The following is a 69,547-nucleotide window of genomic DNA, read 5'->3' as shown; positions in this document are numbered from 1 at the left end:
TCAGTTACTTGTTATCTGGTCACTATTACGCGTTGCCCCCCAAGGCTAATTAACACTGCTGCATACAGCACTGGCTTGGGAACGCCAAAGACATCAGGAATTTCATTGCTAGAACTTTCAACAGAGCTACAAGTCACAAGCAAGCTCCTTGTGATTCCATACAAGGAAATATTCACAACATACAATAAAAATAGCCTCCATCACTACACATTATAATCACATCAGGGAGTTTCCAATCTCTGCAGTAATAAATGATGCCCTCCCTCCTCACCAAAGCATTCACCCAGAGCACTCTGCAAACACTGATTAACCCTCCAGACACCCAAGGATGGGCTGCAGCGACTACAGCACAGACCACAGTCAGCAAAAAAGCACAGCAGGGAGTCAGTAGCAAAGCCTGGACGGTAATGACCATTTTCTCTTCTCCGACAATCTCAGTAACACAAGGCAAGTTTACAGTGTATCTTGCCCTTTCCAACCTTTCTGAAACCTTAAGGCCAAAAGAAACTGCTACGTTTTCTCCCCTTTCAGAGTTATTTTTGTGCTGAGCCCAGGAACTTGTGATGGATAAAAGCACCTCCAGAAAGGCGGTCAGCCTTAACTCAGAATTATCAAGAGGTAAAAAACTCCCCGCTCCCTTTGGCAGAGCATTCCAGTGGTTAAACCTCTCGCTGTTCAAACTGTTTGCCTTATTTCTAATTTGAACTCATCTGCATTTTGCATTCAGATGTTGGTCCTTACTAAGCCCTACTCTGCCACATTACAGGGCTACCTACTCCTGTGCAACATTATTCAGGCACCACAATCAAATCTTTTTGAGAAGCTGAAGGCAAAGGGCACTTTCATCTTTCATTGCAGAAAGACACCAGACTGGAAATGTTCCTCCGGCCACGGCAGCTCGCGATGACAGAGCCTTGAGAATTTCTGTAATGAACTTTCTCACTCAGACCCCCCAGCCCCTCATTAAATTCACCAAATAAACTCAGGTTCTCTTTCAAACCACCACTGAGATGAAGGACATTTCAGCAGTCAGCCCCAAGATGGTTTTCTTAAGACAGAATTAGGTTAGTTCATTTATCTACAAAAATCCCTTAAAAATAATTTTCCCAAACTTTTTCAGACAAGCAATCAGTCCACATTTTTTTCACTCATTTAAATCCAGCCTCAGAAGTCAGATGTGCCATCCACGTCGTTCGTTGCCTTTTACCCCCTCTGTAATGCCAGAATTAGATACATGAGTGTCAGCCCGAGCTGCTGATTCCTCCTGCCTCCCCAAAAAACATCTGCAAGGCAGTGAGTGGGTTTCTATGGAAGCCGTGGCTCCCATACAAGGCAACCGCTCCCCGGCCAGCGAAGGACAGCTGGAAAGGCTTGACCAAGTAAGAGATTTACTTGGCTGAGCATCATTTAATTCTCTGCAACGGGCGGGGAAAGGCAAAATACTCTCGGGTCACCTAAAAAAGCAAAATATCATCCTGTGTTGCTTGTTTCCAAAGGGTGCTTGAGTTTCTGCAAATGTCACGCTCGCCCCCAGACAAGTAGGGAAGAAACTCTGTCTGGTGGTAAGTTAAACGTCTTCCCTTCTCCCACTCACTTCAGAGGGAAGAGTGCCTTGGAGGGGTAAGTTCCTCCACCAAATCTGCAGGTGTTTGCTTCATGGGTTGCACCCTTCCCTTATAGCAAGCCTGCACCGCCGGGTGCAGGCAGGTACAGGCTCCTCTGCAGCAAAGCTGAGCATCAGCTCGTGCCCGCCGCCGAGCTGCAGCTGGCAGGCAGCGTGCAGGACCCCGGGGAAGCTCAGGTCACGCCGCACGTGCCTGTGCAGACCTGGCCTGGTGGTGTTTTGAAAGGGAAAGGCGATTGCACATGTCAGGCAGATTAGAAGGTGACAGATAGACGGACAGGCAGGCAGGCTGCCTTTTAAATAGCCTTCATATTTTTCCCATGACATCTGTCTGCAAGCGTTTAAATTATGATTCTTACTCAGAGCTTTGAAAGGATTTAAAATGCTTAAATCCCTGTTAAAAACTAAACTACCAAAGCTTGGCTGGATAGTACATTTTTTTAATCCATAATGAAAGAAGTGTGCTGCATTTTAAGGGCTGCAGAGCTCTCATGTAAATACCCTGCAAACACTGAGCTCCTCCTAATGATCAACCTGCTACAGAAGTGGTTTGGTGTCAGATTCAGATCCTGGCTATATCACAGCTGTGCTGATGCGAGTCCGCCGAAACTCTCCCCTCCTTCTGGGTGAGGGATCAGAGCCTGGATATGCAGTTTGTCCTGTTTTGAGACACTACACAAGCATTAACTTTGATGGAGAGAGCCCAGATGCTGGCAGGGATATGGGAGAAATCATTTCGCTGCCTCTCACCCCAGTGAGTGCAGGCAGAGAGCAGCAAGTCCCAGAGCTAAATGCTTTCGGCAGGACAAGCTGCTGTGACCCCCCAAGCAACAGCTGTGCATTGTATCTGCTCTGCTTCCCCTACCCCTAACTGTGGCAGCAAGAGGCTCCCGCGGTGCCCAGCAGCCTGCTAAGATGCCAAGCACTGTTGGGGTGCTCTCCAGCTGCGGCTGGGTCCAGGGGGTCTCCATGTGAGCAGGAAGCAAGAGGGTCTTCAGCTCCCCGAGCTGCAGTAGCCCTGCCAGTCCCCCCATGCCCAGACACGAGGGGGACATTGCAGGCGAGGCAGGTTCCCAAGAGCGTCACTAGTCCAAGCCTTTGGAAAAGCCCATTCATAGCACAAAACACAGACGATAAAGTCCCAGGGGAGACCTTCAGTTCCCGTTAGCCTTTAATTATCATCCTCTTCAAGACAGACAGTTTAACTTCCACCTTCCCATGCTGAGCATAGCCCACTGTCTGCAGGAACTGCACTGCTCGCAGGCAAGCCTGGAACTTCCCAGCTCCTGGCCAAAAACTGAAGCATGGCCAGAGCATGAGTAAGCACATCACCATAGCAGCTCTGAGACCATCGCCCTACCCATTGCCTGTACTCCTGCCCTTTGCTGACTCTCGTGCTATACCGTGGGAGAGGAAGCTCCATTATGGTTTATCTAAAACTGTTGCGCTCTGGTGGGGAATTACAGAGGGGGATCTACCAAGGAGGGTGAAATAAGGGACAGGGCTCCACCCCTGCCAGCAGCAAAGCCCTGTGCCACGGGGACACCCTTGCCACGGGGACATCCCCGCTGGAGGAACGTGATCGCTGCCAGATGCAGTGCCTGTTCCCCATCCAGCCTGCAGCTGGATCTCATTGCCGGGGAAAAGCTTCTGACTTCTGACTATTCTGTTTACCCTGCTAAAGACCATAATCATTCTGCTAATTGTTTGGGTTTGTTTGGGTTTTTTTAGCAAGCTCCTATTTTTGTGAGCCCATGTGCTGCGCTCCCTCTGCTGGCAGGCTCACTTGGGCTGGAGGAGAGGCTGCTGGGGAAGGGGAAACCCAAATCCCCGCTCCAACTGCCTGCAAAAAGTCACACCACAAACCCTTCCCAGGCGCTGGCTTCGCTAAATATGAGCGTTAAGACCTACGAGTGGCATTCTTCTGCCAGCTTTATTCCTCACGGCCTGATTATATTGAGTCTTGTCAACAAAAAGAAATGGGTGGCTTGGTAAAATTCAGGTAACCTTTGCTTTAGATGGAGCAAATCTTACACTTGAAAGTCATGTCCACAGCAAAGAGACGAGCTTGTATTGTTGATGATGGTTTTGAGCTGCGGTGTTCAAAGGAAGATCCTCAGCATAAGTGATTACACCCATGACAAATTGTGAGCAAAAACATGAAAGCAGATCTTGAAAATCTTGACTATAGAAAACCTCCTAAATGGCAAGAAGCATCTCCCAAGGAGAAAGAAGGGGATGCTTCAGAAAGGCGCCTTCCTGAGCCCCGTGCCAGGAAACACACTTCACAGCAGAATTTCAACGGCATGTTCTCCGACTTCAGGCTGCATTTTTGTTTTGTGCATGTGACAGACAACCATTAAACATGCCACGACACAGCACAGACGGCTCATCGCCACTGTAAGCAGTGGCTGTGACATGCCTCGCGCTTCTCTGCCCCATCACACGGCACAAGTGCTGCCAACTTGTCCAGCCCAGCACCGCGACTCACGTCCATCTCAGACAGCAGCACTGCGGCTGCTCGGGCACGAATGGGAAGTGTTAAAAACTCTACCAGCGGATTGATGGATATTTGGGAGTGGAGGCAGGACCCTGGGGGTCAAACTCTGCCTCAGGACTCACACAGCCTTAGGGTCCCAGCTTTATGCAAGCCTAAAAATGACGCCACAGCACCCTGTTTTCCCGTGGGGTCCTTATTTTCTTCGATAACTTGGGCAAAGCCCAGTGCAAGGAAGTCCCTTATGCTTCAGAGAGAATTCCTCATACACGGAACCGCTATTGAGAGCCTCGCAGCCGCCTCCCCTTTGTGAACGGGATTAAGCCTGGGGTCTTGCAGCACTTACAGTGCTACTTTCATCATCAGAACTGCAGAGAAATCTTTTGATGGGCATTAGTATAAACCAGCAGCCAAGTCATTAACCAAAGAGTAGGGGAGTTTTTCATCAACTCTATTCAGTAGGAAAGTTAGGAAATGGTAAGGGACCTCTTAAAATCAGCCAAATAAAAGGCAAGACATCCCCCCATATAGATACTTTCTTGCTAAAACTATTAATAAACATTGCGTCAATCTCTGAAGGTCAAAGCAATCTTTTTCCCTAGTGGAAACTCTTACGGAGATTTTTGAGCTGCATTTTATGCCTAAATGTGCTTCTTTAATGAGTGCAATTTTCACAGAATCACGAAATCATTAAGGTTGGAAAAGACCTGTAAGATCATCAAGTACAACCATCAACCCAACACCACAATGCCCACTAACATCTGCTCAGGTAAAACGCATTGTTGTACATTTGCTTTCTTCCATGGTTTTATTATACCTATTTGGCTGATGCTGCCCAGCCAAAAGAAATGAAAGAAGCTGGGAAATTATTTAAAAAGTAGAGTTCCTGAACATATTTGTCTTCATAATTAGAAAAACCCCACAGCCATACATTTACTGAGAGTTCACTGTACACCTTTTCCTAATATAAAAAAACACTTAACTAACATGAAAAAACTTAATTCTGCTAGACAAGCCATTTGCTTCCAACTATCAGATGCAAAAGACAACCAAGAGGGCTGTGAACTGCCCAACGGGACGCAAAGGCTGCCTGACAGAGACACCCTGCGCCAGAGCCTCTGAACAAAAGTGCCCCACAGCTGGGGCACGGAGCAGGGAGTCAAGGACACTCCATACAGCCCAGGCCTGCAAGCACAAGCCACTAGTGAAAACCTCTCTAAAATTTAAACTCCAGTACACAGTAAATTAAACTATACAGAGTGGCTCATATCTCTGCTGGCAATGACAGGGCAGTGGAGAGAGCGATAGATGAGAAAAATTCAAATGAGTTTGCCCATGAAAATACTGATAATCATGAAATATTATTGCTGCAAAGTGCCAAGAGATGCCTGACGAGCAGGGCCACCACGCTGAGGCCTGCGCAGGGCTGAGGGGCGGCCTGCCATGCCTGAGCCCAAAAACCTTCATTATTATTATTATCAGGATCACGATAAAGGCTCCAGAGGAGTTCAAGGGACCAGCCCGGGGGACCAGCGGGGTAGGCCAGGTGACCAGGCGCCAGAGAGGGCCGGGCCGGACCTTACCCCAGCACCCACCGCCATTTCCCCCCGCACCGCCGCCATTTGCCCCACGCCCCTAGCAACCGCCCCTTTAGCAACGCCGAGCCACGCCCCTTCAACCACGCCCCTTCTTTATAACCACGCCCTCAGTCACGCCCCTCCGCCGGTCGGCAGCGCTCTGCCTGGGGGGCCCGGCCGCTGTCACGTGGCCGCGTTGCCTAGCAGCGCCGTAACCATGGCGGCGGGCGCAGGCCGCGGCGGGTCGCGCAGGCGGGAAGGGGGACGGGTAAGAGCGGCCGTCGGGGACGGGGGGACCGACACCCCCAGCCGGCCTTGGGGGACCGGCCGGCGGGACAGAGGTCACGGTGAGGGGCGCCGAGGCCGCCCGGTCCAGCGCGCTTCCGCCCCCGAGGCCCTGAGGCCTCCTTGCAGTGCCCTGAAGCAAGGGAGGGAGGAGGGGGAGCGAGGAGGGGAGAGGAGGGGAACCCCTGACAGAAAACAACCCCTTTGGGGCCGGGGACACCCCAAGTCTGCTTCGCTGAGCGCCGCGGTGGGCTGGCCAGAAGGGACTAGCGCTGTTACAGTGTCTAGACCTCAAAGGAAACCCCAAATCTGTGTGTGGGGAAGGCAGGCCGTGGGGCGGCAGGGCAGGCCGCGGCCCTCACACGGATCCCGGCCAGAGCTGCCAGCCGGGGGGGCGGGGGGGGCGAGGAGGGGTGTTGCACGGCGCTGCTGTGCCGTGGTCCGGGGCGACAGGTCCCGTCCCCAAAAAGGCGCTTCCTTTTTGTCTCTTTTTACATACATATATCGTCTACATAACGGTGGGCAACAGCCTCTGCAGTTACGCAGCGTTCCAGCCCAATGCTGGCGGCAGGGAGAGGTCCCCGCGATGCCTTTTCCCAGGACACTGAACTGTGAGATATCAGGATGCAAAAGGTAATTCCCCAACGATTTTGAACCAGGCTGCATTCCTTGATCTGTGATTTTTTTCCCAGGCCTTCCTGGGGAAAAAGATAATTAAATATATATATATATATATATTTCAGGCCTATTTCTTCAGTGTCCATAAGAAATTGGACTCGTGGTGTTGGAACCCAAACGCCTGCTCTTGGGGTTATTCTCAGGCAGAGTTAGCACCACCTGAGTCAACAGAGAAGCCCGTGAGGTTGCCTGTGGTTGGCTCCAGCAATGTGTTAGTTACAGAGTTTTTCTAGAGAGCTTTGCTGGGTTTGGGTTTTTTTTCTGAGGCCTGTCATGTTTTATTTAGGAGATGTACTTACTATAAAGGCTTTGTGAGACTAGAAGGGGCTTTTTGCTGTCAAGAGCAACATCACAAAAATTGGATTTCTGCAGCTCTCTTCTCATACCCTATTCCTTCTCTATTATTGTTAGGTAATTACGTAATGTTAAAAGAACCCTAAGCAGAAAATGTAGGAAGACACAATCTTTGCTCCCAAAACCTACCGTTCTGAGTTACAGAAACAAGAGAGTGAGTGACAGGTGGCAAATGACAGGCCGGGGAGAAGGCTAAAAGAGATCTTTAATTCTATCAATTTAATGAGTTCCTTCCTTATCAGCTTCAGCCCTTGTCCAGTTCTGCTAAGTGGCTTTTCTTAGAGATCGAATGACTATGAATTAGTGTGTGGCAGCTCCTTTTGTTACACAGCTGACCAGATTTTCAACAGTTCAATCTCTCAAGAGCTGAGCTGTTTTCAAAGCGTGGCCGCTAAAGCAAGCATGCAGATGGCAGCTGAGCTCTTCTGAAAATCAAGCCTTGTGCAGGGGCCACGGGGCCTGCACCCATCCAGGCAATACCCAGGGCCTCACAGGGTGCCTCCAAGAAGTTTTCACCCTGATACTTCCCTGGGGTGGAAAACCAGCTGTGGGAGCCGAGACAGCAACGATGCTCACACTGGGAGCCTGTGTTCCGATGGAACTTGTGTGGCCGCATCCATACGGAAGCAGCAGCGATCCAGACTGTCTTGGGAGGTATTCTGCACTACCTTGGGAGTTGTGATACAGTGTTTTGGTAGAAATCCATCTTTTCTTCATTTGCAGAAGTGTTTTCTGTCTGGGAGTGCAGTGCACTGAAGCAATCCTTGCTCTCCACTCTTCTGCCCAGGGAATGGATCTAGCTCAGGAAAGGCATCTGTGGGAATAACCTTAGCCCCAGGTCTTCCTGCTCCAGGGCTCTGATAACTTGGGTGCAGAACAAGGACCTCACTTGTCTCATTTCTACCATCATGAAAACCAATGTTGTTTTACCCTGGACCACACAAATACCAGGGGCTGACCTCCTCTTGAGAAACTAGATAAGCGCTAAACCTCAATGTGCAACTATTTGTAGAGCTTTAACCCACACAAAGGCCACTTCCATCAGCAAAGAGAAACCTTGAAACTAAAAAGCCAAACTGCAGGTGGACGTTGTTTATTAGGCAAGGGTACTTTTTTTCCCCCAGCAGATTTGAAATTGAGTTGTGTGTTACAAATTGCAAATGTAAAACGTGACTATATTTATTCCTATTTGTCTTGTCCATAATATTTTCTTAGTGATGAAAAAGCTGTTTCTTGCTTTTCTACAGAAGTCAGGAAATGAAGCCACATTTTGCATGGAAGACAAAGGCACACAGCACATTTCACATACACAAGGACAGGTAGGGCAGATGCCGCTGAAGCAAGGGACCTTTCGAGCCACACAGCTGAGTGGGGTTTTTTTCCCCTCTGAGACTCATCCCTCTGGTGCTTAGGTGACACTTAGCAGGAAAATATATTTCAGTTTTGTAGCAGGAGTTGACAGCATTGATGCATTACTGCATTTGGAGAGTTAAGATACATGAACAGGCAGCTAGATCTGCACTGGCTCTGATTAAATTAAGTACTGTCGAGTCAGTCTCCTGAATTTCTGTTCACGAGTAACAAATAGTAGAGAGGTGAAAGCCTGCATTTTGTTACAAGCTCACCAGTATAACTTTTTAATGAACTACTTATGAGCGAGCCTTATGAATAACTATTTTACTCTGAGTTTGGATTTGTTTAAGGGCAATGAGTGATAGAAATTTAAGATTTTTCAGCTTCATATGGCTACTGACCTGAACTTAACTGCTTCAAAGCTATATAAATTAGCTGAAAATAGTCTGAGCTCCATTTCCTATACAGTAAAAGAAGCACGGCCATAGATTCTGTGCAGAAATGCACAGGCACCTTCACTGAAAGTATGCCAAATACATATATATATATATATTCACACACACAAATGTGTACACAAATTCTGTAGGTGCATCCGTTTGCATTATTTGTGTGCAGTTAACTTGAAGTGTATTCAAAACTGTAGCAAATGACTGGCTAGAACTGAAACTGTTTTCATTTGCAGTTACAGTACGCACACGCTATCACAGCAATCACACAAGGCTGTGCACATGCAGCCTTCTTAGAAACCACCGCATACAACTTCTGTTGAGGCAAAGAGGTGTTGTGCTGGTGCCTTTGAACCTGTACACCACATCAAGAGTGAAAGGAAAATAACACGCCAAGGACCTCAATAAATGTGGATTATCTTGTTTACTGTAACCACTTAAAAATGGCAAAGAAAGCCTTGAGTTCTGCAGAAGTCGAGTACTTTGCCCTATTTCTATAATAAGGCCTTCCCCTGCGTTGCCTGCTCCCCACATGATGTGTCGTGAGTTAAACAGGACTCAGAGTAGGTGGAGCCTTCACCAGACAGCTCCATAAGAGTTCAAAACTTTCAGTTCCTCAACAGGTTTTGTAACAACAACACCCTGAAGCAAGAGATTACGAGACAGCTTGGCTGTGTTTAGTCATGAGCCACAGAGGCTTCAGACAGAGCTCCCAGAGTTGTTCATCGTTGCGTGTGCTGCTCCTCTGGCAGCAGAGGCAGAGAAAGCAGAAGCAGTTCATGGTATATTAAACCGGTAGAAAGATATACTCTTAGATATGTCTGACATCCCACTTGCAGAGTCCAATGTCATCCTTAAAACCACTTCCTCCTTCTCGTCAGCAGCATCCTGTGTGATTTCCTGCGTTGCTTTGTACAAGCAACACAAATGAAAGGATTCCTCATTTATAGAAAGCCATTTTCGCTCTTTAGCAGCTTTTCTTTTAAATCTACTTACAAACCCCCTCTTTAAAGCGGCTTTGTAACAGGTTTTCTTTTTTTCTTTCCTTTTTTCCCCTGGAATTCAAATGATTTCTCCCTACAGTCAAAATAATTTCCTGGCTTTTTGTTGTTGGTGTTGGGTTTTGGGTTTTCTTCATGCAGTTATTGTTGACATAGAAACCCCAAAATTCACTATTTCTGTTACAAAATATATTTTCCAAGATACAGCAGAGTGAAGTTTTTATTGCATGCACAAGAGCTAATTTTTCACTTAAATCACTTCCTGATCTTAATAACTACAAACATCTTGGGCTTTATTTCAAAAATAAATTAATTTCCTTTCCATCCTCATCCAAAATCCACTGTGAAGAGCAAATGTATTCAGAGTCATTTGCATGCACCATGCACCACTCCTACTATTGTTAGGGTATCACTCCCTCCCACAGGCACGTAAAGCTGCTTACTCAATGCTTGAGGCCAAACTCTAATACTACTTTGATGGATCCTAAATTGGGGTAAGTTGGCATCTTCTGGCAGCTCCTGAAGCTGAGCTTTGGCAGAAATTTAACCTTTACACTCATTTAGATTCTTATAGTCTCACTTAAACTGCCACCCACCTTCCATTGTGTGTTATAAACCCTCCAAACACCCTAAACTTTCTTCTTTTGTATTAATATGTAAATTAAATCAATTTACCTTCCTGCTAGTCATGTTCATCAGGGTACAAATCAATCTAAGGAGAACCCAGCTGAGGCAAAGGCAGACTGCTTATACTCCACCATATCACCGTGCTCTGAACATGTTATTCCCTGTGTCTTGTTGGCTTCTCTGCTTAGAATCAAATCAATTTACTCAATCATCTCTTTTGTTATTAAGAACATTGTCAATGAAATAAACCCAAGGATCTTTGTAGCATAGACAAAGTCAGAGGCTTGTTAGCACTGTGGGGACCAAACTCATTTGTTGCTCCTGACCAGCAGCATTTCCTGTGATAAGAATAGTTTCTGGTTACCACAGGCTGTCACATATTTATGCACAAATTCCAGCTTCTGAGAACTAAGTGGGTATGCCTTGGGCTGCTCTTCGTGTGAAACTTAACAGGTTTGGTTCACACGGCTTGGTGAAAAACAATCTCGGCTCCCGTAGTTCGTCCATGTGTTTGTACTCATTCTCCCCGGGTCTTTCAGCTCCGGCAGGCACCTCACCACATTTCAGCCATAATATCTGTGTTTAATCCACCTTTAGTATATTTTTCACCTGCAGCCATTGGCCACCTTGTGTTAATCTGCAGTCAGTTCTGTTTTACACTGAGGGTTGAAACCAGGAGCTAGACTTCAGATTTTATTCTAGAATACTGGTATGACTCCAAGGAACCTGTTTCGGTAGCAACAAGCTAAATTCAACAGTAGTTTCTATTTTACACAGACTGTTTTCAGAAGTTGTTGACCTAACTCTGCCTGTCTGGGCTTCTCTGTCGTGACGACATCCTAAATGTGAGACCCCTGTGTTTGTGTGGCAGTCCTTTATTCCAGAGCTGTGGTTTCTCAAGGTCGGGATTCTGGCCAGTGCTCCCCAGCTGCCGTCCATGCTACAGGTACATGTCAGCAGCAGCAAGTGATGAGCATAAGAACTCTCCAAGTCACAGTTTTAATATAGGTGCTGACATTTGCAATCTTTAGTCAGCTAATTACCCTTTGTGGCCTCAGTAAAATGAGGATTGTGCTACTTGGGATCTTCCCAGGCCTCTTATAAGGATCAGTTGGTTAATGTGTGTGGAAGGTTAGAAATATATATGATGCTTTCTGAACAACAGATGTATTGGGATTTCTTGATTGTCCGAGTATTTGATGTCCCGTGGCTTGTACCTTCTCCATCGCTTTCAGCCAGAAGTAATCAGCGGACGCGAGGCAGTATCTAGCATCTTTGCACTTTTTATACTTGGCAAGGTCGTGGCAGCCTTTTGTGGCTTTGACTCACGCTGCAGCTGGGACGGTCACTGGTGACCTCGGTGTTTGGACTGAGATTGAACGGCAGTTCCAGGAATGCTGCCTGGCCTGGCCTCCCCGCTGGTGTGAACTGTGGAGCTGCGCTGACTTACTCTGGCCAGTGCCTGGCCACCTAGTTCCTTCTGTAGATTTCCATTTGTTTTAGGTCACAGACTGCCTTGGAATTGAGGAGGGCCATGAATCTCTCAAGATACATTTGACAAGCTGACATGGTCTGAGCTACTAAAACAAAACACAAGCCATGGCAGACTTTTCCTGTGATCCCTGAACATTTACAATCTTTCTGTTTTACTGTGCAGGTGAAATTATTCCCTGTTAAGTTGTGTTTTTGCTGCAGGTATTCTGCTTCCATCCAGAGACAGCTTTTCTCAGAAATTGAAAACACCGTTCTTTAATCAACTGAATTGGACTTTGAATCTCATGAAGTGGCAGGGACTAAGTACACTGTGTCTGTAATGCCCCATCTGTCTTCTGTGAAGCTGTACCGAGCGCAGCCGGAAGACCTTTGGGCTCATCTAAAACCGTTACACTCGAATGAAACCTGAACTAAAAATAGTGATTACTGGAAAACAAAGGGGACAACCTGACCCCACAGTTGGCAGTCTTAGCGCAACAGCAGTGATATGTAATTGTCTGCATATTTCTAAACTACACTTGAGAACAGCTTCCAGGCGCTTCCAAGTAGAGATGCACACACAGCTCTGGCAGATGGTTTCTTCTTGCAGGAGGGAGGGCTTCTTGGACTATCCAGGCCCCATCCCAAATACCGCCTAGGCTGTTTGGCATATTGCAGCTCAACTACCTGCAAAAGCTGTCAAGTGGACCAGACCTGACTCTTTTCCCTGACAGCAGAGGATTTGAACAAAACAGTGAAACTCTAAATAACCCTGATAAAAGGAGACTGGGTCATTGTAAGAGTGAAGCCCTATGCGGTGGTAGAAATCCCACTGTAGGTCAGGGTCCTGTATTATTAGGCAGTGAACAGATGTCCTGCGATCAAGGTGGAAAAAACAGGCATAATATGAGAAATGACAAAGATTTGAGTTTGCTAGGGTTAAAGACAGGTCAGCATCAAAGCCACAAGCAAGTTGCATACCTTCTGAGCCTGAAAGCAATACTTCTATTCACTGGCCATACTAAAGAAGCTATTGGTACCATAAATTAGTACTAATGTCAGTGAGATCTCTTCTAGCCGCTCCCTTGGCCAGATGGCCTTCATATTTTTTCATGCAAAGTATACCAGGTAACTCAAGAAACCTCTGTCCTCATACACAAACATAATTCTCCTGTCATCTCCCTCTTTTTTCTGCTTTAGGTTGCTTTGCAATTCACAGCTGAAATAAAGATGACTTCAGGACAGAGAGATCCATACACACAGAGGACTATTCCCAAACCAAAAGCATCCCTCCATTTAACACAGCCCAAGAGAGGGCGAGGTATCTGGTATTCGCCAAGTCCATTGCTGAGAAAATGAAAACCATGCTGGCCTCCCACATCTTCGTGATGGATAACAGTTACTTCAGAGAAGCCAAGCCTAGCACAGACAAAGAGGAAAAGAAAGAGGCCAGGGTCTTCAGGCTGCTCAGAGCTTCAGAAGCTCGCAATCACCTCGAAACCTGAGACTCCGCTATCAGGAGCTGGGGATGAGTTAATCACCAGAGGATCTCTCAGCAGGGATCAGGCTGTAGCAGTGAGAGGAAGGGCTAATGAATGCAGTGTATCAACCAGACTGGTTCAGCCTATCCTGAAATGTCACTTTTCAGATGTTCTTTGTATGATTAGAACCAGGAAGAGCAGAAATAAAAAGTACATTTCTTTTTTCTCCTTGTGTTCAAATTTCTCCACTGCTTTTCATGGGGGGCACCCTCTAATCTGTGCAGTGAAATGGCATTAAACTGAGGGAACACATTTCAACAATTATCATAGACGTTTGCATGCAGCAAAATTCTTTTGCCTTACATTAGAGAAGACATGAAATTTGAAGTGGAAGTTTGTACCACAATTCTACGGTCCTTTATACCAGGTTTGAGCACTACTGGATCATTTAGCAGGACAAATTCAATCCAGATCATGCCTGGGCACACAATTACGTTTCTGTTGAATTAGCCAGAGTACATAATACGGCGTTTATGCTGGCTTTATGCCGGCAGCAGGAAGAAAGACAATATCTAATCTGGCATAAAGCCTACCAATACAGACTTAATGTCATAACTTTTTGAACAATTTTGAATGGGATCAGTGCTTTGGGTTGTGTGGTCTAGCATTTTGTATCCAGGAGCCCTACAGCCAGATTTCCTGTATCATCAACCCATGACCATTTTTGCAGTGTTTGAAGTGTCTGTTTCTCCATAAAATTTTCTCTTATTATGCCTCCTCACATGAGCCCCTTGTCCCATTTGAGGTTCTGGTTCTAGTCCATTATAGCGCTGTACTATATGTAACACGTATTCAGCACCTCTCTCACAACAGCCTTTCACTGTTGCTCCCAAGGTCCTGCAGAATTGTACGTACATGTAATTGTGTGTAAATTTTGTAATACAAATATCACAGCTGTTTGTTCGACTGGACAAATGGATGCACGCTAGCTGTCATTTGCTTGCGCAATGACTATAATGTTGCCCGTGCAGCCATGGGAACTGTCAGCGCCGATCTCTCAATCCATCTTTCTAATGGTCATTAGTGGCATCTGATTTCTGAAGGGACAGATGCTTCTGCGTGTCTCCATAATACAGAACTCGCGTTGGAAAAGGCTATGCTTGCTCTCATTCACGGAAGGTGCTGTTCTCTAAGAAAACCGACAGTGCCAGGTTGTCATTCACCGAGAAACTTAGAAGAATGTCCCCTCTGAGCTGTTTTACCTGCTGACACTTCTCATCCAGTCAGTTTTACCACAGCAATACTCCTAATTTATAGCTACAGGCTGGAGTTTCTCTGTGTAGTCTTTGGGAGAAAACCCATTCTGGAAAAGTTGCTTATTTTAGAACCCACAGCCTCAAGGAAGGTATTTTTCCCTAATCCTAAACTAAATGATATCATACTTGGCTAGTGCTGTAACCATGGTACTGAAGTTATTTATGACTCTGAAATTAATGCTATAGTTAGCAACACTGGAACAAGGTTTCTTCTATGCTACTGTCCAACTGCCTCCCTCCCCCAGCCCGAGGCTACACTGGAAAGCAAGACAGAGTGTCTCCAGAGGGTCTTTAATTTGCAGTAAACAATGTCAGCCTTTGCTGATTTCCAAAACTTGGCAACACACAAGTGGATATGCACAAAGATGCATCTTCTAAGCAAAACAAAGCACTTGGCTATGTTTTTATTGATCTTATTTTGTTAGGAGATTTATTTGATTTTGTTTATTTTAGTTCTTAAAGTAAATGTTAATTTCCGTGAAAGGACCTGGAACTCTAGTGTGCAGAGCCAGGACTGGCAAGAGGAGGGAGAGCTCGGGTGTACACTACTCATCAGCACTAACATCAGGGAATCACCGCGAGGGCAAAGAGGAGAGGTCAGCTTTTATGCCTGGGACGCTCTGCGAAAGTCGCCTCATAGAAATGCATAGCCTGTGTATACAAGATATCTGGGGACCAAACCAACATTATTCCAGTCTGATCCTTCTGCAAAGATCCCAGAGAAGGTTGGGAAGAATCCAACAAAGTAGAGAACAGAAGAAACACAGAAAACCACCCAATGCTGAATCCCTCCTGGTCAAAGATCAGGCAGCTCCCTGCTTCCACGGCACAGATCACAGCGAGAAAAGCTCGCGGCCACATCCTGAGGCTCAGACGGCAGCCTAGTGACCCAGGCACCTCTCGGCTCTTCTAGGGGACTCGCGCCAGCAGCAGTAGCTTCCGCGCGCCTTACACAGCAGATCACCTACCAAGTCAGGGAATTAAGAGAACCGTAAAACAAGACTGCGATGAAAGGATTGTGAATAGAAAAATAAAGGGCAAAACACAGAAAGAAGAAAACAGAGGAGAAAGGAGAGACCAGAGAAAGCCAAGAAGTGTGAAGAAGTGATGGGATACTGTGCTGGGATGTGAGGGTACAAGGGCAGCCCATCTGCTGATCCACGTCAAAGGATAGTTTGAGTGAATTTAGACAGCTCATGTCACAAAGTAGGCAATCCTGTCTCCATCCTCAGTGCCTGCTTTCGGATAGCAGACTGGCAGATAGAGCACAGCATTTTTGGTCGCTCATGCCACTGCCATGCTTCCATTTGATGTAACAGGCTGACTTCATGTCAGTTCTGCTACCTGAATTAACCTTTTTATGCTGCCTTTGAACACCCGTTGACACAGCAGTCTAATTCTGCTCACCTCAAGAATAACGAGGAGCCAAATCGTTACCCCCTGGTTTCGGGCTTTTCAGATACTCTGGCCTTGGGCCCAATCTGATTTACAGCTCAGGTTGATAGAAGAAAGTCTCAAGGCCTTCACTGAGAGGTAGATAAGGCATTCTGGGAATGCAGCATTTATTTGGGGTTTCAGTTTTATTTTGGTTTACAGTCTAAACTTCTAATTCCCAGGGCCACGATTCTCCCATTGCCTTCATGGGACTTCTATTGGAGTCACTTGACCGGGTTTTGCTGTCTAACATGATTGCCTTCTTTATTTTTGCTTTTTTTATTTTTTCTCCTTTTGACCACAGGCGAGGGAAATAAATCATCTGATATCCTGCCAGCAAACTGCCATAGGCGCTTTGAGACTGGAGGCGTTTCTCCTGCCCCGAAAGAGCATTAAAAAAACCTGGCTGATAACTTGGACAGGGTTCAGCTATGTTTGTGCACATACCAGCAGTTAAACTGATTTCTTCTACTATCTTATCTGTCCATTTCTGGTTTTAAAGGGGAGGAAGTTTGGCAGGCAAGTTACTCTTGGAATGCACTCAGTAAACCATGGGCAAGAGAAGCGAAGAGCATAAATAGAAATAACCATAGGTACAGCAGCTGGGAGCCCGACTGCTGGCTTCTATTCCTAGCTTTACCCATGACTCACTCGGTGACCTTAGAAAGCCACCTCACCTCGCCGTGCTCCAGCTTTCTCACAGGCAAAATCACCCCAGGTAGAGGGACCCCGTGTCTCCCAGCTGGGTGTCTTTGGGGGAAAAGCCTCATCCTACTCCCTCTGCCCGCCCCGGGCCGTTCCACCGCGCCGGATCAGGGCATTGCAGCCGTGGCGCCTCGCTCCCAGAGGGGAGCTGGCAACTTTAACCGAGTGCATTTTGTGAAGTTTTTTGGGATCCTTCAAGGAAAGGAAAAGCACTATAACAAAATGTTGCTAATTATAGCGTGACAGCATACAACACATTCCTGCTCTGGACAGAACTCTGCTATCAGCCAGCTTAATTATACATTACCTTTGCCCAGTTCCCTCCTTATTAATTGTGGCCAAAGCACTGAGCAAAGCAAATTTGCTGCTTGCTCTCCACTTCTCCTTATTCAAGACCAATTCCTTGACAGCGACAGCTAGACCGTGAGACTGTTACGCTGGGCTGTGTCTGCTTCCCTGCCTGCGCTCCCCAACCACCCCCCCCCCAGCAGTTGTAAACATGTCTCTCCACTTTATTCCTGCCCGTCTGGAGCAGATTCCTGGGATGTTAATGCCAGATACAGCCCTGGCCTTGGACGGGCAGTCCCATGGCTGGAGCAAGAGCACTACTGCACCAGGAACCTGCAAACACCCTGTAACAGGTCACTGGAAAAGTAGACCCTGTTTTTGCAGGAGAGGTTTGTTAGCGGTGCTTGGGAGCCTCCCGCGCCTGTCAGAGGGGTGGCCCTCCATACATCCCAACCCCGAGGCCCCAGCCGTGGTGCAGCGCAGGGAAGATCAAAGGCTTGGTGCCAGCAGCAAGCAGGAAAGCTGCAGTAAAAGCCCCAGGGCCCGCGTACGCTGTTAGCCCCTCCGCACGCATCAGGACCCGCAGCGGCACAAAGGCATCCTAGATCAATCTCATTTCTGTATAAAAACAGGAAACCGCCCCTCCCTTCGCCAAAACAGAGGAAGAGCTGCATGGTCTGTATCTGTGTCACTGAGAAAAGGGGCAGGGGAAGAAGCAAATGGCTTCCTTCATCTTATCCAGGAGCGTGTCAGAAAGGCTCATGGCAGCTGAACCCTGGTGCTATCTGATGGTTTTCTGGTGACCTGGAGGAAATGAATCCTCACACACGAGCCCACCAGCCCTCCCCTCCTCCTCCAGCAGTCACAGCAGGGAAAGCTGAGATTGATTGAAGACTGAAAAAAAAGAAACCCTTTCCCTTCAGAAACAGTGCCTCCCACACTGGACCGAGCATTTTAGGGCAGCAGTGAGGTTCTTGTTTGTGACACTTTTACTTCTGTAATGAAAAACATCTTAAGAGTGTGGGGACGTCAGATAATACCCTCCCTCTATCCCACATCCATTACAGAAAGGGCAGGGGGAAGTGAGAAAACATCCATATTCCTACTTCTTTTCTTTATTCCCCTGGACTGAGGTGAATCTGCCACCGACGGATATAACTTGGGAACTAGCATCTCAGCCAACGTTTCCTCAGCGCACAGCACCCTGCTCTCCTTTACTCCATCATCTCACACCGCTTTTGTGTTACAGAGGAGTCACATAAAGGTGATACTAGAAGATTAAAAAGGTGGGATATTTATCAGAAGACCCTGAAACTTTGAGGAACTCTTGAGAATAATTCAAGACAGCTTATGAATTGGGATGGGGGATCACCAATAGCCAGATGTTTCGGCTACCGAGTTAAGTAAATTGTTTCCCAACCTGTGCAACAGCTTCAGCTACAGTACCTGGGCCTTGAGTGCTTGCAGTGTGGACGAGCTAGAGGAATAGGCAGGCTGGCCATATGAGTTAGCCCAGGATCTTACTAACGTAAGATGTAAATCCTGCAACTTGATTGTGTTTGCTCTGGAATTGCACGTGCATAAATCAGGCCATAATCAAAGCTTTACCCATTTCAGTATCACCTGATCAATTAGAAATAGGGATTGTGTGGTGTTAAACCAAAAACCACATACAAAAATTGTTGTTCTGCGTATAGAAGTTGTTCTCAGCTTTGCATGAACGTGAGAAACCTCAGTCATGAGCAGGTTTTCCTGACAATGAGTCCTGGAGCTTGCTGCGTTACAACAGAGATATCAGAATGGTATTTGTTCACCCAGTCGTAACCATCATTGTCTGCTGTCTTGTAGCCAGCAGGTCATGTACACTTGTGTTTAGAGGTGTCCGCAGAGGAATCCAACCTGCAAATAAAGAACTGCAACAGAAGTTGTGGTTTTGTTATTACTGCTCATGACTGAGATCGTGTGAGAAAAACATTTTCCAGTTCAGATGGAGGAAATGGAAAGCACAAAGATTCATTATTTTGCTAGTCAACAGAGCAGATTTCTAATGAACTGTGTCTACCAAGCAATTTAGAGATGAGGAAGTGATGGAGAGATGCTTTTCATGCAAGTAGAATAAAAATCAGAGAATATAGTTCTCGGGCTAGATTACGCAACTAAGAACATCTTTACCTTCCCCTCTTGTGCAAAGTATTTTCTTTTCATTATAGACACTTGACCTTGACCTCTCAAGCCTTCCCCTCAAATACACTCTTCCCACCTCTAATCATCTACATCACCTTCCCCCTGGAGCCAGGGAGAAGAGACTTTCCACTACTGCACACCAGCAGGACCTGTTCCATCTGCCTGTGGGCTCTTGTACAGAGACCAGACTAAACCATGTTCACTTTTACAGGTGGAAGGTCTCCAAAGTGTCTTTCAACTCCTTCTACCTTTTAAACAGTCAGAGATGCCTTTGAACTATGACAGCAGGGATAGGGTGGAACAGACTGGATTTGGTCCACATTTTTCCACTGTCCATCTCGTGATCAAGGGAAGGGCACAGCTGTCCAGATCTCCTCTGCCTGCCTTGATTTCAGCCAAAAGACTAAACAGAAGAGTGAAGCCACCTCAATTTTGTCCTTATTGTCACCACTTCCAACTTCTTTCTCTGACATACTTTGTAACAACTCTTCAGCCATCTCTTAAACAGGGATGAGACTTTGAGAAAAGTCTGTAGATCACTGAGAGGCTCAGATGAAAACCATAACGGTAATATGGATTAGTGCACCCTACAGCTTGTACCACTGGCAGCAGAGCTGGTAATCTGCAGTGATTCCTTCAAGGAGGACATCTCTACAATGCCAAAGGCAGGCTCTGGGGCTGCAGCGCCTGTGCTGCTCTTAGTCCCATCCTCGAAGACCAGCACTAGCCCTTTTGGCTAAGACTTCTGCTAGCTCCGTCTCCCTGCCCGCTCCCCCCCCAGCTTGGCACTAAAAAGCAAACAAACAGCTCTGTGAGCTGCAGACCTTGCAGAGTCTGGCTTTCAACAGGCTGGCGTCTCTCAGGGGACCGACCTGGGTGCCTGAGAGGGCACAAACTCTGACTGAAGCTTTTCCCACGGTTTGGGCATCAATCAAATGTCAGATCTGGGCGGATTCTCTAGTGTCTAATAAGGTCTGACAGCATGTGTTGGTCTTTCTCACAGTTGCAGCCCTGGCAGGGTCGTTCCTTACCCAGCTGTTTGTAAATGCAGGAGCTGAGCTCTATACCTCTGTTAGTTTTGGATAAATTGGCCAAAGGGTTAAAAAGTTTTTTAAAGAAAGGGATTTGGAAGAATATGAGTGCGCTCATATACAATGTGATTGCATAAGCTCTGTTACATTAGGAAATCAAAATAATCAACCCTTTTCCCCCTAAATGTGATAGAATTCACAGTTGTGTTGCTCCTGGTAGCGCAAAAGACCCTCTTAAACTTTGCTCTACAACCTGCAGAGAGCCACACTCCAGAACTTCGAGTTGTTGCTTTATCTTCAAGCTTGAGTACAGGAGGGACAATCTTTACACTCCAGGCCCCTGTGGGAAAAATGTGACCCCAACCAGAATGACTCTTGAGTCAGCATGTGAGCGGTCACGGGGAGCCACGGAGATACGCAGCTTTGTAGCACACCTGATAGCTAAGGTAGAAATCAGTATGGGAAACGCGGCTCTGACATTCCCCGGGAAGCTCTGGGGCCTTAAAAGAGCAAAAAGGTTATAAAGGGTGCCAGGTATTTCTCAAAAGGGAATGAATTAGCTGTGATGGGACTGCACAGCCCAAACCAGGTATTCTGCAAAGACAGCTCTGCGACCGAGACACACAGGGCGGATTTCTGCCCCGCAGCAGGGCTGGTCCCCAGGGCAGCTCTGCCTCCTGCACCCACACGTGCCAGCTCTTGGCACGCACGGCCCGTGAGGTGAGCGTCGCCCCGCCGTGTCCTCGGGCTGCCCTCGGCAGACGGGAGATGCATATTCAGAGAGAGGACGAACACGACCTTTACAATCTCAGCTCTGACAAGCGCTTCCTGCGGGGTGACAGCCGAGAGTTGCTTCTCCTGTAAATCCCACTTGGGCTGTAGCAGCTCAAGTACCGTTGCCTCCTCAGAGCTCGAGGCCCAGGTGCGTCTTTTTTGGTCAATCCAGTCAAACTAGACTCTGCTGCTTGGAAAACCTTAAAAGGCCCAGGTGGGTGGTGGGAGAAAGAGGCTTTTCTAAAACAAAACATCTCAGCAGCCTCTGTACGTCCCGTTTCATTACCTGCCAGCCTCTCAAGGAGCCCACAAACTGGAAACACCCGGGGAGGAATCAGCCCGTTCTGCCGCTCCAGCGAGGCTGATAGGGCAGAGTGCTTTGGAGATGGGTATTGAGCAACCGTTGACAGGATTTCTCCATCAAACGGCGCTTTGCAGACCCATCGGGAGCCTTGCCGTATCTCAGTCCTGACACAGGCTGACTCCTCTCAGATATTCATCAAAAGAGGCTTCCTGCTCCCGAGCATCCTGCCTGGAGGGACGGGAGTTCTTCTTCCTGAGGAGGAAAAGGAGCTTTGCAGGTGCCGCTTTGGCAGTTCCCCGCTGCCCGTGCTCTCCAGGCAGAGGTCACCATCAGAAAATCAGAGAAAACGCCCGTCGAAGACCCCGTTCTGCGCCGTCGGGGCACGCGCTCTCCCTTCGGAAATGCCCCTCGGGTACCAAACGGCCGCGGCACCAGCACCTACCAGGATGGTGCCCCGGCTGCCCAAGTGCTCCCGGCCTGGAGCCGCTCTGCAGCAGGCGGTGAAGCCTCCGCTCCCTGCCCGGCCGCCCCGCAGAGCGCCCTTCCCCCGGGGCCGGGGCCGGGGCCGGACCGGGGCCCCGCAGAGCCGCTGCCCGCAGCGCTCCCGGCGGAGTCGGGCGGCACCTGCGGGCGGGCCCCGCTACTGCAGCCGGGAGCGGGGGCTGGAACCCCGCTGGAGACGGGCTGGGAAGGGTCTGGGTGGGAGAGCCTGGGGAGGTGTTAACAGCCGGAGGGGCTGCTGCGGGACCGGCACGGCGCGGGGGGGGCGTGCGGGGGGTCTCCGGGCAGCGCCTCTGCCACCGACTGTCACCATTCAGCACAGAAAGGGCTGGAGCGAGGCTGCCGCTTCCCTCCCTCCTGCCTCTGCGTGCGGGCAGGATGCCTGTCCTTCCCAGCTCCTGCTCCCCATCCCTGCTTCACAGCCCAGGGGGACAGCAGCTTTCCAAACTCAAAGCCGAATTGGAGCGATGTTCCCGGCTACTTACCCTTTGCAATTGCTAAAAAAGACGCGTTTCCCTCCCCGCTGTGTGGATTTACAGAGGAGGTGGCTAGGCCGAGCCGTGGCACTGTGAGCACAAACCGCTGTGAGCTTGGCTGGTCGCTGACAGCACGGCTTGGCTGTGATTTGGGAGCTCACAGAATCACTAAGGTTGGAAAAGACCTGTAAGATCATCAAGTCCAACCATTACAAAAAAAAAAAAAAGCTCCAAACATTTTCTCCCAAGCCACGCTTTCTTTTTTAAAAAAGTGACTTCTTTTAAACCAAACACTCAAGGTCTTTTCACCATCCAAAGGGACAGACCGGCTCGAGAATCACAAGGAATCACAAGCCCCAACGTTCGGGGGGATTTCTAAAAATCCCAAACACACACACACACACATGCTACAAAGCAGTTCCTGAAGATGTGGGAGCCTTTCCGGGCATTCGTGAGCTTCCAGCTAAATGAACCGCTAAAGCAAATCGGAGGGCTGGCGGCCGGGTCGCACGGCGGGAGGGAGCAGCCTGGCAGCCACGGCTCCGCGCTGGCGCTGCTCCGAAGATTTGGAAAAGTTGCAATGGGAGGAAGGAGCCTGCTTCGCCCGGAGAGGTCCCTGGGCACGTCCTCCCTGGGCAAGCGCTTTGTAGCTCCCGCTGGAGTGAGCTGGATGGGGAAAAAGAGGAAAATCCGGAGTATTGGCTGGAATGGCGGGAGGCGCAGTGGGTGCTGTGCGATCCCCCCGCGCAGGGGCAGGGGGTCTCGGCTCGGGGATGCGGCTGGCATGGGTGGGGGTCAGGGTTGCCGTTTTCAGCTGAGCAGTCACGTGTAGGGGCCTATTTTAAACACGTTCCCCACGTAGCGGAGTGCACGTCTCGAGGATTGAAATAGACGGTGGTTTGATCATTGTCTCTCCCAGGAAAATGGTTTTTAATGAGGTTTTAAATAATAAAGTGGGATAATTTCCCTGGCTGGCAAGATCATGAAATTTTTATGCCTCCTTTCTCTCCCAAAGTTTTATCACCCTTTATTTTTAGTGACGCATAATCCCCCCTTTTAAAAAAAAAAAACAACCAGAGAAACCACTGATTTCGGGAAAGCCACTCCATGGCAGGGCCTCGGGTGGGAAGCAGCTCCCGGGGGCATCTCCGCAGGCAGCCCTGCCCCACGCCGCAGGGATGGGCAAGGACCCCGCAGGGGCAGAGGGGCCCTCCAGTGCTGGTGCAGGGTGCCAGTGCTGGGTACCGGGTGCTGATGGAGGGTGCCAGTGTTGGGTGCAGGGTGCTGGTACAACGTGGTCGTGCAGGGTGCCAGTATTGGGTGCATGGTGCCAGTGCAGGGTGCCAGTGTTGGGTGCAGGGTGCTGGTACAACGTGGTCATGCAGGGTGCCAGTATTGGGTGCATGGTGCCAGTGCAGGGTGCCAGTACTGGGTGCATGTTGCTGGTGCCTGGTGCAGTGTACAGGGTGCCAGTACTGGGTGCAAAGAGCTGGTACTGGGTGCTGGTGCAGGGTGCCAGTACTGGGTGCATGGTACTGGTGCTGGGTGCATGTAATAGGTGCTGGGTGCCCATACTGGGTGCTGGTGCAGGGTGCCAGTATTGGGTGCCTGGTACTGGTGCAGGGTGCCAGTACTGGGAGCATGTTGCTGGTGCTGGGTGCATGTAGTTAGGTGCAGGGTGCCCATACTGGGTGCTGGTGGGGGGTGCCAGTACTGGGAGCATGTTGCTGGGTGCACGCAGTAGGTGCCGATGCTGGGTGCCCATACTGGGTGCTGGTGGGGGGTACCAGTACTGGGAGCATGTTGCTGGTGCTGGGTGCATGTAGTATGTGCAGGGTGTCCATATTGGGGGCTGGTGCAGGGTGCCAGTACTGGGTGCCTGGTGCTGGTGGGGGGTGCCAGTATTGGGAGCATGTTGCTGGTGCTGGGTGCCAGTATTGGGTGCCTGGTGCTGGTGGAGGGTGCCAGTATTGGGAGCATGTTGCTGGTGCTGGTGCAGGGTGCTGGTGCTGGGTGCCCATACTGGGTGCTGGTGGGGGGTGCCAGTACTGGGAGCATGCTGCTGGTGCTGGGTGCACGCAGTAGGTGCTGGTGCAGGGTGCTGGTGCTGGGTGCCCATACTGGGTGCTGGTGGGGGGTGCCAGTACTGGGAGCATGTTGCTGGTGCTGGGTGCATGTAGTAGGTGCAGGGTGCCCATATTGGGTGCTGGTGCTGGGTGCCAGTATTGGGTGCCTGGTGCTGGTGGAGGGTGCCAGTATTGGGAGCATGTTGCTGGTGCAGGGTGCCGGTGCTGGGTGCCCATACTGGGTGCTGGTGGGGAATGCCAGTACTGGGAGCATGCTGCTGGTGCTGGGTGCAGGCAGTAGGTGCCGGTGCTGGGTGCCCATAGCGGGTGCCGGTGCAGGGCGCTGGGTGCCTCTGTGTGTGTGCGTGTGTGTGTGTGTGTTTTGACGTGAGGAAGTGCCAAAGCTGCAATTGCTTTAGGAAGTCAATCGCAGGGGCCGGGGGACGCGTGCGCAGTGCAGCCGCGCCGCTCCGCTCCGCTCCCGCTGCCTCTCCCTCTCCCTCCGGTGCCGAGCCCGGAGGCAGCGCAGAGGCGGCGGCCGGGGGGCAGCGGGGCAGCGGCGGCCGCGGACGGCGCTGCGCGGCGGCGGCGCGGATGCCCGGCCCGTGAGTACCCCGCGCCCCGGCCCGGGGCCGCCGCCGCCCGCGGGATGCCGCGGGGCGGGGGGGGGGGGGACGGACACCCCGCACAGGGGCCCACCGCCCCCTCCCTCGCCCTGCGCCCAGCACAGCCGCCCTCCCCGCGGGCCGCGGGCGGACCCCGCTTTGCACGGCCCCCCCCCCGCCCCGCTTTGCACGCCCCCCCCCCCCCCCCGCATGCGCCCCCCGCCCGGTGCATCCTCCCCTGCACGCTTCCCCGCCCGCCCCCCCGGCCACGCACCGAGCAGCGCGGAGCGCCGGGGTTGATGGAGCGGTCGGGCTCTGTGTGTCTGGCTGCGTGTGCGTCCGTGTGTCCGGCTGCTGCATCCCGCTGCCGGGGGGGGGGCAGCGGGATGCTCCGTGGGGAACCGGCCGGCGGGGCGGGGGGACCCCGAGCACCCAGCAGGGAGGGGGCCCTCCCCGCCGCATCACCCCGCGGGAGGGCAGGGCTCCTGCGAGGAGGAGGAGGATGGAGGAGGAAGGAGGGGGGCACCCTCCAGCCGCAGGGCCGGCTGCACCGGGGCTTGCCCAGCCCCGGGGGGGAGCTCGCAGGGAGGATCTCCCCCCGGAGGCCTCCCCAGCCCTCCCTGCACCCACAGGTGGGTGCCAGGGCGGTGCTGGAGCATCCACCCACCGCTCGGCCAGGCAGGCTCCCTCCCGCTGCGGCTCCCCGTGCCCCCGATGCAGAGGGGTGCCATGCCTCGTCGCAGAGAGCGGCAGCGGTGGGGACCCCTGCCCCGGCCGGCCGGCGCAGCGGGGAGCACCGGGGCCCGGGGAGGTTGGTTGAGGTCAGGGCGACCGCGGGCTCCGGTCCCCAGCGGGTCCTCCAGCAGCGGCACGGCCAAAGGGTCGAGCGGAGGGACCTGGCTCGGTGGCGTGCGGGACGCGGTTCTCCCCACGTAGGGACAGGGACGTGACATCCGACCGTCGCCCAACACGAGCCCAACACGTGGGCAGCGTCGAGGGATGCCGCGACTTGGCGCCGCGTCCCCAGGGCCAAGGGATGGAGAGGGCCAGGCGTGGCCGCCAGAGCTGCTCCGCATGTGGATCGCCATGCGTCTCTGGGCACGGAGCGGCTCCCCCGGGAAGCTCCCTCTCCCCGCCGCTTCCATGAGGCTGCTCTGGCGCAGATCCATGGCCTTATTTAAGAAACTAAACAAAAAGTGTTAAGTGAGTGGGAGGGATTTCCCAGCTGCGAGGGGAGTTCATTCCCCTTTGGATACATCTCCACCATCCCGGTCGATAGAGACGCTCGTCCCGTGTCACGCTGGATGAGCGGAGCCCGTAGTGGTTGCTGGCCTGGTGGATATCGTTTTCTTTGGGAAAACGGGTCGCCCCAGTGGGCACATATTTCAGAATATCTCCCAAGGGAGAGTGCCACATCAGATTTCCCTACAAGGATTTTAGCTCCTCCGCGTCAGCCCTTCCCCACAAATGACTCAAGCCGCTAATCAAAATACAGTCGTGTTCTTCAGCAATTAAACAAACTCCACCTCATAAGATTATAGCGGAGAAGCAGGAATTTAGTGACACGAATATATCTCAATCAGGCTGCGGGTGCCCATTTTGATATTGTTATTAAAAAAAAGAAGGAACCGAAGGCAGATAATCGGATAATGCAACTCAAATCCAGAGAGGGTAAGGGAGAAAAATACCTTGGCATAGTAATTAATGCTGAATCTGCCCGAGGTGCAGGAGCAGCACATCTCTGCCACCTCCCAAAGTGCATCCTCTCCTGTCTTTGCTTATCTTTGGTTGTAATCGCACTTTTAGGCTGGACTTGGGCTACAACACCTTGAGTTTCAGCTGGGCTCGTGCAAAGGGGGCTGCTGAGCTCAGTGCTCGGGGCTCTTCTCTGGGAGCAACAGGTCCGGAGCGGCAAAGCAGCCGCCGCATCGCTCCTCGACCTCTGCAGAGCATGAGCTCAAGCTGCTGTGGCTTTTCCTCTTTTTTTCCAAATTTTTATCCTCTGGATAAAATTATTTCGGAAAGTCAGCTCAAGAGGAGGTAAGAGCCACCTTCAGTGCTGGCACCGCTGCTCATCCCGTGGGCTGCCCTGCCTTTCCCTTCCAGCTCCTCCTGCTCCTCGGGCCGGTTTCTGGCACCAACGCCCCGGCCATGCCTGAGCACCCCAAAAGCAGAGCAGCCGCGGCAGAGCGAGGCCGGCAGGCATCGCCGCCTTTGTGCCGCCGCGCCACGAGCTCTCGGGGTTTGGCGCTTCGGGCTCTTGCCTGGAATAACAGCGGCTTCCGGGTGAGCCGGTGCCCACAGCCTTCGCCGAGACTTCCTATTACTCAGTTCCTTATTCGTCTCTGCACATCTCTCTATGCATTTCCATTACAAAAGCTCTTCAGAGGGGGGGTGGATCTAAAGCCAGTTGTTTATATATGTTATTTCATAGCTACCTCTTAATTTGGGGGGAAGAAAAGATACTGGACATTATCACCGGTTATATTCATTCCCCATCGTGTCACAACATGATTTTTGCCCCTGGATAGGACAGGATGGGGGAAGAGTGTCCGACATCTTCTGTGGTGTAAGAGGGGAAGAAACCAAACTCGCCGGCTCGCGGGGACTCCAGCAGCCCCGGCGCAGACTGGGAAGCTGCTCTGCGGTGGCCATCACCGTCCCTGTTCCAGCCGGCTCAGGGAACGGGCATCCAGCCCCGCAGCATCTCCCTTTTCATACCGTCCTGCACCCAGCGCCACACGAGCCTCCTCCAGCTCCTTTCCATCAGTACCGGGCTCAGCCAGCCCATTCCTTTTCCCAGCTGCTTCGCCACGGGTTGCCCCATGCAGCCCGGGGAGGGTGACCCGCAGAAAGTCCCGAATCCTTATTGCTGCAGCCGTGCGACAGTAGCGTTGAGCCGCGGTGCCGTTTGCAGCAAGTGACTCCGGTGTTCGGGGCTCTCCCCACCGCGCCCACGAGTTTCAGGACATCCGTAACTTTTTGCAGGGATTGAACATCTTAAATCCAGCTGTGCACGCACTGCCGGAGCTGCCGGCCCGCTGTCTCGCTGGGGCCGTGACAGTCCACGAGCGGTGGGCTGAGTCCCCTGCGCAGCACCCTAGCCTGCCCGGGTGCTGCATGGGACCTGGGGACACGGGAACCGGTGGCTTTGGGGTAAAACTACAGCGAAGTCAAAGTCCTCGCTCTTGCTGGATCTAGAGCGCCGTGTAAAACAAGGGAGCAACCCCTCGATTTTGATGGACCCGTCACCCTTCTGCAAAAGCGCTCTGGGAGCATGGAGAAGTATTTTGTTTCTATTATTTTTGGCTGGAAATCCACTGGGTTTCTTCTTCGGGGGGCACCGGTGACAGAGACCTCCCACCTGTGACTTCTGCCCTCCCCGGCCACTGGGGTGGGCACGGCGGGTGATGCCCCAGCCCAGCCCATCGGCACCTCCGGGTCCGTGGGACCTCGGCCGTCCCGGATGAGTTTACCGGGAGAGGCGGGGAGCGCTCCGCTGCTCACCTGTCCTGCAAAACCTCCTGCCTTTGACCATTTCATGGAAGCAGAGATTTAACCGGCGGGAGGGTGGAGCAGCAACGAAAACAACAACAAAGTCCTTTGGGGTTCAGCTTTAACATTCATTTAGACATGGAAAAAAGGGGGTTTCCTGGCAGCAGGAAAATGTATGGTAGAGTTTTATAATAAGCCGCCCTTCCAGTTCTCTGACTGCTTGGAAACAGCCTCAGCTGACCTTTTGAGGGCTCTCTGCTCAGACTGTGAAGATCCGCGGGGTTTGGGGGCCCGGCTTTGCCGCGCTCCGGACTGGCTTGTCAGCACTTGCCCGCTCCGGAGGCAGAAACACCGCGGAGGCTCCGGGGCAGCAACGGGATGGGCACAGGGGAAGCGGAGCCCCCGACGTCCCTGCGCGTGGCCGTGGCTCTGGATGCGTGGGGACAGGCTGTGGATGCGCTGGCAGCCGGCTCCTGGAGCTGGATTTACTGCTGGTTCCGTATAGAGGGGGTCAGGGAGCCAGCAAAGGGGTTTGGGGTTAAGGGTTTGGGTTTTCCGATTGCTCCCCCTCCTGCAGGCGTGAACCCACCCGGGGCTTAAGTAGTTTCCTCCGACAGAAGGCAAATGCCCAAGCAGCATTTCAGTGCAAAGGGCAGGAGAAGAGCAAACAGGTACATATTGGCATTAGCGGGCAGCAACCCCGGAAAAGGAAGGGAAAGCTTCAAGCTAGCCTTGAAAAACAAGAAAAAACAGGGAAAGATGCTGCCTGCGAGTCTGGTGCGGGTTTCACCACGAGGAGAGAGCTCACAAAGGGGATTTGGGGACTGGGGAAATGTATTGCCATGACAGCGGTGGCAGGCGAGCTGCTGTGTCCTCCGATGGTACAGCCGAGCCCTGCAGCATCCCGGGGGCTCGGCGAAGGGCATCGCGGTGGCCCGGCACGTCGGGGTTCTCGCTGAGATCCCCAGCGAGGGCCACTACTGCGATCTGAGCCCAGAATGCCTGCGATGGGCATCCGGCCATGGCTGGGCTCCTGCCGCTCCAGCCGTCTCCCGCAGCCCTGTCTGGCAGCAGCATGCCTGGCCGGAGCGGGACGCAGCGGCTGCGGCTGGCTGGCACTGCCCCGGGGCTGGGGGCCGCCTCTGTGGCACAGGGGCCACTCAGGGTGACAGCGCTTCCTTCCTCCCCATGCTGCCACCTCCTCCCTGGGGATGGCCGAGCCGAACCCCGCTGTCTTTCTTCCCCTTTGGTGGGGTTTTAAGTAACTGGCGCGGCCGGTCTCGGAGGACACGAGTTGCTCGCAGAGCTCCCCATTGCTTGTCACGGCTGCCTGGCACCAGCGAGGCTACAGTGACCGCAGCACAGGGGTCACGTATGTCCCTTGGGACGCTCCGGAGCTGGGACAGGGCACTGGGTCACCAAATCTCCCTTGCCCTGGGTATTTGCTTACAGGTCCTGGGGGACTCCTTCCTCAGTCCCTCGCTGTTTTAACGCAGGACCAAAGCCTGACATGGGAGAAAGTTTTCTTACTGGTGCAAGTGAAAGCTCGGCTCTGCAGGCTCTGGTCCCGGGACCCGCCGTGGCATTGGATGTGGGGGGACATCCCAGCCCTGGGTGCTCACCGGTGAGGCGTGACATGATGCCAGACCCCAGAAGGCATCCATCAGGGCTGGCAGTGTGCGGGCAGTGGGGCCCGCAGCTGCCCAGGCGAATAAACCGCGATGGGCAAACGTCCCCAGGGTGCAGCATTTGGGGGACGGTCCCCCTTGTTCTCAGCCATCGAGCTGGTGTGGCCCTGGCCTGGCCGGTCCCAGCGCTGGTTGAGCCGGCTGCCAGGCTCAGCCCTGCCCTGACCACATCAATGCTGCGCAGAGCCGCGCTTTGGGCAGGGAGCGTGGCTGGAGAGCAGGGCCAGACCTGTCCTCGGCGCGGCCGGACCCACCTCCCGCCCGTGGCAGCGCAGGCTCCCAAACCTCCTCCCTGTGCCCGGCCAGTGGCTCCTGTGCTGGCGTGGGGCTCCGGATGCAGCCGGCGGGGTTTGGTCTCGTGCCGGGGCTGGGGAGAAAATCGCCCGTCGGCCGTGCCAGGGAACGCTCGGAGCCGCGGTAAGCGACCCCTTTGATCCAGCGTTTTCCTGTGATGCAGGGTCCCTCCTTTTCATCCTGATCTGGGGTTGATTCTCTGGTTCCTCGTTTCCTCGGAAAAGGCAATTCCTCATCTTCTTATCCTCGATCGTCCCAGCATCCCTATCCCCCAAATTACCGCTAATGCTCTCTCCTCTGCCCCGTGGTCCCCGGGGGGACACAGTGCTGCCCACACCTGCGATAAGGACAAGCAGGTCCTGGGCTGGCAGCACCCCACGGAGAAGGAGCACCCTGCCACCCACCCAGCTCGGCTCTCACCCTGGCCACGCTGATGCCGTATCCCTCCCTTTCCTCTTCCCTTCCCTCCCGTCAGCCGCCAGGCTTGGTCCGTGTGGTTTAGTCCCTGCTGAGTATCGATTACCGTGATCTTTCTTCTCCGTTCGCGTGGATTATTCCCAAATGCTTAATAGGTGTCTGCCTTAACAACGCCGCGATACCTCTACTAATAGAAACATAATTGTCAGGGCTTGCCTTATTAAATCCCCCAGCTGATTGTTGCGGGTGCTATTTTTACGCTATGAAATAATTAACTCCATTTCAGTGCAAGAGCCGGGGCCGGAGGGGCGGGTGCCGGCAGCGCTGTGCCCGTTGTGCCGCCCGGCAGCCCGCGGTGGCTGTGTCGGCCGCGGCGGCTGTGCCAGGGTAGAGCCGTGGGTCCGCTCGCCTCTTTGCAGCGGGTGCAAGAGAGGTTCACGTGGTCCTTTCGGGAGGGCTCGCGGTGGGATTTGGCTCCGAGGATGCAGAAACACACCCCAGCTGCAGGCGAGGAGAGGCGCAGGGAGCAGAGGAGATGGCCAGTCCGGAGAAGGACCCTGGCATCGTCCTCATCCCAGCAGGAGAGGTGCCCACGGGGCCGTTGGCCCTCGCAGTGCGAAGGACCAGGGAGGCGTTGGGACATGCTGCAGCATCTCCAGGTTCCCATCGCCAGGACCTGCCTTTCCAGTCTCAGGGGATGGCAGAAAAATCACGGCCGGGCAGAGAAACTCGCTCAAAGGCATCCGCTCGCCGCTGCTGCCACGTGCGCGGGCGCATCTGCCGGCGTTATCAGCAACACGCGCTCGGCGGGGCGGCTGCCGGGGCGCAGCCACGTGAGTGTCACCCCCGCCTCGTCCCAGCGGGACCAGGGGAGCCTGACCCGGCCGGTGCCCGGGACTGCTGGCACCTCCGTGCCGGTAGCATGGGGGTCAGCCCCGTCCCCAGAGAGTGGGGGGCTTGAGCCTCACCTCTTCAGTCTCTTCTCTAATAGATTGCTAAAGGGGGGGCGGGGGGGAAAAGCCGGGTCTAAAAATAGCTCCTAAAACTTCCTGTGCCGCTGGCAGGTGGCTGGGACGGGCTGCGGGGGCAGGTGGCAGCTGTGGGGCTCGGCGGCGGTGCCGGCCCGCGGGGTAACCCCGGCAGAGGGGGCCTCTGGGGGTGCCGGCCCCCCGTTGCCCACCCGGGCTGCCCGCGGGGCTGGCCCACGTCTGGTTGCACTCGTTGGCCGGTTTCAGCCACATTTGGCAGGGGTCGGAGGTGCTGGGTTCCTCCAGGGAGGAGGCAGGGAAGCTGCAGGCTGGGCTCAGCCCTTATTAGACACTGGAGAATCCAGCAGCGGCACGCAGGCGGCTGGGGCTGCTGAGCTCTGCTTGCGCTGATCCAGCATGGCCGGTCCCGCAGGTGACGGGCGTTTTGCAGCTCCTCCGAGGCACGGAGAGGGGCCCGATCCGGCGCTGCTGCCCACCCAGGCATTGCTGGCGTGCGGCGGGGGCTCAGCCGTGCCGGCAGCTTGGCCGGGGATGGGGTCTCCGCCGGCACCGGGGGGTTTGTGCATCGCCCCCGGCCGAGCGATCCCCGCGGGGGTGCGTGATGAGCAGCAAAGCTGCCCTCCCGGTTTTGACCCGTAAAATATGAAGGGAAGGTCCCTCCTGGGGCAGAGAGCTCGTACTGTGGCTGGAGGCGGTCGGAGAATAAAAATATCCTCGGTGCTGGTGGGTGCCCCAAGGCCGGCAAGCTGGGGGTGTGGGGGCTTCCCCGCCGGAGCGCGGCTGCATCCCGGCAGCCCCCAGCTCTCGGAGCTGGCCCTTCCCAGCAGCGGCAAAGGGAATCCTGGAAAACCATCTGGAAAATAAATGAGCTTCAGGTGACCGGAGAAGCAGAGCGGTGCTGGGCGCCTGTGAGGAGGGCAGCGGTGGCGGGGTGGGCGCCGGCAGAAAAAGGAGGGTGACTTTTGGGTGATGGGGGGGTTTCCATGCTGACGGGGTGGGGTCGGGGACAGCAGCGGCACAAGGGGGTTGGTTTTTGGGTGCCGGGGTATGCGGTGTTGGGAAGAGAGGAGATAACGGCTTGGCGTCCCTGGGGAAGGCGAGGAAAGCGGCTGTGCCGAGCGCGGCGCTGGGCCGGGCTGATAACGGGCACGTGCCGTGGCCGGGTGCTTGACCCAGCCCCACGGCCCCGGCGGAGCGTGCAGGGGGGGCCGGCATCCCCCCCCAGCCTTTCTCCCCTTTTCTCCCCGTTTCCACCTGCGCGAGCCCGTGCCAGCGAGGGGGCAGCCGCCGGCGGAGACCGCAAACCGGTTTCGGTCGCTGGTGCTGTGCCAGAGCCGGAGCCCCCTCCGCCCACAGCGGTGCGGAGGGCAAATTTAATCAAGGAAACGGAGGTTGGGCGTCTGATTTCTCTCTCTCTCTCTTCTTTCTTTTTTTTTTTTTTTTCTGAAGAGGAAAAAAACCAAACAACTTTGTTAGTGAGTCACTCTTGGCCGAGGGAGCCGGGCTGCGCTCTGCGTGGCAGGCAGGCTGGCACATCCCCGCGTCGCAGGGACGACGCTGCCGGCAGGCACGGCGGGAGGCTCTGACTCAGCCCACCCTCCGGCACCAGCCCCCTTCCCTCGCCGCCCGCCTTGCTGCCAGTGTCCTCGCCCTGCGGGCAGCGCCGGAGCCCCGGGGACGCCTGAGGCACAGTGTGGCCGAAAGCACCATCCCTTCGAAGCGGCCTTGGCTGGGCGCCGGGGACTGCTTCGGGGATGTATCCTGCCCGTCACTCCTCAGGGAAGCCGTGCTGGCCGTTTCCTTGGCCTTGGGGCCGTTCCAGCGCCGGTGTGCCCAGGCTGTCTCCGAGATGCCTGGCTGTAGGCGGCACCGCAGCGGATGCCCATCCCGGCCGGGGAGCCCTGGCTTGGCTGCTCTCACGCCTGCGGCAGCTGCCGGATCCGTCCGAGGGGTGGGAAGCAGGAGCACGACCCAGCTCGGCTGCCGTCAGGGCTCGCTCTGCCCCACTCCTGGCCCCACCGGGGCGGCCAGCCCCATGGTGGAGCGGCGAGGAGAGCAGCCGGGCCCTGCCGGGGCTTTCCCAAAAAAGGTCTGAACTCTTCGGTTGAGTTTGCCACTTCCCTTACCACTCCCTTTCCTGTGAGAGGATGTGTTCGGCCGCTTTTCTTTTCTCTTTCTCTCTTCTTTTCTCTCCCATCTCCCTGCCCTCAGACCCGGCGGTCCTGGCGATGCCACGCACCCCCTGAGCCGGCCAGGGTCCCCCTGGCTGGCACCCGCCGCTGCCGCGCGATGGCCAGGCTGCAGGTACGGACACACTGCTGGCGGCTCCCCCCGTATCCCCCAGATCCTCCCGCCAGCCACGGCACAGGGTCGGGTGGGCACACCGGGGGCTCGGCACAGGCTGTGCCGGGGGTGCCCCCGCACCGGGGTGGGCGCTGGTTTGTGCCGCACTCCGCAGAGGCGGGGGTGGCCGGAGGGGGATGCCACGCTGCTCAGGGCATCGTCCCCAGGCGGGGTGCTTGGGGAAAGTGAGGTGCATGGAGGGGTGTCCTTTCCATGGCCAGTATTTGCCGTCACCTTGGTTTTGCATGCGTGGGAACCCCGATGCCACAGCTCCCACTGCAGCTGGCACAGGGCGATTTTGGCGACTGCTTTGCCCGGGGTGAGCAGGGCACAGGGTGCTTCGTGCGTGGCTGCATGGGACGGGGCTGACCCAGCAAGGAGCAGCCCGGTGGAAGGGGACGTTTCCCTTCGAAAGCGATTTTCAGGAGCGCTTGTCTTGTCTGGTTGCATGGGGGGTCCCTTCTCCATTCGGGGAGAGGACGGGGCGGTGCCAGGCTCAGCGGGGACGTCACGGGCACGTGAGCTGGCGCGGCCCGGGGACACCCAGTGCCCGGGGATTCCCAGGCCGGGTACTGCAGCCACTGGGCAGCGACGGCAAGAGTTCAGGGGGAGCTTGGGGAGCGCACGGGTTTTGGGCGAGGGCGGCTTTTGGGGTGTCTCTTCTCTCCGCTGGGGAAACGTCCCCTTTTTGTCAGCCTTCCTCTTTTCTCAGCCTCGCACGCGCGCCCTCGCCTTCCCTCCGGCGCTCATAGGCTCCACCGCCCGCCGGGACTTCCTTATCCGCTGGCCCCGGCACAGCGATGCCCGGCCCTGGGGCAGCCAGAAACAGCCCCGCGGCACGCAGCCTCCGCCGGTGGGTGGGCTGGGGTGCTACGGGGGCGTTAAGGGGTGCACGGGGCTGGGAAACCAGCCCTGCAAACCCAGAGCACACCAGTATTGTCTTTCGGTGCCATGGGCCGGGGAGCCCTTTGCAGCCCCACACATCCCTTCTCCTCCCTGTCCCTCTCGGCGCAGCCCAATGCACGCGAGGTGTCCCCGGGTGGGTGCCACAGCACCCAGGATGGGCAGTGAGCTGATCCTGCCTCCTGGCTGGGTGCTGAGTGCACCCCGTGGGTGTGGGGATGGGATGCTCCTTGCTGGGGGATGCCGCTCCATCCCGCTGCCTCTCCGGGGTGTTTCGGCTCAGCCCCTTGCGGGTCTGCTCTGGCCGAGGTCGAGCGCCAGCTGCAGAAGCGAAGTGCCTGGGAGTCCCCCTGGAGCAATGCCACGCACTGTCCCCATGTCCCTGTCCCTTGGCCACCCCTCATCCGCCTGCTCCGCACCCCAGGGCCGCGGCAGAGCCGGGGCTGCCTTTGCTTCGGGGCGGGCTGGGAGGCAGCAGGGTTTTCCCAGCCTTCAGGTTTTCCTCCTGCTCGCCCCATTCCCACAGCCTCGTCACCGATTGCCGTAATAATTAGTGCCGCAGCCCCGCTGGGAGCCGTGCCCGGAGCCTGGCTCCCCCCGCGCCATGGGGCTGCAGCCCCCCAGCAGCCCCGGGCACGGCAGCGTGGCCGCGGCACCGCAGGGCGAGCGGGCTCGGCAGCGGGATGTCGCCGTGGGTGGGCAGGGGGAAGAGCGGGTGCCGGGAGTGGAAGACGGTGGGTCCAGGGGAAGCAAAGGAAAGGGAAAAGAGTGGGGGGGGTTAAATGGACCTGAGGGCTGCGCGGTGCGAGGGGGAGCGGAGCCTGCTGCTGAGCTGGGTGACAAGGTCACAGCCGTCCTGCCAGCACTCGGGGCTATAAATAGGGACAATTGGGAGCGAAACACAGACTCTCTCCTTTTTCGTTCCTGCGGGAGCGATGGGAGCCAGCGGGAGGGTTTGCAAGGGCCCCGGGCGAGGAGCTCACGGAAAGCGCTGCCGGGCGGTGGCCGTGCCAGGGACGGGGAGGCTGCACCCATGGGAGCAGCCGTGGGCTCGGGGGGGGGGCTCTGGGGACAGCCCTGTCCCCAGCTGGGTCCCACACCCCGGCTCCAGCCCCCTTGCTGAGTCCGCGGCAGGACTCAGACCCGAGGCGATGAGACCTGGGGCGGCTCGAGACAGGGGTGCTGGGCTGAGGTGGCCGGGGGGTCTCCCTGCCCACTGCCCCTGCTCCCATTCCTTCCTTCTGGCAGAGGAAGGACCGTGATTGCTGCCCGCCGCCCTCGGCGGAGCACAGGGAGGCAGAGCCGGCCGTGACCGCATCCTTACCACCCCCCTGCGTGGAGGTGGGCGCTGAGCCCCGGCACCGCTCCTGCCCCGGAGCATCCCAGCTCCAGGCAGGGCCAACGGTGCAGGCAGGGACAGGCAGGGACAGGCAGGGACAGGCAGAGCGCTGGACTCGGCCAACGCTTGGCACAGGGCGAGTTTTGGTTGGGTGTCGGGAGCTGTGAAAACTCACCCCCTCCCACCCCGTTTCCTTCCACTCACATGATGCCATGCAGCGGCTCCGACTTCCCCATCCCCGGCCCGAACACGCCGGCGGGGTCCGGCCGCGCTTCCCCACAGCACAGGGCACGGCCAGGGGTGTGCGAGGCCGGCGCTGAGCCCCGCACCCTGCCCGGCCCCGACGGTGCTTGTGGGGCTCGGCAGCACCGCCAAAGCCCGGGAGGGGGTCCCAGGCGAAGCGTGGGGCTGGCAGAGCATCTGCCGCCGTGTTTCCCCTCCTCCTTTCCTTCTCACTTCCTTTTCTCGCACCCTTTCTGTTTGCCTGCCGTGCCCCAGCCCGCTGCCTGCAAAGGGCTTTCCCCAGCGTGGAGCAGCCCCCCCTTAGAGCAGCTCGAAGCCGGGGGGTCCCTCTGCGAAGGTAACATGGTGCCGCTCCTCTCCCTCCCCACAGGCTCCGTCCAGGAGGCGGCAGGGACGTTAGCCGGGGGGTCTCGGCGGCACGGCTCACCCGCGGGCTGGGAGGAGCGGAGAGCAGCAGAAGAGCCCCCGAAGCACGACCCAACCCCGTCCACCGTGTATGAGGCTGGGACGCAGGTGAGGTGGTGAGCATCTCGGGGCCGGCCGGTGGCCAGGATGGCAAGCGGGAGCCAAAAAGAAATCCCAGCAGGCCACCGCATGGGGGTCCCTCTACCTCCGGCTGCTTGCACGTGGAGGGGATAATCGGCAGCAACTCGCTCAAACCCGCTCCCTGCCCTCCTGCCTTTCAGTACGCAGGACCCGCGTCCGCAGAGACACCCCTTCCGATGTCCCGGCATGAGACTTCTCCGACAACGGTGCAACCCGCCAGCAACCACCGCCCCAACGCCTGCTGCTTCTGCTGGTGCTGCTGCTGCAGTTGCTCATGGTACGTCCCACCGCCCGCCCCAGCCCGAGGCTCCCGCGGGGTCGGCGAGCATCACCCGCCCGCTTCGTCGTCCGATATTCAAGGGTCCCGTAAGGAGGGGAGATGGGAGGGTCGCCCGCTTCTTGCTGGTCTGCCGTGCTTCATGCAGCACCAAGCACTTGGACACAGCTGCTGCCCAAGCAGGTGCCCGGGTTCGAGGGAGATGGGCTCCTGCAGCAGCCCCCACCCCTGGGTGCTCCACAGCCTTTCGGTGCAGCTCGCAGCACCCAGAGGCCATGGGTGCGGGTGCGGGAGGGCAGCTGGGATGGAGCCGGCCCCGCTGACTGAGCTGAGCCTCCGTGTGCTTGCGTTGGGTTGGGAGTTGAGAGCAAAACGGGTGCCGTGGTTAGAAAGGGTGTAAACAGTCTTTTGGAGCAGATGGGCATCAGCGGTGCTGTGGCGCCTTGCTCTCCTCCACACGCAGCCTGGTGAGCCGAGCCTCACTGCGCCGTGACTCCTGCCCATCGGCCAAATCTTTTAAAATATACAGAGCAGAAAGCGGCACCAGGAACCCCACTCTGGTGCTGCACTAACAGCTCTCTTGGGCTGGACGTCCCCGACCGGGCTGCGTGGGGGAAGCTGCAGGCAGCGCCGGCGGCACAGCGTGGTGCTCAGCCGAGCTGCCAGACCCCTGCCTCCCCAACCCACCCACACCGGGCACCCAGCTGCGCCCGGGCAGGGCGGCGAGGCTGAGCAACGGGACCCCCGGGCACCGCGCTGTGCAGGCAGGAGGATTTTGCTGCCTGTTTCAGGCAGGCCAGGGCCGGAGGAGAGCTGGGTTTCCCTGCCCAGCGTCGCGGCTGCCTTGTTGCGGCTGCAGTGCCCTGCCCGAGGCGGATGGCCCTCGTCCGTGGGAGCCCTCCTGGACAGCTCTGCCTTGGAGCAGGGGGTGCAGAGTCCGGCCCTGGCCTCCCAGCGCTGCCCAAAGCCAAGGACGTAACCAGCCGCTTGCCTGCGGCCGCATCTCCCGTCCTCTCTGAAGATCCCCAGCTCCTCATTCTCCGGATAGCCCAGATTTTGGAGAGCCCGTCTGCTCTTCTCCAGCCTCAGCATCAGCCCGCTCTGACGTTGCTGATGGCTTCAGGCTTTGCAGCAGCTTTGGGCTTTATGGCCACCGACAGTGGCAGGCTTGGAGGAGCAACTAACCCTGGAGCTGAGCCCCGTGCAAACCCACGGTGCTTCCCCAGCACTGATATCAGTGTCCCTGGGGCCCCGTCTCGCCTGATCCCGTCTCGTTTCCTCACATTCGCAAGGCCACCAGTGCGGTGAGCAGCTCCCCTTGCAGCCTGCTCCGAACATCTCCCTCCGGGACGCTGCCCCGCGCTCCGTAGCATTCGGCCATGGGCAGGGTGACCCTTCCCTGTGTCCCTCCTCCGTCTCTTCAAGAGCCTGTGAGCAGAGATGGGACAGAAATCCCTCCTGTACCCCACTCGGAGCAAGCAATGACCGGTGCCAACCGTTTTGGGGCTCAGGCGTGCTGGGCAGCGAGCCCCAGGGGCGGTGTGGGCAGGGACGTGCCCGCAGCTTCGCCCACCCCAGCTGCCCACGCCGCCGGGGGAGAAGTTTGCAGGTTTAATCCTGTGCGAGCGGCGAGGGACGGTGTCGCAAGCAGGAAGCGCTGCGGTCGGCGCCGGGCGCCGAAATTCAAGGGCCCGAGGGAAGTTGGCTGGAGACCTCTCTCCCCTTGTGTCGCCCGCACCCCCGGGGGCGAGGGACGGGGGGACAGGGGACACCAGCACCCCTGACCCCCGGCACCTCCATCCCGGGCTCAGCCTCCAGGCTGGACCGGTGCTGGGGTGTCACAGGGGTGCAGGGTCCGGCCCTTCGCATTTCTCCATCTACCCCGGTCACCGGCTTCCTGGGCGAGCCGGGGCCATCACCGGCCGGAGACGGCGATAACCAGGCACGGGGGCTGAGCGCACCGTGATGCTGAGCTCCAACGACCGCAGCCCTCGGCCCTGCAGCCACCCCCATTTATTTATTTATTGGTGTTTATCGTGGCGGTTTACGATGGCTTTGCCGTGGGCTCAGCTGGCACTGACCTCTGCCAGCTGCTGCTGCTCAGCCCGGCGGCTGCTCCGGCTCGGCCCCGGCACACGTCTGGGCGGTTGAGCGGGACCGGGGCCACGGGCGCAGGAAACACCCTTGCACAATGACAGCAAATTTGCACAAGGGAGCCGGGGGGGCAGCGGGTGCTGGGGCGGGCAGGGTGCTGGGAGGAGATGGGTGTGGGGGGTGCTGGTGCCTGCAGAAGAGATTCGGTGGCCAGGGCCAGTCAGGGGGTCTGGACGGGGGTCTGGGTGCATCCCAACGCCCCTGACTACCTTTCTGTCTCCCCGTTAGGAACGAGGACCGGGAGCGAGCGTGGAGGGCGTCCCGGGAGACCAAACTGGAGACCATCCCAAACTGTGAAGCGTGGTGAGTGCAGGGGCAGCGCTGTGGGGTGGGCACAGCACAGCACGACGCAGCATGGCACCCACTGCCACCCTCCATGGCACCCAGCCCCGCATCCTGCCTGCCAGTGCACCCAGGGGCAGCAGGATCGGGGTGCCAGGACTTGGGGGGTTCCTGGTGCTGCTTCCAGCAGCACATCCCTGGTTCCCACTGAGAAATGGGGAGCCCGGTGCCACAGGCTGCAGCCCTCTGCGATTCGGGGCCCTTAGGCCCCTTGCAAAGGGAAACTGAGGCATGCAAGGACCTCAGCAGCTTTCAGGCCATGTCCCAAGGGCAGAGCCTCACCCTGCAGGCAGCCTGCCCTGGGGATGCCCTGCGCCGAGCACCCACTCCCTGAGGGACGGGTACAACCCCCTGTGTGCAGTCCAGCCATGGGTGCTCTCTGCAGCACCCGGTGCAGCAGGGTTGGGGGTCAGACCTGCTAATTAGCCACTGATAATGATTGCACCTGCCTGCTTTAGCAGGTAATGAGCGTTTGCTGGGGAGCAGCCTCCCTCTCTCCCTCCCGCAGCTGTGAGGGATGATGGATGGATGTCGGTCTCTCCCTGGCCGGGGCCGCTCAGAGCTGCCGCTTGGCAAGGAAAGGGCTTTTGCTCCCTTTTGGATTCATGCAAAGCCAGCACCAAAATACATCTCAGCTTGGAAAATTCAGCTGAAAGCAAGCCGATGCTCCAGCCTGCTCGAGCGGAGCCAGGGCAGACCCCGTGAGCGAGCTCCGAAAGCCTCTGTAATAACCGGAGCATGAGCAGGAACAGCCCTGGCGTGAGCACGGGGGATGCGTTCGGGCACGGTCCCTCTGGGATGGGTCCAGGGATGAGCATGGCCGAGCCATGCAGGGAGGGACCCAGCGGGGAGCCCGCAGCCCTCTCCGGCTGACCCTAACGCTGTCCCCTTGCCTTCCCTGCCGGGATCCGGCAGCGCCAAACCCACGCCGGAGGAGGTGCGGGGCTGGGCACAGTCCTTCGACAAGCTGATGAAGAGCCCGGCAGGTCGCAACGTCTTCCGGGAGTTCTTGCGGACTGAGTACAGCGAGGAGAACATGCTCTTCTGGCTAGCGTGCGAGGAGCTCAAAAACGAGTGCAACAAGCACACCATCGACGAGAAGGCCAGGATGATCTACGAGGACTACATCTCCATCCTCTCGCCCAAGGAGGTACGGGGCAGAGCCCCTCCCGCGGCTCTCGGGGGGGTGGCTCAGGCTAAAATGGGGCTGGAGGGGCCTTTCTTAGGGGAAGGGCTCTGTCCCAGCTGCCGCTGCAGCAATTTGGGGATGGGGCGGTGGTTGGGGGGTGAGTTTGGCAGCGTAAGGGGTTTGCTTCATGCTTGCGGACGGTGCTGGGACAGGCATCCCCGGCCCCCCCAGACCCCCCCCCGGGACGCAGCCGGCAGCGGGACCAGGGGCCGGGTTGTGCTGCGGGGCCGAAACCTCACGAGGGCACCAGCGGGCCGAGGAGATGCTGCAGCCCAGCTCCCAGCATCCCCGCAGTGGGGGCACCCGGGGGGAGCACCCCAACCCGCCTCCCTGTGCCCAGCAAGGGGACACGGGGAGGACCCGCAGACCTCCCCGCTCCTCTCTCCGAAACACCCTGGCACCCGTGCAAAGAGACGCCGGGGTGGAGCGCACCGTGGTCTGGCCACGGTGCCACCAGGTTGATACCCAATTTCCCCTGAGAGCTTGCACAGGGGTGCAGGGGCGGGTGCCGGGGATGGGGGCTTGTCATCGGGGGTCCCTCAACCCCCTCAATTCTCTCCCTGCCGCCCAGGTGAGCCTGGACTCGCGGGTGCGGGAGGTCATCAACCGGAAGATGCAGGAGCCGTCCTCGCACACCTTCGACGACGCGCAGCTCCAGATCTACACGCTCATGCACAGAGACTCCTACCCTCGCTTCCTGAACTCTGCCATATACAAATCGCTGCTCCAGAGCGTCTCCCGCTCCTCCTCGGAGTCCTAAGGGCGCCCACCAGCCACGGGGACGCCGGCGGGGACACAGCGGTCGGGGGGGGCTCAGTGCCTCCTCCCCTCTGCCACCCTCCCTGCCAGCCCCCCACATTTTTAGCTTTTTACCTATGAACCGTCACCCCGGTTTCTGGGCCGCCCTCCAGGACTGTCCCCGGGGCTGGTGCCACTGCGGCAGCGCAGCCTGTGCCGGCTCATACTACTGAACCCCTGCCCCGTCCCCGCCGCTGGCCGGAGCGAGCCGGGGGGAGCGCGCCGGAGAACGCCCGGGGCCCGGCTCCACCCACACCCCGTTTTGAAGAGGTCACTTTATCCCCTCTCCGCCACACCTGGGGACACGGCACGTCCCCGTTTCCCACCTGAGACCCAGTTGGGGACTGGGTTGGGGGGTTTTTTGGGGTGGGGGGGAGGTTGATTGTTGTTGTTTTCTTTTTTTTAACTTTTTATTTTAAATGCTTTTTTTGTTGGCTTTTATTGAGGGAACTCGAGGGGCGGGAGGCAGGGTTTGACAAGCGTCTCTGTACATATAAAATCTTGTCAGGTTTACATTGCTCCGTCTGTTTGAAGCGGCCCACAGGGCGGGGGGCAGCACTGCAGCCCCGTTTGTATTCCCGGTAGAGCCGGGGGGCAGCACCGGGGCTGGATGGAGCAGAGGACAGGGACCACCCTGGGGCCTTGGCCCCCCCATCTCCAAAGCTGCCTGAGGGGCTCGGGGGGGGGGGCTAGAAGGGACCGTGGGGCCATGAGGACGTGCTCGGAGGGTGGGCAGGGGGTACCCTACAGCTGCCTCCTCCACCAGTCCCCATCGCGCATGTCAGCCCCGGGACACTACACGCTGTCACCCCAAACCCAGAGCATCCTGCATCCTCGGTTCACAGACCTCAGGAAAGGGGAAAACATGCACGTGGGGCCGTGTGGGTATTATTTGCCCTCCTGAGAAACCCGCAGGCACCAGGACCCCTGAAAGCAAAGGCTCCCGGCTGGCCCACGCCTGCCCCACCTGCCCGGAGAAGCCCAGGGGTCTGTCCCCATCCCTTGGGCACAGCTTGGTACCAAGCAGCAGGCAGGCACGGCTCCACATGGAATGGGAAACGTCACAGGGAAGAAATAGTGGGTTTGTACAGCACGAGGAATGGTTTACCAGAGCCCCAGCACCCAGAATTAAAACATTTCTGCCTGTAGCTCCTGCCCTCTGCTCTGAAACAAAGCCAAGGCTGGGGTCCTGCCGCCCGGCTCGGCCCCACACTGGCTCAGCACTGCTGCAGAACACCAACACTAGTCTTTGCTCTTCCTGAGCCAGAACAGCCCATGGTTTCCTATTTATCTATGCCTTTCCCTCCTTATGCTCTCTCCAGTCCTTTCAAAGAAAAAAAAAAAAAAAAAAGGAGCACAGGTTCTTTTTATTGAAGACATTTTTTAAACAAAAAAAATTCACTCAGCTTTTTTGTTTGTTTCCTTCCTAGTGGCACAAATGTATGGAAACCCCTGTCAGTAAATTTATTTCTGTTTGCCAAGCTGGAAATACAGTTCAAGAAAATGTATTTTTGAGAGAGACCAGAGATAGTTTGTTCAGGAATGTCAGTATTGTTATTATTTGGTTGTTACTGGCAGGTTTTCCCCTGCACCGCTACAGCCCCACAGCATCCCCACCCTGCACTGCAGAGGTTTTGGGTGCTTGGTTTGTTCTGCAAGTAAAGGAAATACCTCATTCTCAAAATGTGGCCCCACCTCAAGCATCCCTGAAACCATTCAAGAGCACGGCCTGGGGGTCAGAGCCTCTCCACCCACCGCAGAGGGACCCCACTGCCACCAGATAATCTAGTTTGTCTCTTTCTCCCAATCCTAGCACTTGAAACACTTTATAAGCAAATTGTTACTTCCAAGAGACATCTTTATCCACCGGCTCTCCTGGGTGTTATCCCAGAAAACGGCACAGTAAAATGCCCTGAGACCCAGTACTTTTCCCTTGGTTGGAGGGGCTCCTGCTTAGGACTCTCCATACCCCAAAATCCAGGATTGTCAGCTCAAGGCTCAACTCCCCTCCTTACAGCAATACAAGAAGAAAGGCAACAGCAACTGATAATTAGCTGGCCCCTGGTCAGAGCGCACAAGCCAGAGTGCCTTGGCCAGCTTGGGTTTCAGATCCTGAAGCTTTTTTAAGTGTTACTGCGAGGACACTGCTCCCTCCCAAGCCTGGCTTGAATAATCCCATTTGCCACAAGATTCACAAGGCTTAAACAAGTTGTCAGCATCTTTGTATCTTTTCCTTCTTGGGAGACTTGGCTGCACCCCATAAAGTGAAAGCCCTGAGCGAAGGATCCTGTTGGGATCCCTGCCTCCGGAGCAGCGCAGCCCTCAAAGGGGCTGCAAGCACATTTTTCATTGCTTTCATGTGGCTGCTTACTGCTCTCTGAACATCTCCAAGGTCTCTGTTGAATGTCTGCTGTCTGGCATGCTGAAAAGCCAGTGGAAATACTTGTTTTTCACTCTGGAACAGGGGAGTGATGCCGTAAGAGATGTGACTGCAAATGCTCCTGCACGGCTTGTCAGTGCAAGAGCTGCGGTGCACAAGACTGCTCCTGAGCAGCCTCAAACTCAGAGGCCTTACTGGGGTCCCCCCCAAGCGCTGGGTCACCCCAGTTAAAGGCTAGGAAAAGGAAAGAAGAGGGATTTTAAGTCTCAGGCTGAAAGCTGTTGTGAAGACAGACAGCATTTCCCCCCGAGGTTCTAGTTACCTCCCAGAGCGAGCCTGATCCTACAGGTCCCCCTCACAGAGTCACATTTGCAGACGTGGCACCTGAGGCTTGCTTTGCTACTAGCTCCTTTCTTCATGTCATCCCTTCCAAGCACTAGCTCCGAGCTCACTTGAAACCTCATCTGTTTCTACAGCTAAGTGCTAATAGCTCCCACCCATATCTGTAATCCCTACCTTCTCCAGGTCCAAGCCTCCAGAAAATTTCCTGTATTTGCAGCATTTCTCTTCCTCCTGAGCTGCTCCAGCAAGTCCCTCTGAAAATTCAGGCTGCCTTTCAGCCATCAAGCTAAGAGCAGGGCATACACAAGCAGGAAAGTGCCTGGGACTCCCTTTTAACACTCCCACTGGCCAGTGGATTCCCTCTACCTCCTTTACCGATGGCTTCTCCCTGTATCAAGATGAACTGTTCCCTGCACGATGGCCTTGGGGAGCAGGAATAGCAACAGGCTGCTGGACCCTCCCCGCTCCCAGCTAGGGGCTGCAGGAGCTTCCACAGAGGGATGGAGTGCTAGGAAACACTAACCTCACCTGGGCCTAGCACACCTTCCTCCCTGTCTTGCTCCCCCAAATCAACAGTTTGGGGGGTTTTGTGGCTGGTGTCACCCTGCTTTCAGTCTGTTACAACCTGGGCAGCACATTCTCACTTTTACAGCAGCCTATGCTGTTGGCATTTAAAGGCCTGAGATGACAAGGTATGCATCACTGCAAAATCAAATGCTGCCAAGATGGAAAGCAGCACCCAATCTGCCCCAAAAGCTGTGTTCCATCAACAGGTCTCCTCAGCCAGGTGAGGAAGACCAGTACTGCCCACCCAGCCATCCCAGGACATGGCCCAGTGTTTTAGGTTTCATGAGTTGACTAGGAACAAGCCTTCATGCACTGAGGGTGTACCCACAAGCGGCTTCTCACTTTCTGGTGGTCCAGGCACCGTTCAGTCCTCATCCATCTGGACACTGACCATCTGTCAAGCTCCGATGCATGCAGTTCCACACCGCAAAAGCAAAGTGCTGCACACACACAGTTCAAATAAAAGTCAGAAACTGACAAAAATGTTTAATATATTTTGAAGAAAAAGTGACCATACTCGCTTAGATGAGAAAATAACGACTAAGTGTGTTTAGTGAGCTCTCCTGCCAACCTGTCAGCCCACAGCTGTGGCTCTCCACTGAGGCCCAAGCGGAGAGGCAGGCCTCCCCGCAGCTGCTCTCTCAGCGCGTGACAATGCAAACTCACTTGGGACACAATACACAATTGCCGTGGGAGCTGGCGTATGGAGGTTGCACTCTGATCTGCGTTTGGCTGCCGCTCTCGGGCCATGGCACATATCAGCAGAACTGCAAGAGAAGGGAGTTTAAACCCCGATTAGAAAACCTCACTGCCAAGGGGAGTTGCTGGTCATGCGTGTGCTGCCTAGAAGAGAGGGATCCAGGTGATGGTCTTGTTTCTGGAGCTGGCAAGGGCTTGGGGATTCTGCAGAGGCAGGGCTCAGCCCCCGGCGCAGGGGCCAAACAGAGCTCCTGTTTGAATCTCTCAGCTGTGGCTCTTTGGCACTTACTTGGTAGTGCCACCATTTCTGCTCACCATTGACCAGGAGATTTCTGCTCACCCCCAAGCTCTGCGTGCAGTATAAAAGAGCAGATTTAAAATCCTGAATGTCATCACCACCATCTCTCAGGGGGCAGAGGGAGCACGGAAAGCACTGTGAAGCTGGTCATGGCAGAAGAGGGGATGTGAGGAGGGAAGCAGGGAATGCAAAATTGGGACTTGACCCCAGCTGGTCTGCAGAGATGGGATGAACCCAGGAGCTCTTGCCTCTGTGCTGGGAGGAAAGATCACTTGCTAGAGCCAGGCAGCGTTTGGCAAGCACCTCTGAGGGCAGCAGCTAAGCATCTGCAGCATGGTGGGTGCAGCTACCCTAACACCCCTCAGTGCCAGTAATATCCTTGGTGCGCTACCTTCCAGCGATTCCCACACTCGTTGCACACGACGAAGGTGGTCATGGGCTCATCGGAGCTGCGGGTCTGCACCTGGGGGAGGACAAGAGGGAAGTGAGAGCCAAGCATCACACATGGCCCTGTGGGGGGGTCACAGGGAGCTCCCTGTCCCTCTGGTCTCCAGGGATTCATACTGGGGTCACACTGGCAGAAACCAAAGAGAGACACAGGCTTGGGAGGGCAAGAGGAGCTTCCCTGTGAAGTGAGTCCGGTTATTGTTTTACACCCAGATATATACCCCTACATACATCTCATGGCCCCTCTCTAGCCTGACACTACCCAGAGTGACATGTTTTGGGGCAGCAGATTTCCCTCCTCACCCGCTCTGCTGCCCATTCCTTCCAGGTGGCTCCAGAGGTGGACATAGCCACAGCCAGTCCCTCCCCATACTGTTACCTGGGAAGGGATGTGGCCAACCATGAGATAAAAAAACCCTCAGCCCATCAAGCATGTGCTCCACAGCAACACAAAAAAGCACCCAAGCCATTCCCATACTAGTCCTATGTCCTGGCCTCCCAGGAACATGCTCTGGGTTACCAGGTTCTGCACATTTCCAGTCTGTTTTGTATTTCAGCCATTAAGGAACTCTGATATTTAACGCAGATGCGACTGCTGCCTCTGACTGGCTCTTGCCAGAAACACATACTTTGCTAAAAATCAGATTTTCATGGCATTTGAATACCACACAGCATATCTACGCTGAAAATACTGGCACTCCCTGAGCAAGTCAGACAGCAGAACTATGTCATGGGGTAATTACGGTGATCTACATGTGTAATTACCCAATATGCAAGACTCACAGTATTTGCATGATGCAAATTAAACATGTTTTGCAAGCATGCTGGATAGCTAAATTCTGTAATTCTCACCCAACGTTACTGCCTGGCTTCAAACGCTTTCATAAATGCCAGTTCATCTACTTGGCACTTACAACATCTCAGTCACCAAATAGCAATTTCACTGGAAAACTAATAAAAATACAGAAAACCTTCTGCTATTTCTATTTAGAAGACACTGTCGTCACCTGCCCCAATTCCAGGCAGACTCCAGTCCACTACAGATGCGGAGAGAGTCCCAAGTGCTGCTGAGGCGAGCGAGACAGCCCAGGCAGTGCTCCCAGCTGACTTACTGGGATGCACTCGCAGAGCGAGGCCTCTTGCCTGAGCCAGCCTGCGGGATGCAAGACTGCTGCTGAGCCAAAGGAAAATCCCTGGTCAGCTGCCTGGCTCTCATCTGCGTTTGCACATCACGTCCAAGCATACAAAGGAGTTTCACTCAGCACTTGCACACGCAGTTTGTGCGCACCCACTCAGTAGCAATTGCGTGGTTGCTGGTGCATTTTTGGGTATCTGCACATTCTAAAACACTGACTCACAGCAAAGGCACATTTATCTCCAGATGCCTGGCACAAACATGGGAACTAAAAAGCGCTGGTAATGCACAAGGCTTCCAGCAGCTGTCCACTGAGGAGAAAAATCCCCTCTGCCTGCTCACATCACTGCTTTGTTTATTCCTTATGTTTCACCTGTTTCATGTTGTTTGATTTTAAGTTGGGATTTGTCCAGCCGCAGCTTATCTACATTTTAATTTGCACTTTTAATACCACCAACATGCCTGCCTCGGTTTCTGCGGTCTCTCTCCTCTGCACTACCCACTCCCTTCTTGTCTGAATCTCCACATTCCCAGCACCTGCTTTCAATGTGCAGCTCTCCCGAGCTGCGCAGCAAGCAGCACTGCTGTACTTTTGAGAGCTTCCTTAGTGCTGCAAAACCCCTGCTCTTGTACAAATGAGCCAAAAAGCTGCACACATCTTTCCTTGGAGCTTGTGTAAAAATCACTGTGCAAAAGCAGCACATTTTAGAGACCCTTGAGTGTACAAAAAGGTTCTCTCCACCAGTGGCAAAATTTGTGCCATGCTGCAGGGCCTGTCACAGAGCACAGCATCACAGAATCACTAAGAGCTGGTGACCATGAGGGATCATGTCCTGTGCAGAGGTCAACAGTGTGGAGGCCATAGGAGCAGGAAGACTAACCTGGGTGTAGGTGCAGTTCTTCTTCTTGCATTTCCCACAGGTGAAGAGGTCAGTCTGCGTCCCTCCTGTCTTGGCCATCTGATGCTCCCGGATTGCTTCTTTCGTCATAGCTTTCCTGATCTCTTTCAGCTCATTACTGGCCATTTCCTTTCAAAAAAGGCAATAAAATCACATCTGTCCAGTTTTACCACCACACCCACTACAGTGGAAAGAGTCAACAGGACAGGGTGGCCTAACAGATGGGTATTGAGACAGAAAGCCTTTCATTCCTGGTTTCTGGTTCATACCTAGGCCCCCATGATGATCTAAAGTCCCAACAGACTACTCTCCACGTTGCAAACCCCATTGCTACCTCACTCCCCATGCGCTCTGGCAGTGGCAGCTGAGAAATCTGCAACTCCGGCAGCAGACCAGCCCCTTGCTTCAAGCCAAACCACAGGACACATCCCCTGTAAGAAGCAAACCCTGCTCTCAGGCTTCCTCACCTCCGAGGTCATCACCGCGATCTGCTCAGGGGTAATCGCCCCACACAGCACATTCTTTTTCAGCTCAGGATTTTTGGAGTCCTTCAGATTCGAGATGCGGCTCCTCACTCGGTTTTTGTATTTCATGTCGGTGTTCTTGACATCTTGGTATATGCGTACATGGCAGTTAAGGAGCTTGCAATCAACCCAGAGGCCTCTAAGCACTTTCTACACCACTCGTGAATAGCAGGGAGCATTACGTGCTGCCAGGACACAGATGAGGGTGCTGGGACCCAACAGCAGTGTCTGCTCTGGGAGATTAATGCTGGATTTGAGAGCAGGCTTATACAATCCCAGAGTTCAGCAGCTTTCAGTTCTGGCTTTTTCACTGTGCTGGAAATAATCTTTATTTTCAGTTACGCTCAGGTTCTTCAGCCTGCTCTTTCCCTCAGCAAGGTAGCCGCAAAACCCCCCACTAAGAGCCCAGTGGCACCTCCTACCCCACAGCCCCCAAACCAAGCAAACTCCTGGCTTATCTCAAATCAACATGCAACTTGATCCTCATTGCTCCATCCTTCCCATAGCTTTTGTCTGTATCAGCACACTCTCAACAGGGAGGCACAGGGAAGTTGCATGTATTTGGAAGCAGAGCTGAGAGCAGGAAATAGCATTTTTACGGGAGGGACAAACTGGGGATTACAGTCCAATATGGTGTGAACAGGAAGGAAATAACCATGTCTGTCACACCAGCAAGGGGTCTGCCCTGAGCTCCCAACATCACACTGGTGGTTCATTAGTGACCCAGGACTCAGCCAAGCAGAGCTGCAACCAGAACCAGAGCCCTGACAAGCAGAGTTGCAGCAGAACATTTACACAAAGAAAGGCTGTCCCATTTTCCCTCTGAGCACATTAAATTAATGACCTAGAGACATGCAGGCCCTTGAGGAAGCCCCATAAAAGAAGGATATATTCTTCAATCTGGGCTGCTATGTGCTCACAGTCAGCGCCAATGGCAATATAGTCATCTGTAAGACAAGAGAAACACAAGGTCAACAACTTCCAACCAGGCAAGGGGCCCCCAGGCTCAGTATTTCTGAGATACAAATCTAGATAGTTTGCTATTTTGATTTACACACCCCTTCTATCAAATGGCGTCTTGGCCTTTGCTCTAGCTACCCTTTGATTCTTTTGAAAAGGGCAGTGATGAAAAGAGACCCATCCATCCAGTCTATGCCCTCTGCCTCTCTAGGAGATGGACTGCACTAGACAAAGCTAACAAGAACCTAGCCCCCAAAACCTACAGCTTTCCAATATATTCTTGGTATAGTTGAAATCAAACATATGTAGGCAGGAATTGAGTCTCATCAGATATTGCTGTCGATGAGAAGTAGCTCTACTCAGACCAACAATCTGGCAAGGCCTAAAAGCATGTGGCATGGGAGTCAAGCCTTCATTTCTCTTCTCGGCTCAGGACTCTGCCCCTTGCCTCTTCTTTCACATGCTTCTTGCAAATTAAACAGCATCATATAGAGTGCAATAACTGCTATGAGTTTGGACACTGGGTATGGTAACTAACACCATAAAGCGGGGAACAGGGATGAGCTTAGCAAAAGACTCAAGGGAACTATCTCTCAGACTTCATATGGAAAGGTTTTTTCTAAGAGTTATACAGCATACATATATAAACACATGCGCATGCACAGGAAGACTAGAAAGACAGACTTTGTGAACTTCTCCATCTGCTGTCTACATTCCTTGGCTCCAAATTAATAAAACTCTGCAGTGCTTAGACCCCAATTTTCCAAAGGGATCTGCAATTTGGACACAAGCATGTGTTCAGCTTGAGGTGTTTAAAAATCTGACTTTCAGAGATGCTGAGCACCTGCAGCTGCCTCTCATTTCAGATGGCACAGCCTGAGCACAAGAGACCTATTCCACCCCAGATCCACAGAGGACCACGGTATTTAAGGGGCTCCAGTCTGCACGGGCAGGGGAGTCTAAGAGCAGATGGTGACTGGCATAAGCACCATTACCAACAAATTCCATGTACTGAGCTACAGCTTCATTTTGTGCCCCAAGGGTGAGCAGAGATGACAGCTTCACTCTACAGCAATCAGACAAGACTGAGACCTAGAAAGGGAAGCAAATACCTGCACACCTGAAGATGAAACTTCTGGCCAGACTACCCCAGGCTGCAGAGCAGAAGACCCCACATAACCTCATGTTCTTAGCCATTGTCTGACACGTTGCCATGTGCTCAAACCAGGTCCATGTGCAAGTGTCTAAAAATACTGCAACGCCAGCCAGGTTGTCAAAAGGGTGACCAGTGGCTAGACTGAACCGATAGCAATCCTTTCACAAGGCTGCTCCAGAAGAGCATATCTAAGAGGACCTGGCGCTGACCTACATGCAGAGGTCTGTCAGAATGCACCAGGAGCTGTGAAGCACTTTAGGCAATGCAGGGTTTCCCCCAGCACTTACCATCAGCCTGTAGAGCTGTCGTCAGCATTTCTCTGCATTTGTTGCGGACAGCATCACAGGTGACGGGCACTGGAGGGAAGGTGGTGATTTTGGGGGTGGTCGGAGTCTTCGGAGGCTCCTGCCTTTTGTTGGAGCTAAAAGAGAAACTTCACCTGTCAGAATGTCTCAGTTCGGGTCACTGAGAGCAGAGAAGGGATCAGCAGGTATGTGGCCAAGCATCCTGTTAATCATAATACAAAACCAGTCAGAGGAAAACAGTGCAAAGACACACGCCCCGCATCAGCAAATAGTGCAATACAGCAGCCAACACCATCAACCCAGATACGAGCTCTCATGTGGACTCTGCTGGCTGTAACTGGAGGGTTTAATCCATGAAGCAGGCCTGCCAACCAACTTCTGTTATTGAACACATGTCAACTGCTGCACCACTGGGCATCAAGTGAAAATATTATGAAGCCGTTGGACACCATCAGTAACTCAAAAATACTCAGGACTTCGAGACCATCAGCACTCTCGGTCTGGTAGTGCAGTGCACAGATGCACAGTACTTTATTCCTCTCTCACTTGGCAGGACATGAAGTCCGTAACTGCTCTCAGCAGAAGGGGAGCAGAAGCCACCACTAAGGTTAATATCAGCAGGTACTGAAGCTGGTTCCTCATCTCACATCCTTTACTCCCAAGATGTCAGCAGCAGGAAAGAACAGCTAAACAAAAAAGCGCTCTAGCTCTCCGTAGCCAACAAGGAGTGCAGCACACTCTTCTGGGGCAGAAATCAGAGAAGCCTACACTAGCCCCTCCAGGAGAAGGAGCTGCCGTGCTAAGGAAAAGAAAAAGTCTCCTTCAGCTCCAATATCAAAAAAACAACAACAAAAGCATAACACGTAAGAGGATCTTCCTTTTTCCTGCAATCTGGACAAGATTCTTTGATTACTCATCTCACAGAAGAGCACACCTACACAACCACACACAGCTTGCACAGGTGCCAGGCTGGCACAGGACTAAAATACTGCTTCACTCACAAGAATAACTTCATTTCCACCTGCAAGCAATCACAGGCACAAGCAAGGGAATGCAAACACCTGCCTGCTGTGGCTGCCTCAGGTCATCTGCAAAGGGAGCCGGCTGGAGGGACCGAAGGTGAACAATCACTGCAGAGGCTGGGCTTGCATGCACCGCTGCGAGGTTTGCATGCTGGAGGAGTAACCTCCCTGAGCAGTTCAGCTGCCTGTACACCCACGGTGTTGAGACATCTTGCCCATAAAGCCTAACATCTGCGCAGAGAGTTAGCCCTGCAAATACTGCTGGTAAAAGATTTGGGCTATTACGATTCCCAGATGATTTTATAGAGCTCACTCCCCCACTTTAAATCTAGGCAGCAGAACAGCAAATTTCTCAGCAGAGATTGCTTTGACTTTGGTGTTTGGGCCATAAAATGCGCTGTATTTATGGCCAATGCCTGGTAACATTAATGCAGCAAGAGACAAAGGGAAAAAAAGAAACCCTGATATTTCACCCATGCCATACTGGCAACATCTCCTTCAAGATCCAAGTGGCTTGACAAATGCTTTTAAGCTGGGTCACTACTGCCAGTTCTTTGCCATCAAAAATAAATCTGTTATGAACAGGCACTTCCACTACACTGTCCTGGAAGGGATTAGTCAGCCCACAGGAAAACAGTGCTAAGCTGAAAACCTTCTGAATCTACTGCTGTAGAAACAGAGCCAGACAACTTCAGGGACTTAGCAGCAGCAGGGTCTCCCAGGATAAGTTCAAATCCAGTCTGGCTCTGCAGTGCCTCAAAGCCAGTAGATCATCATTAGGGCTACTGGATTTCTGCAGTTCAAAACCTTGCCAGGCCCTTTTAAGAAGCATCCACCAGTGCACCTTCAGCAAATTGTTCAGGTCAAACCGTAGCGGAAGATTAATTTCTTGCTCAGATGCACTCTACAAGGGAGATTATATTGTGAGCTTACTGTGTTTCTCTTTGACCAGTAGCTGAATAAAAACACTTTTCACCAGCTATTTTTACTGGTCAGCACTGCAGGAGGCTATTAAGGAACAGATTTGTGTCCAAACAGCTCAAAACACTCAGTAGGATTTATACTGTACATATTACAAAAAGAAGAAACAACTTTGCTTGCAAATAATCAACTAGATGATCTCCAATCTGGGATGTACAAATCACCATCAGGTACTTTTGTGCTTAAGCAGCTACGCATAGATCACAAGCAGCACACATGGGGGTGTATATAGCAAAGCATACACAACTCCAGAATAACTCATCTAAAAATCACAGCTGATCATGTTGCATAAAACAGTTTGGAAAAATGAGACTTCCCAAAGGACAAAAGCAAAAAGCCTAGAAAACGTATCTACAGTAAAAGGAAAGACTGAAGGAATTGGAGTGGTTTGCAGCAGGGAAGACTTAGAGGAGACAAGTCCTGACATACACAAAAACTTGTTACAAAGTAAGACAGTAGGAAAGAACCTCCATACTCATTAAAGACAAAAGCATGAAGAAATGGTCTTAGCAAGACAGGTTTTGGTTGAAAGTACGTTTCAAATTGTAAAGGTGAATTATGAATTAGAAGAGGCTGCCAAGGCCAGCTGTGGAAATGTCTTACCCTGAGGTTTTTTAGGGTTGTTAAAGAAGAGCTTAGGGAAAGGCCTGTAAGGGCCAGCTTGGGCAGAGGTTGCACTGTCCTGGGAAGGGGTGGCAGGAGAAGCTTTCCTGAGAGCTCTTCTAGCTTTAACTTTTGTCTCATTTTGCAAGCAGTGACACTAAGGTCTCCCAGAGCAAAATGCTTCACGTGAACTCTCACCACTGACCTTCACCACATTCAATACTTAAAGTCAGGTCTTTAAACTAATATTTGCACCAGTAATACTTGATTTTGAGGAATGTTTATCTACAAATGCTATTGACTTAAATATTTAGATGTTTATTCCCTGGAGGTGGAAGAAAAGCTAGACAAGATGCATGGTTACCCCACTTCTGTTAGCTGATGACTAAAGACATTCACCTACATACATGTCCTACATCCCCTGAGATGACAACTGATCCCTCACAAATTAGATGAAACAGACTTCACAGCCATTCCAAAGACTCTGTACAGAAAGTTATTTATTAAGCTTTAGAAGTTAGCTTATAATTAGCATATTTGGGAAATATACCTCAAACACACCTAGAAGACTTATTTCAGTAAATCCTTGTGGTTCACACTGTTCCTGTTGAACAGGAGAAAGAGCTTATAAATCTATACAGGCAACAAAGGTTTATACATAAAAAAGGCTATGCCGGAACAAAATGGTGGCAAAGCAACAGCCAGGGACTGCAAGCAGAACTCTGGGCTGCACTGGAAGAAAATCCTGTGGAAGAGCTGAATTCAGGCCACAGATCCAAAACCTCCTAATAAAGGCAGTTTAGAGAATCCTGGAAAAGAAAAAGCTCATGCTGCCAGAGACAGAGAAACATCAGACATAGCCTATTAAAATGTACTACACTAATGGTCTAAAACACTACAGCACAACACAATATGCTTTGGATTACAGTAATGCAGCATATAACTTCACAGGTGCCAGCTCCACACTGGCTGGCTCAGAGCCTTCAGGTTTCACAGTGCTAGCTCTCTAGTCACTACAGAGGGATTTCTACATCTGTGTTCCAGAAAGCAAGACAAGTTTCAGGCCAAGAGCTATTCAAGTATTTCTCCCTGACAGAAGAGGAAGGCCTAGCCAAAATCTATCAGACTAAGTGGCTGAAATATCTGAATACAAGCTGATCTCTTTGGTGTCTTGATAGCAGCCTCATCTGAAACAGATATCTCACACTGAGCGACTAGTCAGACTCCCTTCATCACAGCCTGTGCTTCAAAGAACAAAGATCCTTCACTGCTAATAAACTACAATTTTTTTTTGTCAAGACAGATTAGTAGTTTATTTTGCAGCACTGGAGAATAAGCATTCCTGTGTCTGTGAAGACCGCCTGGCTCAGACTGACACCAGGAGCTAACCACTTCTGCCTGCCTACACTAAGCTAATCCATTTGCTTCTGTTTATCCTTCACAACCAAGGGGATGCTTTGCCATTCAGAAGATGGAGGCTGAATACACATAGGATCCTATTCCGAGTGAAATTACTACAGACCTCAGACTTCAAACCAGATGTCCTAGCAGGCCCAGCTAGTTTTGCTCATGAGATGCCTACCACCGCTGTGCCCAGGGAATGTCTCACACTTCCTTCCCTCCAGGCTCCGCATTCCACAAGGTCAATTTTCCAAAGGTTTAATCAGAAGCTTCCCTTTTTCTTTGAACTGCAATACTATTTCCTGGCTTGAGCAGTACCAGCCAAGTCAGTAATACTTGCTTTCTCCTTTCCCCATCAGGAACAGCCAACAAGTACTTCCACGCAGGCTTCTGCCCTTACCCTGGAGGGAAATCTGCCTCCCTTTACCAGTATGGGCATGCACAAAGGCTCTTACCCATGACTGACTCAGTTCCTACCCTCATCAGCCCTACAACAGATATTTCCTGTTTCCACACCCTGGGGAAGGCAGTACTAGTCTCCACTTTAGAGCATAAGGATCATGAAGAGAAGGTATTTGCATCACAAGGCTGGTGACACTGCTCAGACCAACTCTCTCAGCTAACACAGCGAACCCTTCTCCACTATCACGGACTATTCTTTGGCCTCCAGCCCTCATCTCCTCTCAATGGGAGAAAAGGAAACAGCAGCTGGGAGACTCCATCTTACTGCTTTTACCCCTGTACCACTGTCACAACCAGACTGCTACTGGTTGTGTCCATCATACACACAGATCTAGACAGCTCTAGCTCCTGTGTTGCACTACATCACTACAAGACTCAACTCTGGCTGTGAAGTCCCCCCAGTACTTTCACTGCAATACTCAGCGAATCCTTTTTCACATTTTATGGAAGTGAGATAATCAAAGATGCAAGTCAATTAAAGTTACATAGCTCAGCATCGGTAGCTTTCTCCATCAGCAGCTCTGTGTAGAGCTGCAAAGGCTCACACCAAAGCGTCAAGTCAGATCAGAGAGATCTGAGCAAAAAAGGAAAAGGGTAGAGTGACAAAAGTGACCAGAGACAGGCTGCAAACATGGAAGAGCCTGCAAACCAGCAGGACTACAGCCTTAATACTCTAAAACTTCTGGAAAGTTTGGGAAATTGGCTAAAGCACTTAAGGATCAAACCTATGAAGCACACAGCCTCCTGAGACCTGAGGTTGAGAGAAGTCTCTTGCCCCTGGAAGGAAGCTTTAATCGCATTTGCCCCCTTCCCTGTGATCACTGCCTCCACTCAATGCCTTGGCGAGTGCAGTCACAGACAGTGGAAACAGGACGCAACATTCAAGGCATGGCAAGGAGCAAGCATGCAGCAGACCTGCCAGATGGGTGGACATCAGTCCAGAGTGAAAAGAGGACTTCTGCTGGGACTTGTCAAGGACAAAGAGATGGAAGTTTTACTATAGTGATGTATCAATCAATCCCATCCATCACTTGAGATTGCAAAGGCCAAAAATAATCTTCATTCTAAGGAGTTCAAAGTTAGAAATAAGCAAAACTATAAAAATGCAACACAAGAACAGAGGAATGTTTTGGAACTAATAGAAAAATCAACACTAACCAAGAATAGAAAAACATAAAATAAGAGGTGAATAACAAAAAAGTCACTAAAGCCACTATATTTTGTAGATGTATATTTCTGCATTACATTTTATTAAAAACACCACACAGATCATCAAGAAAATCTACACTTCCAGTGTTTCTAACCCGTAATTTGACTATGTAAAACTTGCAACTCAGACACTTAAAAATAAAAATTGATGTAAAGTGCCATAAGAAAATTCCAATTCTGTAACAGTATCATCTTTGGTTAAAGGGATGCATTACCTTTGGTCTCTTGAGTTACCAGTCTCCTTCGAGGAAGATGTTGGCAAAGACAGGCTTTTCTTTTTCTCCTCACTTTTTTCCTCAGAAGCATCTATATTCAAAAGAAGAGAAATGGATGCTAAAGGGTTCAGAACTGGTCTTTATGCCACAACCCTGCATACGCTAATGAATGTCTTAACACCACACAGTGTTGGCCTAAAGCAAGTTATTATTCTCCAAACAGAATCAGGAGAAAGAACACCTTTATGGCCTTCCATGCTTTCCACCAGGCCTTTTACTTGCCTCTAAGTAGAAACTAATTCAAACAAAAGCTTTCCTCACCAAACTAAAGAGCAATCGCCTTCCCTGCCTAGGAGATAAGCTTCCTCACAAGACATGCCTGATCACAAAAGTTTCTTTCAGAGACACCCTGGCTGCTGAGTACAGATTAGATCAATTTTTCTAAAGCACCACTAAAAGCAGCATTTCCAGCCAACACCACCTGAAGGGCCAGCGCGGGCTAGTCCTTCTGGGAATACAACTTCTAGCGTTTCCCAAGTGCTGTTGAAAGCCAATAGCACAACCCTGGAGAGGACTTTCATTACACCGTAGAACAAGTTTGACCCAGATGTAAACCATCTCAGCCCAGGCAATACACATCAACCCTAACACGGACAGTCCCAGTCAGGACAGGAAAAAAGTGCTTTAACACTCATTTTGCCTATCAAGAAATGGGGAGCCCTGGGGTGTGGACTAGAGCCAGCTGCACATTTCACTTCACCTCAAACACGAGGTCACTCTTGTTCTTTTTACACACAGCTGCCCGCAAGAACTGTTTGAAAAATAAGGAGTGTTTGAATTTCACATTGAGTGCTTTGCCACTAGCGTAGAGTGGGAGACAGAGTCTTCCTAGCAGGACACAGGTAGAGCTGCCCTTCCAGTCTCAGCACTGCAGATCCCTCATTCTTTTATCACAAAGGTGACCACAAAAACCATATTTGTAATCCCTCCGTCTGTAATTTTGACATTAGCCTGGGCTATATCAGCACTAGATTTCTCAGACAGAATAACAAGCCTCTGCTTATCAGCATCCACCACCATGAAAGCCTCCCCAGCAGGAAACTGTTCATGTGCATTTGTCTACAAGGTGTTAAACTAAGGCCCTTCTATAACTCATCACCCAAAATGCATTCCAGCATTTCTCTTTCCAAGTCGTTGCACAAGGTTGACAGCACACGCTGTATTAATGCCACATAGCACACAAGTTGGGGCGGAGCGTTCAGAATGCAGATATTGTTTCTACAAATAATGCTGCTAATTATTGTATGGACAGGTATACATTAAGAATAGTCCTGAAGCTTTCAATGCTCTTTCAAGGATGAGCTAGCTAAACAGGAGCTAAATCTAGATGAATGCATGGTAGAAGACAAAACTTGAAAGACAGAGGGTGCAATTATAAAGGCCGATTTGCTAGAGTATTCTATTCAGAGCAGCAGATAAGATCTCCTGAGAAACCCAGCCTCTCGCTGAAGCCAGCTCCTTCACATGCTGAATCTGACAGGAACATGCTGATTTTCTTACCTAGAAGTTTTTTCCAAGACTTGATGAGGGATTTGGCAAGCGATATCACTTCTTCATCTGTGCTCTGCTTTCTCAGTGCATTTACTGACATCCCAATGCGGGTGGACTGCAAGTGAACATTCAAATGAATCATTCAAGAACAGATCCGTTATTTGTTACTAACTGAAATCAGAAATAAGCACAACGAAGTCAAAGCAGCAACCAAGATATGAAGTATCCAAGGACTTGCTGAATTATTATCTCCTTACAACTTCAGAAGAGCAAGATGACACTCTCCAGCTTACTCAAATGATCAGAAGCTAGACATCCAATCACCCACACAAATACCTTCTCTACACACGTATAGGTGACATTCAAGCTCAAAGTGAAAAAATTCAAGATGCATATCTTAATCTCTGAATTGTAATTCTGTTCACACCTCCCCAGTGTCCGGAATATCACCATTACAAAGACTTAAGAGCTTCTCCCATGACTGCCTTTTGTGTCTGCTACTTTAATCTGGTCTTTCCTCTTCTTGAAGCCTATGAAAGGATTTGAGCAGTTACCCACATTTGCCTCATCATCTGTGCACAAATTTCAGGCAGCATGTGGGTGCCCAGAGCTATTTAATTACCAGTCCAAAACCCAGGTTCAGTACTATTTTCTGGATTTAATGTTTATTTTGATGCTTTGAACAAGGCAAGAAGTGAGAGGAAATCTATTAAGTTTATTTAGACAGCATTTTGAACTCATCCAGATGCAGACTTCAGCTTTTTACCCTAACTGTGCAACTCACCTGCAGTAAGTCCAAAGTCATAGGCATACTTTTCAGTTCTCTCAGTAAATCCATTGCACCATCCTGGAGGGGGAAAGAGAAACAGAATTAATGCCTCGGCTTTTAGTAAAGAAACGCAACAGCTTGGGAATAAATTCAGAAAGCTAAATTCAAAGAAAAAAACACCAACAAGCCTTCCCTAAAAAAATCAGCAAGATTACTGCTGGGATTGCTGTTCCAGACACAGTAGATCCTACAATCTGGAGGCACCCGAGATATTGGAATGGGCAAAACAGAAGCGCGCTGGAGCGCTACAGATCTTTGCTGGTGTATGGTACAACTGCAGCATTAGCTTATTATCCTTACCTAGCAAGCTTAACATTTAACACCTGCAAAATACACTCTGAATCACAACTGTCCCCTCAGCACACCACTTGGCTTGCAGGAGTAATCCTACTATCAAATTCACTATTTTGGGGGCCCTGATTAATGATCTTAGCTCACAAGAACAATTTAGCATAGCTGCAAGAACTTCAGTCACCCACCTAAAGCTCAGAATCACTGTCCAGAGCCAGAGCTAAAAATATCCTCTTTCTACAGCATGAAACTGAATGTAGCTGTTTCCTAGTTTTCATATTAATACCCGACTCTGCTCAGGACAAGAGCTGATACCAGGAACAAAGCCATCAAGCAGTGAAGCTTAAGAGCTGGTCACTTGAAACTCATTATATGAAGTTTCCTTGCATCAGCTCTGCACCCCAGAATCCAGATGCAGAAGGAATCTGACTAGGCAATCTGTAGATACCTAAAATTGGTAGTCACTCATAGAGAAATGGCAGGGACAGAAGCACTCATTTCCCTTCAGCAGCACTCAGCAGATCACAGCCTGGCATACGCCTGTCTCCATTCAGCTGGCTCTTTCCTCCCATCCCCCTTCTATCAAACAAGGACTTCTAGTGTTCACATTTAACAGCTCTTTTAAAACACCAACCACTCCAAGCCCATTGGCAGCACAAGATCTACAGAGCCTACGATTGTAGAGAAGCAAAGCAGCCTGCACTGACAGACCCTGTCCTTGGATCCCGTCCTCCCTACGCAGAAGGGCCGTTTCCGATCCATTGCAGGAAGCAATCCAGCTGCCAGTGCCACCCTACAGAACAGATGCTGAGAAAGCCAAATCAAAGCAGAGTCAAGGCTTTCAGCGTGCACGCAAGCAACTCACACCAGCATAAACCACACATTACCGTACCCAGAACGAGCGACTTCCCACTCAGGCAGTTTCACACCTTTCCGCTCCTCCAACAGCCAACCGGACTCCATTAAATCCAGCCCTTAACATACAAAATGACCGGGTGATTCCTGTCTCCGTTATCAGAAATGGAGCCACTTGGCACAGTGGCAGTAAATGGGGATCCACGCAAAAACTAGAGCAACAAACCGGTAGTCCAGGCAACCATCCTGCAGGAAGAGTTCGCAAATTAGCCGATATACAATAAACACGCTACAGTTCAGTACCATATAAAATGCCAACCAAGAGGAAACATTGCATACCGCTCATTTAAGAAGCTGCCTCTTTCTCAATGAAGCTCGGAAGCAAATTCTGCAAAGTTGCTCCTTTCCTATTTCAACAAAGGCGTTGAAAACCTGCCATCAACAGGAACAGACATCACACGCTGCGGTTTCGCCCAAACACACTTTCCTGGGTTGTTACAACAGCTACATAAGTGCCAGCGCTCACCCCGTCGCGGCTGGCAGAGCCGGTCCAGCATCCAAAAGTTCACGTGACAACCACAACCACACCCAGCATCCCATCACCCAAATACCACATTCCCCTAATCCCTTCCCCTCCTCACCCATCACCTCCCGCTCCCCACGGCCCTCCCCAGCCAGCCCCAAAAGCCCTCTCCCCCCACCCCAGACACAGATGTACAGCCTACCTCCGTCACAAACCCTCGTCACCCAGCTTGCTGCCTTGGCACTTGACGCTGTTTGTACTCATACGAGCACCAACTGACATATCCCATTAGGCAGGGAAATACACGCTGCTGTCCCCCCCAGACAGCCACGTCGGTTACCACACACCCCGCGAGACCCCCCGTGTGCAGACAGCAGCAAGGCCAGCCCTCCGCACTCCAAAGGCCGCAGGAGAGCGAGCAGAAGCGGTGCTTGCATGGGATGGGGATGCAGGAGGCAAATACAGAAGCATTAGGGGTTTCTGTGAGGGCAGAACTGAGCCCCAAGGCCAGTGCTGGGGGGATGCACAAGGATCCCCCTCCCCACGGGTTCCCGATGGGACAGGGGAGGAGGGCTGAGGATGCTCCCCGGGAGGGGAACGCCCCTGTAGGCAGCACAGGGTGAGCCCCAGGGTGCCGAGCTGTGGGGCAGAGGGTGCCTGAGGTGGGGGGCACAGTGTTCCCAAGCACCATAGGGGAAAACATGGAGCCGCCCCCCCGCAATAACGGGCAGTGGGATGGAGCGGGGTGGATCCCACACCACCGCAACGGATGGGGAAGGGAGAGGGAGACCCCCCCTGCAGCCAGGTTTGGGGGGAGGCCCACCGCGGCGGGGGGAGGGCTCCTGCGCCACTACGGTACCGACGGGGGCTGCACAGAGGGGCGCCCCCAAAATGGGGGCTGGGGAAGGGGGACGCCCCCTCACAACGCGCACTGAGGGTGAAGCGGGGGCGTCCTACGGCACGGCAGCGAGGACGGGGGTCCCGCGGAGAGGGAGGCCCCCGCTGCCAGGCCAGAAACCGGGGAAGGGGGGGGTCCCCCTCACCCCAACCGGGCTGCGGGGGCCCGGCCGCCGCCACTCACCGCGCTCTTCTTGGCCACCATCTTGTCCAGCCGCCTGGCGATGCGCACGATCTCCTCCTCCCCACCCATCGCGCCGCTCCCCGCGGCGGCCGGTCCCGGGGGCCGGACGGGGGGAGCTGGCGGCGGCTGCCCGGTGCCCACCACAGCCCCCGGTACCGCAGTCCGGGCGGGCGGCGCGCGGGGTACGACGGGACTTGTAGTCCACCAAGCGCCCGCCCGCCTCTTCCCGGCGCGCTGCCGAGCGGCAGGACTACAGCTCCCAGCGTGCCCCGCGCCCACCCTGCCGCGGGGCACTGTGGGAGGCGTAGTCCGTCCCCTCAGGAGCCGCAGGCCGCCGCCCTGACGGCCCGGCCGCAGATCGCGGAGGGGGAGCCCCGTGGTCGCTCGCTCCCGCGGTCTCCCCCGCGGTGCCGTTTCAGGGTCTCCCCGAGGCAGCAGAGACTACACGCGTGTCCCAGTCGGTTGTCCCAGGGCACCAGCAGCTGAGCCAGGCTGCCTCCCCCTCAGCCTGGCACAGCATCCCCCGGGCAGAGGCTGCCCCGAGGGCTCACTGAGCTGGGCCCCGGGTGCCTCCCCCTCAGGGAGGCCTGAGCGCTGCTGCACCCCATACACAGCCCAGCCTGGATGGGAGCAGGGCCTGGGCAGCCCTGCCCTTTATAACCTGCCCAGCCCCTGCCACAGGTGGGCCCCGTTTCGCTCCCTCCACAGCCCCGGGTGAGCCGATCCGGATGGAGCCACTGCGGCCCAGGCAGCAGCACCGCCTGAAAGACATCTCGAGTCAGCGGCCCTGGGGTGCGCGGGGCCGGGGAAGCGGCTCCAGCAGCGATTGAGCACCGCACGATATCGCCCGTGGCTGCAATCCCGCGGCGGGTCGCCCTCAGCGCCGCGGTTAGCCTCGCTGCCTGGCTAAAGAGAGACGTGGGGCCGTGCAGCCGGTCCAGCACGGCCTTAGGGACATGAGACTAATTACCAGAAGGACGGAGGGGGGACGGATGGTTTGGGGGTGCCCAGGCCGGGGCGCGGAGCCCCCCTGTAGGTGGCACTCGTACACTGTGCGAGGGCGGCGGGTCCCCCCGAGCTGCGCAATGTCTGCTCCTGGGACTCTGAATATTGTTGTGAATATCGTTGCTCTCTCCAGCTGGTTCCTGGCAGGGGGACAACTTCGATGCCTCCTCCTGCACAGCCAGCTTCACAGCCCTCACCAAGCGCGGATGTTTCAGAGAGGGCCCTGACTGTGCTGGTACAGAGCGGCCGTGTCCTGCCCTGGTGGGGCTGCAGATCAAGCGAAAGTGTGGAGATGTGCTACGTGTGGCCTCGGGCTGCACGATTAGGTGTTGGGAACCAGGGCTCCCCGAGCTCAGCTCCAACCCTGCTCTGTCCTGTGGCAACTGAGTCACTGAGGGCAGAGTTTAGCTTTACCAGCACGCAAAGGTGGGGAGTATTGAACAGATCAGTGCTAAACATTTCCTGGGTGGCTGTCCCCCAGACTGCCCATTAAGTACCTAAAGCTGCCAGCTTGCTGTTCTTTATGGCAGCTCGCACGGAGCTGGACAGACCTCTGGGATCCCCTCGAGCAAGAGCTGCTCCCCAGATGCGTGAGACATGTTTCGATTCATCCCCAAACCAGCAGAGGTGGCCCCAGACCAAACCTGAGCTCCAGACCCTCTTCTCCCTGGCATGACACATGGAGCTACCTTGAAACTTCTTGGCTGGGCCCCATATTTGTGAACGCGAGTTCCCTCCAACCCGCCGTCTGGAGCCTCTGCAGCATCTGGAAAGCCTCCATCCCTTGGCAGGGTCTGGCCGTGAGGCGAGGGGGTGCCATTTTGGAGAGGCCCACCTCTGCGAGGGAGGAGGAAACAAGTCCCAACAAGGGGACCTTCTGGAGGCCCTTGGAAGTGGGCAGCTGCCTGTCCCGTGTGTGGGGTCGGGTCACGCCGGTCCTTGGCGTCAGAGGCGTGCTCGAGCGGCACTGCTGCCACTGTGAATGTGGTTTGTATCACTGCAACGCGAAGATGGTTCCTGACCACAAGTATGGCCGGGGACGTGTCTCAGATTCCAGAGCGCACAGTCACCGATGCCGAGCGCCGTCACCCCGTCGCTCCCTGCCTCTGAGCGAGAAACCCGTCACCCCGCCAACGCCGGCCTCCTGCCGTGGCGGACCGTCCTCGCCCAGGCCCCACGACTGCCTGGTTGGCAGCGGGTCCCCAAGGAACATAACGGCATGAAATCCTCACGCCTGCAGCCCCATCCACTGCCTGCTGGGCAGGAGAGGAAAATGCCCCCTGCCCCTGCACACACGCAGGCACAGGCCAGCTCTGCAGCCTAACCCTGCCAGCCTGCGATTCCACTCTTCCCAAGGGTTAACAGGACAGGCGTTTGCAGAGCGGGGAGGGTTTCTGGCTGACCTTGGCTGGGAAGCTGCGGTGGCGTCGCTCAGCCCAGCCCCCCGAGCGTGGAGCCGGTGGCCGAGCGCTCCCCAAGCCTGGGTGGAGGTAGATCCAGAGGAAACTCCACCTCCGCGGGAGCCAACCTGCTATTGCAGGAATTCCCAGAGAAATTCCCGCTTGGGCTGATCTGTCAACGGATCCATGAACTTTCTTTTACCTCTTGTGAAAGCAGCTACTTGAATGTGCTAAAAACAGAGCAGGAGCGAGACTGTCGCTGGAGCTGGGCTCGGGGGAGAGGACGGGAGGGGGCTTTAGCTGACCCCTGCACACCGAGAGGCACCGTGAAAGTCTCTGTACATGGTGCCTTGCTGGCAGCTCCCCTCGGCAGGCAGAGCTGGTGGAGCCAGCAGAGTTTGATGCAAAATAAAAACCCCCAAAATCTCACCTGGTTTTCGCACTGGGCTACAGTGTTCCCCAAGTGACTCCTGGCTGATTTGGACCCGGCAAATGGGCCGGATCAAGTCAGATGAGCTTTCCTTGCTTCCAGTATCCCCAGCAGATTCAAGTCACCATCATTCATTTGGAGATCGGCCACCAAACCCCACCCTTTCTCTTGCTTCCAACCACCGGAGGCTCAATCTGGTCCACTTTTGGAGAAGGCAGAGACGAGAGGCCGTCCTGCACCCAGCCTTGCCCACCTACCCACCACGAGACCCCCGAGGAAGCTCTGTCCTGAGACACCCCCTAACTTCAGTCGTGCCCAGGTCTCCAGGTTCTCAGCCTTAGGGTCACGGCTCATAGGGACAGGAAGGTTGGCTGTCCCTGGGCGACATCCTGGGCTCTGAGCTGGTAGCGAGAGACCCCATCCAGGGAACAATGGACAGCAAGTAGCTGGTAGACCCAGAGCCCTCATCCAGCACTGCAAATGCCAGCCAGGAGATGGGAGCAGCTGCCGTACGCTTTGCCAGGGCAGCGCTGATTTTGGGGAGGGGTTTTGACATGTCTGCCCTCTTTTTCACCTTCGTGAGCCTGCCTTGGCAGCAGCAGAGGACTCCTGGCTCTGCTGAGTGGTTCACTTTTGGTTCTCGGCTGTCTCCACCTGGCACGGCAGCCACCAACAGCGGGGCTCCTGCTGCCTGCATGCATCGCTGGGGAGGATGCCCGCAGCCAGCCACCCTCCTGCACTGATGGTCAAGCCATTCCCAGTGCTGACCTCCCTGAGGATGGTTACTTTACTGTTCCTCCCTGAGCCCAGGGTAGCTCAGGTTTGGGAGAGGAGGAGGAAAGAGGCAAGGGAACTGATCCCCTAGACATGAGCTTGTGCCAGCCCCAGAATAGAGGCGGGGATCTGCCTTTTGTCCCCCTCCTTGCTGCAATGTTCCAATGTCCTTAGGCTCATAGTCCTGGCACGAGGGACATTTGACCCTGGAGGTTGAAATGCTCCATCCAAACACTTAAGAAAGCTGGTGAATTTGGCCCAAATTGTGACTTGCATTCCTGTCTTGCAGACCATCCTGTTTTCTCCTCTGAGGAGCCAAGGGACCTCTCCACACCTCATCTCATGGCACAGGCCCTCCTAACACAACAGAAACCAGCATTGCTCCCAGGAGATATCGCAGGCTCCATCCATGCCGCTCCGGGAGAGCATCCCACAGAGGCTCTGTGTCCTCTGCTCCCCACAACCTCCCACCGCATCTGTCCCGGAGCTGCTGGTGAGCAGCCCGTGCCTGGGGACACTGCCATCTGGACCTCCTGGGACAAGTCCTGCATCAGGAAGGGCTGCAGGATTTGGCTGCAGCAGGCAGCAACCGCCGAGGGGAACATGGCCAGGACCACCCCGCGTAGTAGCCCAGCCTCTGCCACCCTGCGAAACAGGGAGCGTGGAAAGGAGGACACGGAGGAGATGATAGTTCCCCTGGGCCCTGCTCGTTGCGAGCGCTGGGGTGGAGTTTGGACCTCCAGCTTTGCAGATGCTCTTCTGAGACACTTTGGATGTTCCCTAAACCTCCTCCTTCTAATGATTTTAATTATGCTGGCTGCTGTTCAAAATAATAATGACGGGGGGAGGAATAAGTGCTAAGCAGCAGCCTGTCACGCTTCATGAGGTGTTCTCAGGAGACGCTGGGCCAGACAAGCAGCTGGCCCAGAGCCTTGCCAGCCAAGTGGGTGCAGGCTGCCGCGCCACACTGGCCACCAACGGGCGCTGGGGTCTGGGCTGGCCCATGTGTGCGTGAGAGCGTGTGCAAGCGCTCAGGGCTCCTTTCTCTCCCCCTCTCTGTCTCCTTTTATTTGCCTTCATAAAACATAGGAAGTTCAAGCCATTCATTTTGCTATTTGTGTCTCCCTCCCCACGCCCCAGTTCCCTCCCTTGCCCCCTGCAGCCTCTCGGCTCGCTGCTTGCCCAGCATCCTTGACCCCGAGAAGTCTGGTGTGTATGCACTTCCCTTTTGGCCCATGGAAAGCGCCACTCTGAACGGGTGCCTTGATAAGTCTGCTGTGGGAAGGCAGGGGCTCCTGGGCTCTCACACAGGGCTTTCCCATGTAGCATTTCCTATGCTGTCCCTGCTCGCCAGTGCGATCTCCAGACCAGGGCGGTGGGGAAGCTTTCCGGATGGCGGTGCCCCTCCGTGGCAGAAGATCTGTCCTCCTCGGGCTCTTGTGACTTGCTCTGTGTCAAAAGCCATGGCGCATGGAGGGAGGCATCCTCCCAAGGAGGAGGAGGAGGATGGTTAGCTTCTCCTGGACTAACGTGGCACCTCTCAGCTCACCCACAGCAAAGGATTGCAAAGAGCTTAGACACCTCAGCCCCTTCCTCGCAGCACTTTTGTAAACAGGGCTCTGATACTGTCTCCCACAGAGTTTGGGATTGAGGGGACCTGTGTCCTACCTGCAAAGGAGCAAGCACATGGCAGGGCAGCCAGGGCTGGGACCGAGACCTCAGAGGGGCTGGATACAGGGATTGACTGGCAGAGAGGGAGGACGGAGAGGCTCAGCGAGGAGGGCTGGGGCAGCACAGAGGGGCCTTTTCTCAGAAATACCCTCCCCTGAGCTGCCTTGCCAAAGCACAAGGCTCTCGGCATCAGCCATGGGCTGGGGGGCTGCAGCGGTCCCTCCATCACCACCACCACGGGGACACAAGGGTGATCCCCACTGACACACACCTCCCACTGCCCACCAGTGAGGCAGAGGGTGAAATCCAGGCAGCGAACAGGCAGTGTTTGGCCTCCTCCATCCATGGCTGAAGTGAAAGCTGCTTCGGCACAGCTGCAGGGAGCCGTGTGGGGCAGGTTCCCCGCACGGTGAGGGCACCCATCATCTAAACGCTATTGGAGCTCCTAGGGCCGGGCCTGGATTCACGTACCTGAGGGGGCTGCTGGGCGAACTGGGAGGACTGGGAGGAAAAGTCTGCATGGCCAAAGTCAGCAGGGCAGGCAGCTGCACCGCAGCATGCCGGAGAGCGAAGGCAGCGTGCTCCCTGCCTCACTGCCTTCATCACTCCCTTTGAAACCACCTGGGCTCCCTCCTGCCCTGAGCTAACTGCACAGCGAGGCCGAGCAGAGCCAGGTCACAGGGGTTTCACCATGCCCTCTGCTCTCCAGCTCTCCCCACAGCGATGGGACCACAGATAAGAGCCTTCTCCCGCTTATCGCCCCATCAGTGGCAATGCAGAAGGCTCAGCTGCCCCACCACCGAGCACCAAGCTCTGATCTCATCAGCGCGCCGCACACTTGCAGCTCGAACAATAACCTCCTTCCCTGCCCGACACAATTCCCAGAAATGCACAGCCTCCTGCTAAAGCCTCCCTGGGGGGAAACATGCCAGCCGGCCTGTCGGCACCAGCACGGACATCGCTGCCAGCCGCTGGCAAACGCAGCCTGCTGCGTCCCCGGCGCGGAGGCACCTCTGCGAAAACAAGGGTGTGCTGGGTGGGGTGGAGGGAGCAGAGGGAGAGGCCAAGCTGGAGTCCTTGGGGCCATCCTTTAGCTGGCCGTGCTCAGGAAGTCCTTCTCCCTCTGGGCGTTCGCAACCAGGCATCTTGCCCCGTCCCAGCCACCCCGTTCGCAGGCCCCCGCTCAGCTGCCGTCACCCTGCCTGCTCCGAATGCCTGCTGGGTTCACAAAGGCTGCTCATGGGGCCAGAAGGCAAAACCAAGCCCCAGCTGCCCGGGCTGGGAGGGTAGAGACGGGGCTCGTGCCTCCCCTCGCCCCAGTGGACCCCCAGCCCAGAGAGGCTCTTCTGCATCTCACAGCATCCCTGAGTGCCTCAGCCTGCCGGAGCTTTCCCTCGGCACATTTGAGTAATCGCTGTTGCCACTTCCAGATGGA

At 54.2% G+C, this 69,547-nt stretch overlaps 2 protein-coding genes and 1 long non-coding RNA gene across 4 annotated transcripts; 2 read left to right on the top strand and 1 right to left on the bottom strand.

The window, feature by feature from the left end:
- The first annotated feature begins 5,926 nt into the window (after nt 1-5,926).
- LOC132318778 (uncharacterized) lies at nt 5,927-13,611 on the top strand. The gene is made up of 3 exons (XR_009484391.1): nt 5,927-5,966; nt 6,513-6,616; nt 13,116-13,611. It is a non-coding gene; the product is annotated as an uncharacterized LOC132318778 (long non-coding RNA).
- Nucleotides 13,612-37,219: 23,608 nt separating this feature from the next.
- RGS19 (regulator of G protein signaling 19) lies at nt 37,220-42,097 on the top strand. Its single transcript, XM_059827234.1, has 5 exons — nt 37,220-37,304; nt 37,478-37,614; nt 39,997-40,071; nt 41,026-41,260; nt 41,871-42,097. Exons 2-5 carry the CDS (start codon nt 37,514-37,516, stop codon nt 42,057-42,059), a joined length of 600 nt encoding a protein of 199 aa, XP_059683217.1. The 5' UTR covers nt 37,220-37,304; nt 37,478-37,513; the 3' UTR covers nt 42,060-42,097.
- A 3,801-nt stretch (nt 42,098-45,898) lies between these two features.
- TCEA2 (transcription elongation factor A2) lies at nt 45,899-62,925 on the bottom strand. 2 transcript variants are annotated; one of them, XM_059827182.1, is made up of 10 exons: nt 62,833-62,925; nt 60,038-60,100; nt 59,263-59,368; nt 57,703-57,793; nt 51,792-51,925; nt 50,279-50,335; nt 49,332-49,486; nt 48,847-48,993; nt 46,775-46,846; nt 45,899-46,153 (listed from the first exon to the last, which is right to left on the bottom strand). In XM_059827182.1, the coding sequence occupies exons 1-10, from the start codon at nt 62,899-62,901 to the stop codon at nt 46,145-46,147; spliced, it is 903 nt and encodes a 300-aa protein (XP_059683165.1). In that variant the 5' UTR covers nt 62,902-62,925; the 3' UTR covers nt 45,899-46,144. The 2 variants fall into 2 exon arrangements, with proteins under 2 accessions (XP_059683165.1, XP_059683164.1); XM_059827181.1 differs by lacking the exon at nt 45,899-46,153 and having other exon boundaries at nt 46,711-46,846.
- Between the last annotated feature and the right edge of the window lie 6,622 nt (nt 62,926-69,547).

This window comes from Gavia stellata, chromosome 20 (genome assembly GCF_030936135.1).
Source record: "Gavia stellata isolate bGavSte3 chromosome 20, bGavSte3.hap2, whole genome shotgun sequence".
NCBI classification, from domain to species: Eukaryota; Metazoa; Chordata; class Aves; order Gaviiformes; family Gaviidae; genus Gavia; species Gavia stellata.
This window is presented reverse-complemented; position numbering and strand designations above follow the sequence as displayed.

Bases quoted from the DNA above. Each gene is read 5' to 3' on its own strand.
- TCEA2 (XM_059827181.1), bottom strand. From the start codon at position 62,901: ATGGGTGGGGAGGAGGAGATCGTGCGCATCGCCAGGCGGCTGGACAAG. The intron at 60,101-62,832 runs GTGAGTGGCGGC...TTCCCCCTCCAG, and splicing joins TGGTGGCCAAGAAGAGCGCG to GATGGTGCAATGGATTTACT. The intron at 46,847-48,846 runs GTTAGTCTTCCT...GTCCTCCCCCAG, and splicing joins AGAACTGCACCTACACCCAG to GTGCAGACCCGCAGCTCCGA.
- RGS19 (XM_059827234.1), top strand. From the start codon at position 37,514: ATGTCCCGGCATGAGACTTCTCCGACAACGGTGCAACCCGCCAGCAAC. The intron at 37,615-39,996 runs GTACGTCCCACC...TCTCCCCGTTAG, and splicing joins TGCTGCTGCAGTTGCTCATG to GAACGAGGACCGGGAGCGAG. The intron at 41,261-41,870 runs GTACGGGGCAGA...CCTGCCGCCCAG, and splicing joins CCATCCTCTCGCCCAAGGAG to GTGAGCCTGGACTCGCGGGT.